The sequence below is a fragment of the Chelonia mydas genome, chromosome 22 (assembly GCF_015237465.2).
Source record: "Chelonia mydas isolate rCheMyd1 chromosome 22, rCheMyd1.pri.v2, whole genome shotgun sequence".
NCBI lineage: Eukaryota > Metazoa > Chordata > Testudines > Cheloniidae > Chelonia > Chelonia mydas.
In genome coordinates this window covers 7377829-7448875 of record NC_051262.2, presented here as the reverse complement: position 1 = coordinate 7448875, position 71047 = coordinate 7377829, and the positions used below count along the sequence as shown (strand labels likewise).

General features: G+C 48.9%; 1 protein-coding gene across 3 annotated transcripts; it reads left to right on the top strand.

Annotated features, from left to right (window-relative positions):
• The first annotated feature begins 11391 nt into the window (after positions 1–11391).
• Positions 11392–64597, top strand: SNX19 (sorting nexin 19). 3 transcript variants are annotated; one of them, XM_007068581.4, is made up of 11 exons: positions 11392–13740; positions 14635–14773; positions 16392–16492; positions 17069–17188; positions 19552–19682; positions 23338–23434; positions 24272–24422; positions 28408–28537; positions 57237–57421; positions 58741–58828; positions 59866–64597. In XM_007068581.4, exons 1-11 carry the CDS (start codon positions 12088–12090, stop codon positions 59999–60001), a joined length of 2931 nt encoding a protein of 976 aa, XP_007068643.2. In that variant the 5' UTR covers positions 11392–12087; the 3' UTR covers positions 60002–64597. The 3 variants fall into 3 exon arrangements, with proteins under 3 accessions (XP_007068643.2, XP_037738243.1, XP_037738244.1); XM_037882316.2 differs by having other exon boundaries at positions 13643–13740; positions 14635–14679; XM_037882315.2 differs by lacking the exons at positions 57237–57421; positions 58741–58828; positions 59866–64597 and adding an exon at positions 41521–45601.
• Positions 64598–71047: the final 6450 nt, after the last annotated feature.

The window sequence follows — 71047 nt, the reverse complement described above, 5'->3', positions numbered from 1 at the left end:
TTGCGACTCTTCATCTACAAATACCTGTAAAGCGCTAGGAATGCCCAAAGGAAACGTACATTCTTATCAACTGCTGGAAGTAGCCCACCTTGATTATCACTACAAAAGGCTTTTTTCCCCTCTCCCGCTGGTAATAGCTCACCGTAACTGATCACTCGCGTTACAGTGTGTATGCTAACACCCATTGTTTCATGTTCTCTGTGTATATAAAATCTTCCTACTGTATTTTCCACTGCATACATCTGATGAAGTGGGCTGTAGCCCACAAAAGCTTATGCTCAAATAAATTTGTTAGTCTCTCAGGTGCCACCAGTACTCCTGTTCTTTTTGCATCAATACAGAGGGTTATGACTGATAAGAATTTGGCTGAATGGGGGCCTAAAGAAAGAAGTTAAGTGTATGCTTAACTGTAGGCATGTATAATTCCATTCCTCTTCAGCCATATATTTAACTATAAGCAAATGCTTGGCTGCATTGGGGCCTCCTTGCAAACCTGGTAAAGAACTATTTCAGCACCAAGGGGAGCTCCTGTGCTAAAGTCGGTTATACCAGGATGATGCACCCAAATGTAGTGGCATGGTAAATCAGAACTATTATATCTGTCTGGCCGCATAGCAATAAGGGAGACAGGGAGCACTGGCCTCACCTTGGTTTTCACCTGGTTCACACCTTGAGGTGGCTCAGTGAGGAGCTGCCACATGGATATTAATGAAGAGAGCTAGTCTCCAGTTTCACTCTTTAAATCCCACGCCAGCCTGGCAGGGAGCCATGCTGTTCTTCCCGCTGCAATGCCCACAGCAACCGCCCAGCTTGCATCACCAGAGACCCCCTAGGACTCCTGAACGGCCTGCCAGGGACACGGCAGAGCTCTTCAGTCAGCTTCAGCCCACACCCTGATGGAATCAACAGGAGGCGCTAGTGTAGCAAAGCAAAGCCTCCCCAGTGGATACAAGCATAACCCGTGACCTTCCTGACCCCTTACACTGCATAGTAAAGACCCAGTCCTGGGAAGGGCTGGGCAACACCGGACCTTGGAACCCTTGGTAGTTGAAGGCCCTAGCCCCCATAGGCTACATGTAAGCCTTAGACTTTAACTCCCTTGGATGGCCATGCATTGTGCTAACATGGGTCCAGACAAGCACAACTGTGATCTACAGAGCCTGGTGCCCCACCCCAGGCAGGAAGAAGCCACAGGTCTGGGTGAGGTGGGTATTAAAGTGTCCAGGTGTCTTTATTAAATAACAAAATGCTGAGCAGAGTGGAACAAGCAAGCCCCAAACCCATGCACGGGGACCCCTGATCGGCAGTGCTACAACACCTATTTACTCACCACAAAGTTCAGGTGGGGCCTCGGCTGATCACCACCACCCTGGAGACTAGTTACTTCTTATTGATAGTATTATTGTGGCCCCTAGAGGTTCCAGATGGATTACGGCCCCATTGCGCTCGGTGCTGTACAGCCAGAGACAGCCCCTGCACTGAGGAGTCTGCCATCTAAAAAAGCCCAAGAAAAGGGCAGGAGAAAATTGGTACTGTAACCCCCTTGCCCCTTTAATAGAGGGGGAAGTGAGGCCCAGAGAGTCTAAGGGCCAGATCTTTAAGTATTTAGGCTCCTTAGTCTGCACAGAGGAGCCTAGCTGGATTTACCTGGGCACCTAACATCTCTTGAGATCAGTGGGAGTTAGGTGCTTGGGTACCCAATGGGATTCTCATATCAGCATCTTTAGGTGCTTAAATGCCTTTACAGATCTGTCCCGCAGTGATTTGCCCAAGGGAACCTGTGGCAATGCGAGGACTTGAACCCAGCTCAGGGCCTTAGCCACACGATCGTCCTGCCTCAGCAGTGCCATCATCCCTGCTCTGGAGCCACCAAACCCAAGGGAAAGCACTGGGGAATCCTGGGAGTACTGGCAGCCGAACATCTCCCATTGTTCCCTCTTGGAAAGGAGCTGACCTAGGATACTAACATGGCCCCATTACCATAGTATCTGAGCACCTCAAAACCATCCATGTATTTATTTCCGCAAGGCCCCCATGAGGTAAGCATTCGTCCCATTTGGGGAAGTGAGGCACAGTGAAACTAAGTGACTTGCCAAAAGTCACATAGGGAGTCGATGGCAGAGCAGTGAATTGAAGCCAGGTCTTCAGCATCCAAGGTTAGTACCCTAACCACTAGACAAGCCTTCCTCTCTGGCAGGAAAGACTGTGGCATATAAGCCATTGCCAAAATGAGGGGTGATGAGGCAAAGTTCTACCGCTCAGGAGTGGGAGCTCCCGCAGATAGCGCGAGAGAGTCAGGTCAGTCACCACAAAGCTTCCAGCCCGCTGTCTCTCCCAAAGTATTTCCCAAAACCTTCGCAGAGATGCCAACCCTTTGCAAAGAAAGCCCTGCAGCCCTCCAAACAAAGCGGTGTTTAACAAAGACAGGTGTAAGCACTTAAGAACCCTGGCAATTCCCCTGACGGAGGCAGATTGTCTGATCCAATTCACTATCGAGCAAGCCGGGGGACTCCTCAGGTCGCTTTTTATCTCATGCTGAGTTGATGCCTCTTAGCTTCAGCTTCCCACTCGCTGCTTTCAGCGGTCCCCACACTGTTACATCAAGGAGCTTCTGTTTTCATCCATACCAAAACTCATTGCCTCATTTCAAAAGGAAAATAAAAAGCACAGTTCCTGCTGAGGAAAAATTCTTTGCAATGGTGATCCAAGGGCTTCAGGAAGGGGCCTGTCATCTCAATTTATAAGCCAGCTTTGGAAATCAAATCAGCCCTAATTTGGAAGTGCCCAGGCTCGAAATAGCAGTAAGTAGCTAGTTCATACACACAGTCTCTCCTGCTCAGATCAACAAGATGCTTTGCTCCTAACATGCTTTGTGCTCTTCCAAACAGCCTACATTTATACAATAGTAATAAACTGTCAGATTCATGTTTTGTACTGGTCATAAATTAATCCTTTTTAATCGGCCTGCTTTCCAGGCCAACAATTGCAACGTAGGAACAATGGCTCCCAGTAGGTGTTTTACACCACTCTGTTGTAGAATACTGAAGAGTTACAGTCTGATAAAACACGCCACCCCCTTCCCCCTGCACACCCTCTGCCCATCTAGCGATAAAAATTCCATTCTCCACATGGGCATGAAGTAATTTGTCACGTCTGGTGTCAACTTCAAAATGTATTTCCAGCTCTCCTGCCATTTACTTCAACAGCTCTTCATTCTTCCACTGAAATAACTTAACATAAGAAATGGCTGCTCACCCAATGTAAAACTTGCAGGGACTCCAGTCTCTGCAAGATTTATTTTTTTAAACAAAATAATAATAATGGATCTGGAGGGGTTTATGGCTCAGACAGTCAATCCATCTCAAGTCTCTGGTGGGATGCTAATCCACTTGAGCAGTTTCTGACGCAGTCAGAATCTCTCTGCGAGATGGATAACTCCAGCACCGTAGCCCCCTTGTTCCCCCTCAGCTCTATCCATTATCATTACTCTAATCACTGTAGTTTCTCTGTAAACAACCTCAGATTCTTCTCTCTCTCAAATCATCCTTCCACCCCGGACAACTCCATTGGATTCTGGGGAGTTACTCCCGATCGACATCGGTAAAAGCGAGATCAGCATTGGGCTCCAAAGCTTCATCATCTTTCCACCTTAAGTCTCAGGCTTTAGAGGCAGCAGTAGCCTTGCATTTAAATCCCTTTACAGGATGAGACATCAGGAGAAATTAAGACTAATGACAGGATTTCTAGCCCAGAAGGAAAAAATTCAGATTAGAGACAGCTGCAGCGTGCAATTCTTGTTCTTAAAGGACAGGTGTCCACATCAAGACTCACTCCCACTAATGGTTCAGTGCTTTGGAGTCATTTGGGGCGGGGGGGGGGAGGGAGGGAGAGATGTTCTTAGGTATGTTTACAAAGTACCTGCCTATTCAGGGACGGTTATGGCCCCAGTCTCATGCCATAAAGAATTTGTCCTGACAACACCCCTGTGTGAGGTACTTAAGGATTATCTTCCCCATTTTATATATGGGTAAACTGAGCCATGGAGAGATTGAGGGACAGATTTGCAAAATTGCTCCAAACCCAACACTCCCAGGCTTTCAGAAGAGCAATGGGAATTGTTGGGGACTGGCCACTTCTTTTAGACACCAGAATGGGAGCTGAACTGGCTCCAACGCTGGCTGCTGAGTGCTTGAAAGAGCACAGCCCCACATAACTTGGCCAAGGTCACAAACCAAGTCTCTGGCAAAGCCAGGAATTGAACGTGCATCTCCCGAGTCCCAGTCACAAAGGCATCATTCCTCTGACCACTGGCCAGCCAATCCGACCACTGCAGGGACCACGCTTATGTCTCTTATAAAAATCAGAGATTTGGCTTATGTATGTTTGCCTGTGCTGGAGGCACTGAACACGTGAGGTTCCGAAATATCACTGTTAGAATGGTTACGAAGAGGACGCTGTCACATGAGACCTCCTTGTCTTCTTGGCTGCATCACAGTAAATCAGCAGAAGAGGTGTCCATAAAAACATTCACTGAATAATTCAACTGATACATTTCATAGTCAGTTTTTAGATAAGTGATTCAACATTTTTTGATGTTATTTGACCAGCACAGTAACCCCCACTAACATTATTTCAGGTTTATAGTGGTGTAACCAAGACCAGAATCTGGCACTAAACACGACTAGAATCAATGAAGTTAACTCTGGTTTGCTCTATTGTAAGTCAATCTGTCTGTCCTTATAGACAGGATTCAGGCATCTACCTCTGAAAAGCAGCCAGTTCTGGGATAGAACTCAATCACCATTTTGTGCCAATAAAAAACACATTTCAGGCCTGACTGTCCTCACCCTTACAATGATATAGCACCCTCTGCTGCAGTACAGTTACACCTCATTTATACAGTGTAAACCAGGAGCAGAACCAGGACTACAGCTGGGCAAAATATTTCATGAAAAAAAATCATTGTTTCATTGGAAAAAAGACAGATTTGCGGTCGCCCAAAACAATTTGAGAATTCACATCAATTTTGGCCAGTTTTTTTAATTGAATAATAAATATTTCAGAAGTGTTGAAGTGGTTCATTCTGGCATTTCCAAGCCAAAGCTTTGACTTTTCATTTCAGAAAGGTGTTTTGTTTCAGAATTTCCACTAGTGTTTTTTTTTTTTTTTTTTTTTTTTTTTAAGTAAAAACCTTGAGAACAAAACCATCCAAACCAAAGTATTTTTGACATCTTCATTTTTCTGGAAAAATGTAAAACAGGTTTTGTTTTGGGTCAATCCAAACCAGTTTTGGGGGGGGTTCTCCCAATTGTTCAGTCTGTTGGCTGAGTGGAAAAATTGGCTATTCACACTGTTTTAATCAGAACTTTTCACCTCATGTCCTAATAGACATACTCCATAAGCACGTCAAGCAGCGTCAACCGCATGATGTACCCTTCGATACAGCTGCAGGAAGGTATTTTTATACTTAAGCTATGGTCCTGACTCTGTTCTCACGTACACTAGTGTAAATCAGCCGTGACCTGCTGAAGTCACTGGGCTTACATGGATGTAGAACTAGCGTGAAATTAGCATCAGGACCAATGGGCTTGTCATGGCACTCCCAGGTTTACCTCTGTGGGGTTACTCTGGATTTACACCAATGTAAATGTGAGAAGTATCAAGTCCATGTTCTAAAAATCCCTTGGGATCTATCCGAATAAAAGGTGCTTTCTGTGTGGAAGTTGTCGTAGCATTATAAATGGCAAATCTTATCAGGATGTTTTGCTAGTTTGTGGGGTTGCATCTCTGTCTGGTGCTATCAGGGCTGGTCAAAAGTTCTCTCCTGAATGTGTTTGATGGAAAGGTGGATTTTTTTATTAGACAAAAATTTAATGAAGGGTCTATTTTCTATGGAAAATTTTTATTTTTTTGTCAAACGTCCCCTTTCCCCCACAAAAACCCCTGAACTGTTTTCAGCCGAATACCAAGACCTTTGAGTAAAAGTGGATTTTTTTTTTTTTAAATATGAAGAATCAAAATTTTGCCAAGAAGAGGGAAGAAAACCCCCAAATATTTTCCAACCAGGGTTAGTGATTACCTGGGAGACTTTGCACCTATGTTCAAAAAGAACTAAATGCAAATTTTAATAAGGCTTCTCCCAGCTGCTAATTCCTCAGCAAAGACACATATCTAGAAACACACACACACACACACACACACACAGGCCTACACAATCACAATCTACACCTACGCAAATAGAAATATATGTGCATCTGTAATCCACTGTCGAGTGGACAGATCCCCCTGTGCCCATTTGCACAGAACATGAATCTTTTACAGTCCCAGCTACAGAAATCTGGCACTTGAGTTCCAGCTGCAGCTTCTCACGCTTTTAGCTCTAGAGGTCCCCAGGTCAAACCCGGGTTTGCCAGCCTGGGTGGCAGCCATCACACCTACAAACAAACTTGCACCCATGTGTGTTTCTTACCTTTTATTTTCCCCTCAGCTACACAGGTCTCCTGCGAGTTGCAGTGACTGGTCAGAGCGAGAACAACAGAGCTTGTTTCTCAGTAAGGGCCAATGCTACCAGGCAAGGAGCTACTTCACTTCACACCCCTAACATGAGTAGCATTAACACTTTCTGGCAAGAGGAAGAGAATCTTCGGCATGCCTGGTCCAGATGGAGTTAACAGAGGCAGGTCTGTGGAACTTTTTTATTCTTAATGCTGTAAGAGAGATTGAAGTTTGGGACACTAGATCCCCTTCTCCCACCCTGCCCTGTTCCACGCCCCTCCCTGGCCTTTTCCAACTCGCTTCACAAGAGAAGCCGTGACCTCAAGTACAGCATATGTTGAGAGTGAAAAACGCATCAATTTCTTATCTCAGTGTGATATCTGGATTGCTGCAGGTGCACTGCAGTTCAGATCCTCAGCGAATGCAAATCAGCCTGGCTCCATTCCTGGAGCCTGGCTGATTTACACCAGCTAGGGATCTGGCTCTCTGACTTCAGGGAGTTTAAATCCACACCTTATATTTTGCATCAATACAGAGTTTTGCATTGATAAAGTTAATGGTAAAGGGCACGGCGGGTCCCCACCCACACCTTGTAACCTGAAATTCTGCTGCTCAAAATCTCACTGGGTTTAGTTTTCCTTCCCATGTCACCCTGTGCTTCACAGTCACGCTTCTGGCTTCACTGTCAGTTTCTATTCAGTTCTCATAGGCTCTTTAGGCCTGACAACCATATTAAGAGACCGTTTTTCAGCCATGCAAAATTATCATGTTACTGAGCAATGAACCAGATCTCACTCTCACAGCCATTTAACTCTGGAGTAACTCAGTTCGTGTCAATGGAGTTATGCCAGGTTTACACCGGTGCAGCTCAGACCAGACTCTGGCCCTAGGACTCTGCCTAGCATAGAAACGGCAGTGGGTCAGATCCCCTGGCCTACTCTATGGCCCAAAGGGAAAGGAAAGCTGAGCATCTTCCCGGCTGCAGCTTCTCAGTGGGTGCAGAGCCTCATGCCTTCCACATGCCACCCGCTGCAGGGCATGGCTTAGGGGTCACATCAGGGTGATCTGGGGAAGAAATATGGACAAAACACACTGTGCTCCAGAAATCCCCAAGAGGTGAATGCTCCCAAGGGGGGAATAACCAACTAGCATAAACTGGAGTCACCCCCAGGTCGAGGCACTGCCTACTCTCACACTAGTTTCTCAGAGGCTGCTTAGCATAAGAAAGATTAGTAACACAAAGATCTCTTTTGTATAGTGCTCCTAGGGGAGACAGCACTTAATGCTTACATGTCACTACTGCAATTCATGTAAAACAAAGGACCACAGAGAATACTGCGATGGCCTTGCCTGTCACTCTGCCATGTGATCAGCAGCCCTTGTGTCGCTCAGCTGTCATTTAGAAGAAGCCTTGACACAGAGCAAATAACGTGGGGTTAGTAAATTTAATCCTTTTTGTTGGGCCTGCAGCCTGACCCCCAAAGCCTCCCTCACTACTCTGGTTTCTAAGCCTTAGTGCAACAGGCTGCATGACTGGAAGTCTCTAGGTGAGGACTTCATTGTGTGGACAAATCCGACCCTCAATCACAGACCAAAGCAGCGTCTGAGCCCAGCACAGACCTCTGCTAACTCCACTAGTCAGGAGCAGCAGCTCTGTGGATCACAGTAGGTTACACTACCTTGCACAGACTAATCCTCCCTTGTGACCTAAGCAGAATCTAAACGGGACTGTATGGGACCCATGACACTGAGCACCACGCAGGAATGCACACCTCTGTCAGCATTACCTTGTCACTGAGGGAAGGACCTCTCCTTGTTTCCTTCTGTTCCTCATGAATCCCGTTGGACACATCTGCCCTTGCTGGAAGTTCTTGCTTTGAGTGAGAGTCTCCGCAGCTCATTTAAGAGCATGCTCTTCTGAGGTGGGGATCTGGGAACCTCAGGAGAGATTTATTCTGAAGAAACCACTTTAAAAAAAAAAATCCCATGGAAAGTCCTTTCATTTCCCTGAGCAGCAAAAATCCCTTTTGGTTTTCCCCACTCTGTGGGAGGTGGCTGTCCCTGGAGATGTCTCATCAGAGACCACAGGGCCTGAAGGGGGATTTGGCCATCCTCTGAGGGATACCGTTGCCTTTTTGATCTGTAACGTTTTCTGACCTTTACTTTCAGTCCGATGCCCCGCTCAGAAAGCACAGCTGGGGACTAAGACAAGCAGGGTTCCACATTATATCACATAGCACATTCTACTCGGGGTTACTCAGGAAACCCACCGGGGCAGGCTGCCGCAAGATTAGCACAGCATAAGCACTTATGCTGCTCTATGCGCCACTCAGGCTGCCTATCTGTGCCTAGCTGCCACCACAGTGGTGGGTTTTAGTCTGCTGGTGAGGTCAAGCTATCCTGAGCCCTGAATAAATGAGGATATGACATGATCAGGATCTCTCTCTCTGCATATTCACCCTCTCAATAACTAAGCTCACTCAAGGCACCTTTGCTAATCACTCACACTCTGCACTACTGTCCCGAGGCTCTGTGTTCTGCTCTCAGCTGCGGAGCTCCACCGTTCTTCTCATGCACAGAAACCCCCAGCAGACCAGGGGTCCAGTCAGGCTTCCTGCAGGCGCCTGTCTGCAGCATGCTAGAACAATGCCTGAGATAACTGGCCTCTGATAAACTCGTCAGGCCTGCTCTGCAGCCTGGCTCATCTGCTGTGCAAGGCAGGGGAGAATTAAGTCTTTTGCCCTGCTATGGCAACCTGCATCTAGGACTCCCTTGTTCCTCTCCAAAGTGGGTAAGGGGTGCAGAGCTGTGGGGCCCTGCATGCTGCAGGGAACATGCTGTACAGCATGGTTCTCAGCCAGGGGTTTGGGGCCCACTCACAGGTTTCAGGACGTCCACCAAGCAGGGTCAGCATTAGACTTGCTGGGCCCTGGGCAGAAAGCCAAAGCCTCGCTGGCCGGGGCCGGGGCCGGAGCCGGGGCTGGGGCTGGGGCCTGAGGGTCTCCTGTGGAGTGGGACCCTGGCAACTGCCCTGCTTGCTACCCCCTAAGCCTGGCCCTGGCTTTTATATGCAGAAAAACAGCTTTTGTGGCACAGGTGGGCTGTGGAATTTTTATAGCATGGGGGCGGGACTCAGAAAGAGAAGGTTGAGAACCCCCACGCTTGCTAGGGAAAGCTGTGACCCTGCTCTAGGACCTGCTTTATTAAAGGCCTGACCCCCTAGGCTTGAGAGCCCAAGCAGGAACAGCCCCACTGCCGCAGCTCTCTGGAGCCCTGCTAGCACAGGTGTATCCATCCCAGATTGGGAGACTTACTCCCAGCCACACACACCCAGACACACCCAGACAGGGAGCCTGTGGGAGAGGGAGGCACTGAACCCAGAGGAAGGATGGGGTAGTGGTTAGAGTGCTAAACTCAGGAGACCTTGGTTTAATTCTCTGCTCTGCTACAGACTTTCTGTGTGACCTTGGGCAAGTCACCTAGGCCCAGATCCTCAAAGATACTTAGGTTCCTAAATACCAGGTCCAAAAGAAATGAGAGTTAAGCACCTGAATACTTTCAAGGATCTGGACCTTAGTCTCTCTGTGCCACAGTAATGGGGGCGATATAAGTACCTAAGGCTATGTAAGAACCTAAATGCACATCAAGTTGTTCCTGATTAACTCCATGTGTGGATCTCTTATGCCAGAAAAAGTGGAAAGGATTAAGCTAAACAGGAACAAGGCATTCTTATTCTGGAGTAAGAGTGTCCACACATGGAGTAAATCAGGAATAACTCCAGGCCCTAAGACAGGTAGATCTCCTGAGTCACAGCCTAGTATCTTTAACCACATGACCAAGTTAGAGGCAAACGCTGTCAGGTAGAGATGGTCTATTTGTGTATTTTCTCAGTCTTTGAGCACTTAACAAGTGATACCTAAAAATGATAACTGCTAATGAAGCTTGGTTGTTTAATACTAGAGTTGGGGTCACACTGTAAAGCTTGGACCTCACCTGGATCCAAATCTGAATTTCCCAAAGCTCAGAGGTGTTTGGATCTGATGCTCTGATTCAAACCGATCACAGAGACCAGATCTGCTTCCAGTTATGAGCTTTCCTAAAGCTGGGGGATGTCCAGATCGGGAAATCCCATTCACTCATCTTCATGTCAGTTAGGTTTCACTGTAATTAACTGGGTCAGCCACGATGGGTATGGGGTTAGGTAATTTTAGCGGGATGCTTTCGTAACACTGCATTTCTAACATCTCATTCCTGCCTTGCTGATCCAGGATGCAAGTTCTCATGAGCACCAGCCTCCTCCGTGATGGTATAAAATCAGAAAGAGAGCAATCTCATGTTTAGAATAAGGGACTGTGAGCTAGGGAACACCTGGGTTCTATTACTGACTCTCTATGGGACATCACTTCACCATCTCTGTGCCGCAGTTTCCCCATCTGTAAAACAAGAGCGATGATACAGACCCTGCCAGCAGGGCGCACTGAGGCAAGGCATAATTCACTAATGCACTTCAGGCTGTAAATTGAAACCATTGGAATGGGTTTCTGGCTTGCATGTGGGCTTGGTTTGACAGAGATGGGGTCGGGGAATGGGAATTGAAACAAGAGGTGCTTGTGGGGTGTGTGGCCAGATACTGCTCTAGCTACTTTAGTGTTTGTGGGATTTTTACACCACGTGGGCTTGTGTCTTTCCTTTGGCTGCCCCAGATGTAGCACTGTTGATTATTATTTGCTAGTAAAAGCCACCCCAAGTCCCCAGGATGTGTTAGTGGCTGCATGAGCAGAGACCGTGTTTTGAATTGGAGCAGTATTTTCTGTGCTGCTGCTTCCCTTTCACTAGATGGCACTGAGAAAAGCCTCTCCCTGCTGCTTTGGGCCTTTCCCTTTCCCCTTTCGCTGGCATCTCCTTGGCAGAGGCAGATCCGGCAGCTCTCAGGCAACAGCCGTGAGCCACCAGCCCCAGGTCCATTTCCTGGCAGGAGAGGGGCCAGCAGCAGGCAGGGGAGCAGCTGCTGAGCCAGCCACAGATGCCAAGCAGAGCTGGGAGAGAGCAAAGGAGCCAAGCACCAGCAATGCCTGGCAATGCAGCACTCAGACAAACCCGTGACGTATTCCAGCGAGCACCCAGTTAAGGCCCTGTGGGTGGCAGCAGGATTTGAAAGCCCACTGGCTTGGCAGGGGGGTTATAGGGAAAGTTGGGGTGCAGATGGGGGGGGGGCGCTAGGGTCGCTCTGCCCCTGTGATCTGAAAAGCAGGAAGCTTTTCACCCAGTCATAGTTTTTAAATCAACACTTTGTTGCCCCAAGAGCTGGTGGTTTTAAAGGGGGCTGGTTGGCCTGGCTGGTTTGTTCTTACCTGGGGCTGTGACAAAGGGAGAGGCAAAGGTGCCTTTGCAAAGAGCCTCCCCGCTTGCAATCAGTGGCTCTGCGGGGCTGTCTGAGTGCTAGGGTTTGGCAGTCAGCGGAGAGTGGTTTGAATTTGCCTTTCCTGTGTCCCAGCTGGTTGGATGTGATGTTTACAAGGGGCTGATCAACCTGGGCTGGGGAAATCTGCTTTCAGACTTGCAAGCCCAGCACCAAGCTGCCCGGTTCTTTCGATGGAAAACCAGAGGATGCTAAAGACACAGGAGCCCTGCGCTAGCCTCGGCAGCGGACTGAGCGAGCTGGTAGGGAACAGGAAGCTGATGGTTTTGGGAGCCCTGTTAGCCTGGTTATTAGTCGTCCACTTGCTGGTTAACATCTGGCTGCTTTGCCTCCTCTCCGGCTTGCTGGCGGTGTTGGGGGGATGGCTGGGTTCCCAGGCCATCATCAGCACCCGCACCCGGCTCCACTTGGAAAGGTTCGTCCTGCTGGAGAGCTGCCCACAGAGCCCCGAGGCGGAGAGGCAGCTGGACGAGGAGATTGACCGTATGATCCAGAAGATCATCCGGGACTTTGTGTCCTCGTGGTACCGGACAGTTAGCAGCGAGCAGGGCTTCGAGGACGAGGTGAGGAAGGCCATGACAGGCCTGGCCCTAGAGCTCAAAAGGAGGATGGCACTGGTGGACAAGCAAGCCTTGACCCATAAGATTCTCTTGCTTTGTGGTTGCCACTTGCAAAGCTACATGAAAGCAAGGGAGAGCACGGAGGCTGCAAGGAGCCCGGCGGGACCGGCTCAGCTGGCACACCAGCTCTGGCGAGCGTACGGTGAGCTTTCTGCCCCGCACCCAGCCGTCCAGAGCCCAGCCATGGAACTGAACTACGCCCGGAGCATTGTGGACGTGTTGCTCCGGGTGCTGGTGCCCAAGCCTCACCTGGAAACTAGGACTGGGCGCTTCGTGGTGGTGGAGCTGGTCACCTGCAATGTTCTTCTGCCTATGATCAAGAAGATGTCTGATCCTGACTGGATCAACCTGTTACTAATTGGGATTTTCTCCAAGATGGGCAGCAAAGGGGTGAGAAGGGGAAAGGGGGAGGAGCCTCTTTTGGCCGCCTCCCCCTGCCAGCCCGCAGTGCCGAATTCTTTGCCACTGAAAGTTGTGGCACCATCTCCAAGGCCTTCGGAGCTCCCCAGTTACGATGTGGTGGACAGTCTGGAGTGCAACCCTCAAGAGGGGGAAGAGGGGAAGGACCTGTCGAGCGGGGAGCCTGGTGCTGATGTTGATGGTAGGAAAGCAGGGAGCACACCCGTGCGCTACCCCCAGCCAGACACTCTGGGCTCCCTCTTCCTGTGTGAGGACTCAGAGCTGGAATCCCCTATGTCTGACCTCGGCAAGGACTCGGATTCTGTGGTGCTCTTGTCCACAGAGGAATTCCTCACTGACACGTTCCAGGATTCCTTTGCGGGGCTGGAGGGGCCGGACGGCCTGGACCAAGAGGACGGTGTGGGTGCCAAGGATGGGTACCTGGAGGAGAGCACTGCCTCTAGCTCTGAAACGAGCGTCCTCCCCTCTGCGCTGGGCCAGTGCCCCGACATACAGATCGACCCCGCAGTGGAGAAGGAGGAAAGCTTGGCATCTGTCACCGTCCTGCTGGCCGATCCAGAGAAGCCTTTCTCGAGGCGACCGTCCTTTCTGGAGAACCCAGCAAAGAGTCCCCTGGACCCCAGTCAGCCGCCTCTCCCACTCTACTCCTCCCATACCTTCAGCTTTGAGCCGCTCAGTAGCCCTGACAGCCCAGTCGTCATCCAGAACCTGCGGATAACTGGAACCATCACTGCCCGGGAGCACAGCGGGACCGGGTTCCATCCCTACACACTCTACACGGTCAAGGTGATACAGTCACTCCTCTGTTCTTGTTGTGGGGTGGGCATGCAGGAAAGCTAATGCTCCGGAAGAGAGGATCCACAAGCTGTTTTAGGCAAAGCTCATTGCCCCCTCCTCTGGGAGCTTTGCCCACAGCAGGGCAGGTTGATTTAAATCTGTGATTTCAATGACCAAGTGGAAAGCCTTGATTTGAAATCCTCAATTTCAGTCAACTTTTCCATTTGTGCTTCAGTTCTTTTCTAAAGAAAGATGTATTCTCCTTGGCTGATATAATCATAAAAACATGTTGATTTACAACTAAATAGAGCCTTTACATGAGATTTGGTACCTAGGAAGGTACACTGTAACTAGCTATATTTATTTAAGCAACTATATAGCTTAATATTTTCAGTCTTTTATTAATTGTACATTTTTTTTTAGTATGGAAGAAAATGGTGAATAATATATTGCTTATTTACCACTATTGTGCCATATTTGTCAAGCTTGACCTCACAAAGTAGATGTTTTCCCCCAATTCTTTCTTCTTATAGAAAAGAAGCCTTTAATTCAAAGGTTTTGATAGAGGTTCATGGATTCAGCATATTCATTATTTGTTCAAATGTTTTAAGAGATTATAATAAGTCTAGGCCTTAACATATTTTGTATTAAATTCAGATTTCATTTGAATAGGTTTATTTTTAAAAAGAAAAAGGTATTCTAATTTTAAATAACAAAATCAAATCCCATTTAAATTATTAAAAAGACAAAAAAAATCCTCCATTTTTATCCACTCTGGTGAGAGATTGAGAGTGGGGATTCCTGGGTCCCATCCCCTGGCCCACGGAAGGATCTTTGTCCCTGAGGTGTGTCTGGTCTCCACAAGTTAATGACTGACTAATGGTCTGCCCTCTTCCTCCCCAGTATGAGACAGCGCTGGAGAGTGAGAACGCCAACAGCCTCCAGCAGGTGGCGTACCACACGGTCAACCGGCGCTACCGCGAGTTCCTGAACCTGCAGACCAGGCTGGAGGAGAAACCTGAGCTGCGGAAATTCGTTAAAAGTCAGCACTCAAGCTGGCTCCCTGTAAAAGCCCTAGCAGCCTTCCCCACCTCCCTGCCCCTCCTTGCCACCCCTGCATGGCGCTGCTTGGCTAAATATAATGGGTGCCCCTGGTGAGCGTCCATAGGCCAGCACACAGTGGGTTAGCAGGAGGCTAGGATGACCTCAGTATTCCCCCTGCCTCTCTCTGAACTTCATCTGAGTTCCCAAGTGCCCCCTTCTGGCCACAATGGGATATATCCTGCCCCCCCTTCCCCCAATGCAATCAGCCATTCTCCCTGCTGTAGCCTCTGCAGCGCTGCCCCGTCCATCCCCTTCCTGCTGTGCACCGTGACACACAGTGGTGGAGAGGGGTGTGGTCCAGCCAGCAACCCTGGGCTAGCTCCCCCAGGACATGAGGGGGCTCTCAGAGTGCTGGGTGGGAGCTGGTCACCCCATCCTGATTGCTGATGGGTGGGTGCTTCAAGGAGCATCACTATAGGTTCCAGGGGCAAGCCCTACTCATGTAGGCCAGGCCAGATGGTGACTGGTTTCAAGTCTGAGGTACTCTTTAAATGTCTGTCAATACAAGATGTGAAGATAGGTGCTGAGCACGTACAGCTCCCGGGAAGTTCAGGGAGAGCTGGGGTCGCTCCACACTCTGATGGTCAGGCCACTGGTCTATGGCAGAGGTGACCAACATGCAGGGCAAACACCAAATATGGCTCAACTGAGCGTAGCTCGTGGCTTCCCAAATCCAAATCACTGCCGGGGGACTCAAACCACAAGCAATTCAAGGAGTGTCCATGTCTGGTAACTGGTGCACATCAAGGTGCAGAGCAGGGTTGGCTGCTAGATTCCTCCTAAGGTCTTAACATAGCTGTTGCTACAGCCCAGGTTGGGATGTCCCTTTCCTAACGTAATGGGGGGCCCTTGACTAAGCAGTGGAGAGCTGGTCAGACAACAGAATTTCCATACCATAGGACCCTCTGGTTTTCAGAATTATTTTCATTCTGATTTTGGAATGAAAAGTCGGGGTTTTGAAATCTCCTGCACCCTAGAAAGTCCATTGTTTGGATATTGTTGAAACATTGTAATATAACTTATTACAGATAATAACATTTATATATATATATATTATATATAAAACATAATGCATGTATAATATAATAAAATAAAATTAATATTCAAAACCATCTAAACAATGAAATGAAATGAGACAGTCAAAATGATTACTTTCAATGCTTTTTTTCTTTGAAAATTTACCCAAAATTGACATGTTTCCATGGAACGTTTTGATTTTGATGAAACTTCATTTGCCAGTGGAAAACTGTTCCACTCACTGTTTCAACCAGTGCTAACGCCATGCATTCGAGTTCTCTCAGGTTGTCTATTATCTCTTAACCAACGCCTCCAGTCCTTTGGCATTACAGAGTCCTGTGTCTTAAAAGACTTGGGATGAAAACTCTGTATATATTTGAGGCCAGATCCTTTCACCCTAGTTCATGCAGAGCATTAACTTACTCTGCCATTGGCCTATGGGTGTAGTAAGTTACTCCTCAGCACGAGTCAGGATTCAACCCTTTATTAACAGTACTGATGTGTCTTATTTTTACTTATGCGTGTGTTTTATTTTGAAGATGTCAAAGGTCCAAAGAAACTTTTCCCTGATCTTCCATTCGGAAACATGGATAGTGACAAGGTGGAAGCCAGAAAAAGTCTCCTGGAATCGTTCTTGAAGGTGAGATGTTCTCTCAGGTCCCTATCATTAAACAGACTCAGCAGCCTCTTCCTTATGCGTGTGATCTGGTTGTGCAGGTTCCTTCTGCGTGAATTAACAGAGCAGAGTAGCGATGGACTGGTTAGAGCAAGGGACTCGGAGCCAGGCTTCCTGGGCTTTTATCCTGGCTTTGCCACTTGTATATGTGACCTTGGGCAAGTCAAACTTTCAGAAATGGCCTCTAATTTTTTGGGGGTGGGGGATGGGGGCAACAAGAGAAGCCTTGGGCCTGCTTTTTCCCCCTACTGACTCTAAATAATCCATGCAGTGCATGACTTTGCCCTCTTGCATTTTATGGAGGAGGGAAGAAATTCAGGGTGGATATCTCAGCAAATACCCTGTTGGGGTGTGGAAGCATTTTCCCTGGGAGTGGTGGAAGTCCAGTCTCTTGGAACATCTGGGGACTATAGCATAAAAGACAATCTGGTCCTGATCACGAGGAGAGGTGGACAACGGGGTTTACCAGGACTCCTCTGTCTCTGTTTTTTATGAGTAGGGTAGGGAGATGAGAACCCAACTCTGTGTTTTCCTTTGCAGCAATTGTGCAGCATTCCCGAGATTGCCAATAGTGAGCAGGTGCAGGAGTTCCTCGCCCTGAACACGGACGCCAGGATCGCGTTTGTCAAGAAACCCTTTGTGGTCTCCAGAATAGACAAGGTACCTTCATGCCCCTGTGTAGCCGCCATCTGCTGAGCTCCATTTGTGTGAACACTCTCATCCTAACGCATTAAAATACTTTCTCCTCCTAGGCTTTTGTCTGCCTGTTATTATTTACTAGCATCTAGAGGCCCCAGCTGAGCTCTGGGGCCCCATTGTACTAGGTGTACTGTACATACACCTACTTAGACATTCCCTGCCCCAAAGAGCTTACAATCTACATGGCCACAGAAGTGGAGGAATGAAGTATTATAATCCCCCTGTCACAGCTGGGGGAAACCAAAGCATAGAAATATCGAATGACTTGCCTTGGGAGTCTGAGTCACTGAGTCACAACCCCCTGCTTTAACCATAAGACCACCCTTGCTTGTTTTGTGCGAATGGCATCTGTGACCCAAATTGCTACCCTTCCCATCAAAAGCATAAGATGCTGTAGGTAACAGAAGGGGAAAGAAGAGGAGACAAAGGGATAGTTCATTCATTTCAATGATTACCTTTCCCACCCCATCTTGCAAGTACCCAGCTCAGTTGATGAGCTCAAGTGTTGGAAACTCGGAAAGGTACTAACTCTTATGGGATCCTTCCGGAGCCTAATGTGCCTGGTGCAATCTTCACCAGAGCTCCTCCTGGGTTGTGAGCTCTCTGAACAAATCTCCTGTGTGGTAACCTTGCTGCACAGATATTTTAATAATTAGATAAAGATGCATAGTCTAGTAGTTAGAACTGGGGATTGGTACTCATGGGTTTTCTTCCCCTCTCTGCCGCTAACAGGCTGTGTGACCTTGAGCACTTAACATCTCTGTGCCTCAGTTTCTCCACCTGTAAAATGGGGATGCGAAGGCTTGCCACTCAGTCTGACCTCATGCCCCTTATATCCTAATTCTCCGTATTACATCAGTTGGCCAATCCCCGATTGTTAATGGGCAGTTTGGTTTTTCTATTTAATGAGAGCAATAGAAAGTTTTCAAACCTGTCCTTTACAGATCGCTCTCTGCTTGGGCCCCTGGGTGCACGACTGCTTGTTAAAACCACTTGGGTTGAGGCTTGGCTGGATGTGCATTGTATTTGGCTCTGAATGAATGAGAGTGATGCTTTTTATAGTTCCCCCAAAACAGGGTCCTGCCCTTTCTCCCTCTCCTACAGTCACACTGAACGTTCCCTTGATTTATCCAAAGTCTCAATTTTCCAAATTTACTCTGTCCCCAGTGATGTTCACACAATTCAGGCTGTCCTGCCCTTGGGAAAATGGTTCAGACAAGGTCCCTGCATTGAGGATATTACAGTCTAATTTAAACACACTCGATATGCTGGCCAACACTTCCTCTCGTGGTGCACCTGGCGCCCGTAAACAAAATCTAAGTGAAATCAGTGTCTCTTCCTCTTGCTGTTGCATTAAAATCCTAGCACGTGCCTCTCCCAGGTGGACTCTTGCCAGAGCAGTGGCTGTGCCCGTGCCCCAAACACCGCAAGCGAGGGCTCTAGCCGCAGATGGAACAATTTCAGTGCCTGCCGCTCCACTGAACCCTCGGCAGCCCCAGTAGGGTTACTTTAAGAAGTGTCCTTCACGAGCATACGTGCAGTTCAGAAGGTTTAACAGGCCTCTGTCTAAAATGTTACCCTGAGAGTCACAGGACCTCTCCAGGTATCTCTAGCCTGCAGGCAGAGGGGTGAATGCAGCGCATGTAGACATCCTTAAGTTCGCTTTGATTTAGCAAGCTCGAATAGTGATTGCGAGCAGCAGCACGGACTGTACAAGCCCACCCAGCACCCTGGGTATGTACTTGCTACGGCTTCACTGCTATTGTTATTCCAGCTAGCTAGATCAACCCTAGCTTTGAGTCTGTCTCCACAAGCTGTGATCGCCCACTCATGATTGCAGTGTAGCCCTGGCCTAAAGGGGAGCGCCTGTCAGCCAGGGGAGCAGAGACGTGAAGGACAGACTCAAGCTAAGTGGAGGTTTGAGCTGCCCATCAGTTCTTGTCCATTTCTCTGGGCATCTTGGCTATCCCTTTGCTCCCAATAGCAACCTGGTAAGGGGAAGACATGCAGTGACTGCATTATGGGCTCATGCCTTGTCCCACGGGCTTCCCCGGTAAACTCCCGTTGACTCTGCTGGCAGCAGGAGCTGGCCCTAAAGGAGCACGGATGACGTTTCTGTGTGTAGCACTGAGCTCTTTTAATCCCAAAGTGATTAAAGCTGTTATGGCCCTAACACGTTCTTCCTCCTCCTCAATAGCGGTCGATAGGCAGTTACAGGCTGGGCCTGTCCTGGCTGAGTTGGAAGCCAGAGGACACCTCTTTCTGGAACATGGCATTTTCCTTCCTCAAGGAGCTAACCACCTTGCTTTTCCCACCCCCGGCAGATTGTGCTCAATGCCATTGTGGACACTCTGAAGACGGCATTCCCCAGGTCGGAACCTCAGAGCCCAACGGAAGAGCTCAGCGAGGCAGAGGTGGATGGGAAATCCCAGACGGATGGGAAGAAGGCTAATAAGTAAGGACTCTTTTCAGGTTATGCCCAGCATGTTGACAGTATCAGTGGGTTGAACGTAGGATAATTAGTGCTTCAAGGCAGCACCAAATACCAGGCTTGATATTGGGTGCTTTGAAATGGTGAGTAATATGCATCAGTCCTACCTTGTGCTGTGACTCCATTATGTTTTACAAATTAAGCAGAGTCGACTTGGGTCAGTATGTGAGGGGGAGACCCCAAAGGGAACACTCAGATATTCCAGGAATTGGTGCTGGCTGATGATGGGTGGCACTCTTCGCATGGGGTCCGCACTGAAACATTGTATTTTGTGCTGTTGGAGGTGTAGTGCATTGGAGGACATGCTTATGTTATTGAAGGATTGCGTTATAACCTTTAAACTAACACACGAGCTGTACCAGTGAACTGCAGCCTCCTCTGGGGTGGAGCGCAGCTGATGTTTAAACAGCAATTGTGGCAACGATCCACAATACTTTAGGACGCAATCCCAAATCCAACTGAAACTGCAAGGGAGTTTGGGGGAGGAAGAATGTAATTTTAATACCTGAGTTTTGATTTGGTCCAGACTTGGGGGTTAACCCCCACTGCCCTTACCAAAAGTTCCACAAGCTCTTTGTGGTGGCCTGTGGTATGGCCAGTGAATGCTGGAGAGTTTATCCTGTGGCATAGGCCGAGGATACTGCATGTACTTTGCTACATAAGTGTTTACTATCTGCTGTTGCGAAAGTCAACAGAAGCCTCCGGTCAACTTGGCTGGAATCCGTGTGTGTGTATACATATGTATTTTCCTGAAAAGGGATGTTTTGCTTCAAAAGGCTGCTCTGAGCAGTTTGTGGTTTTTTTTAATCAGATTTGGGGCAATCTTGGCTGGAAAGAACATTCCTTAGCAATAAACAGACTTTTTAATTGATCCAAAAAGCGAACGGCCCTTCCAGATCCTTCAGACCTCTCCATGTCTGCACATTTAATAGCTGGGTTACACAATCCTGCTTAGGGCGTTTGATAGCAAAAGGTTTTATGAACATGTGTTATGTTACCATATATGCTCGTGTATAAGTGACCACCGCTCACTGAATAGAAATTGCTATTTAAAAAAGAAAGAAATTGACCGGTATAGGAGGGCCTGTTTGTGTGTGTTAGACAATATATAAGAGAAGAGCAATGCACATGGATATATACGGCAGGAATTTCATTCTATTTATTGTATCGTTAATCATAGAAATCTAGGGCTGGAAGGGACCTCGAGAAGTCATCAAGTCCAGCACCCTGCTGTGGCAGGACCAAGTTAACCCTAGACCAACAACCTCCCTTGGAAGCCTATTCCAGAGTTTGACTACCCTTATAGTTAGACAGTTTTTCCTAATATCTAACCTAAATCTCCCTTGCTGCAGATTAAGTCCATATTTCTTGTCTTGCCTTCAGAGGACATGGAGAACAATTGATCACCTTCCGCTTTATAACAGCCCTTAACACACTGGAAGCCTGTTATCAGGTCCCCCCTCAAGCTTCTTTTCTCAAGACTAAAACATGCCCAGTTCTTTTAACTTTCCTCATAGGTCAGGTTTTCTAAACCTTTTATCATTTGTGTTGCTCTTCTCTGGACTCTTTCCAATTTGTCCACTTCTTTCCTAAATTGTGGTGCCCACAATTTTACACAGTACTCCTGCTGGAGCCTCACGAGTGCCCCGTAGAAAGGGACAATTACCTCCAGTGTCTTACATACAACACACCCCAAAATTATATTCGTCTTTTTTTCCAGCTGCATCACTTTGTTGGCTTATATTCAGTTCATGATCCACCAGAACCCCTAAATCCTTTTCAGCACTACTACTGCCTAGCCTGATATGCCTCATTTTGTAGTTTTACATTTGATTTTTCGTCCTTCCTAAGTGTAAAACTTTGCACTTGTCTTTATTGAATTTCATCTTGAATTCAGAGCAATTCTCCAATTTGCTAAGGTCATTTTGAATTCTAATCCTGACCTCCAAAATGCTTGTAACCCCTGCCAGCTTGGTGTCATACACACATTTTATAAGCATCATCTCCACTCCATTATCCAAATCATGATGGTTTGTTGGGCACCCAGAGCCTTGAATAGGCATGTTGGGTTTTTTTTATTATTATTTTAAATCTGACTTTGGAAAAATGGTAACCAGTGTCTAAGAAGTGGGTGTATATACATGCATGTGTATAGAATCATAGTAATATAAGCCTGGAAGGGACCTTAACAGGTCATCTAGTCCATGCCCCCCGTGCTAAGGCAGGATTAAGTAAACCCTAGGCCATATGGTAGCCAGTGCATAAGATGTGGGTCTATATGTGTGTGTGTATATGATAGCCAGAGCTGCAGTGTTACTGTTGCAACATCCTGTAAGTGCTGCCCCGGGCCCAAAGCACCAGCCAGGGCTGTAGTCTCCTCGGGAGGTGGACAAGGCAGCGTAGTGCTTGCAGGGTCCATGGCTATCACTGACTCCTGCATACTGTGCTCACCCTGAAATCTCCCTGTTCTGGGTCAGAAATTTCAGCCTCAGAAACTGAGCTCCTACATCAATATCTATGGCACCCCCTCTCCCAAACACTTGACATGGGGAAACTGAGGCACAGAGAAGGGACGCAAGTTGCCTAATGTTGAACGTAGGTCAATGGAATTGCTGGGAATAGAACCCAGAAGCCCTGGCTGCTGCTGTCAACTACTAGACCATGACTGCATTGCAGGCACCTGGAGTGTGTATTCTGGATACCCACGTGGTCTGTAAGCCCTTATAGAGACTTGCTTTGCAGGATTCCCCTGTTATAGCACGATACCAGCGCTTCTTTGGCAGGGCTTGTAGCAGCGTGTACAGGGCCATTCACGCTATGTATCCCTTGCTGCTATACATTACAAAATTGCATAGGACCTTTGGCAATTATACCTACCGGGTGGTCTGCCTAGGGCCACTGGGGGTTACAGGCAGGGCCGGCCCGAGACCAAATTACACCCCAGGAGAGGAGTGACTTTGGCACCCCCCTCTCCCCCATTTGTTAAGCTTTTGAATAAATTATTTTTTTATTGTGTTTGTAATTCATTCATTTTTCACTAACCTCCTACAATGTTCTGGACCTTGGTAGAGTCTCGTGGAACCTTCCAGACTTTCTGAGAACGACATTTCCCAGAACGTTGTCAGCCATGTGAACAAGGTTCACAGTACCGCACCTGGGCTCTCACTTCACTTCACTTCGGTCTTGCACCTCACTGACTGACTTGCAACGTCCTACCCAGCGAGGGCCTGGCTGGCAACATTCTAGAAGGGTCAAGGAAAATATAGTTCTCAGAAAGTCTGGAAGGTTTCACGAGATTCTACCAAGGTCCAGAATGTTCTAGGAGGCTAGTGAAAAATGAATCTGCCTGCGGAATGTCTGAAACGTGTCACATCAGACGTTCTACTTTCCCTTTTGTCACGAACAACAAAAACAGCACCCCAAGCCCGGTACACCCCCCCCAAGCCTTGGCACCCCAGGTGGTCACCTGCCCCTTAATCTGGCCTTGGTTACAGGATAGATCAGAGCTGGTTTCCTTTCACAGCAGGGTGGCTTTCTGTGTTCTTAGCTGAAGTTTTAGCAACTCCTCCCCTCAGATGAAGGACAAGGTGTTAAACTCCGCTCTGTCTCTCTTCCCCAGGCCCAGGCTGAGGTTCCCGTCCAGTAAAATTGCTCCGGTGCTGAGCGTGGCCGAAGCACATGAGAGGATCCTGTACGGCCTGAGGGAGGCCAGCACTGTAAGTGCGGGTCCTGCACGAGGTTGCTGGTCAGATGGCCAGGACCATGGGTCTTTGGGAGACTGTTTGAGGGCTGAACTGGAAAAATCCAGGGGTACAAAGGATGTGGTGCAGTGGGGACCCCATGCAGCGTATTCACTGCTTGCTGCTGTTGGAGATGGTCACCAGTGCAACGAGTTTAGTAGTCTGAGCCACCATGAAGCTGTTTGCACGGTTAGTTAAAGAGGGGCCCAGTGCCTAGCAGGATTCTTGCCAACCAAGCCGGAAGAGCATTCACAGAGCTATTGGGGATACCAGGGCTGCAGGTGAGGAAAAGCCTTGGTGGCAGGAACCTTCTCTTTGTTGTATCTTTGTGCAGTGCTTAGCACAACAGGGCCCTGGCCTCTGGGCACTATCGCAGTCCAAATAATAAACGGGCAGAGCTGGTCGGGGTAAGAGGGTTGTTGGAAATGAGGGCAAGCGAGTTGGGCATCTAGGGCTGGAATAACAAAGGGTGTTGCAGGACAAGAATGCCGTGCCAGTGCATCTCTGGGGAATGGTCCTGGAGCCCAGCAGCAGGAACTAAGTGTTGAGGGTTGAAATAGAAAATAAATAGGAGCAACAGTGACTTCCTGTGACCTAATTTTTATGCTTGCGGTGCTAACGGACAGCAATAGTGTGCCCTGACGGGAGCCACTGGATTCAACGGGGCTGCACAGGGTGGGAGCCGGGAGAGGCTATGGCTTCAGGACAGTGGCTAGCTGTTTGTATGATGCAGAGCAGTTGGATGGGGTGGGTTGCCAGCTATGGCCACCTGCTTCCCAGTGCTGTGGCCCTGACACATGGCTGCTTCCTCAGGTCTCTGACCCCTTGTCCCTGGCTGGAATGGAGTCCTTCATTCAGAAGCAGGAGAAGTTGCTGGAGGCGACGTCCAGCGAGGCCCCAGAAACTGAGGGGACAGGCCCCACGCATGTCCTGCAGCAGCCGGTGCGCCAGAAGGATGACCCTGGTAAGCTCCTGCCTGCCAGTGCCCCTCCAGACCCACACCATCAGTTGGCTTGTATGGTACATGCCTCTCCCATCTTCGTCAGTCTGCTTATCTCATAGGGCCTTTGGGGTCTCCTTGCCTGTCACGCTTTGGGCACTCTGATTAATGACTGAAACAACTAGACCTCTCTGGCGCCGTGCTGGGAAGCAGCTGTGTGCTGGATTGTCACTGGAAGCAAAGGGAAGAATCAGAGCCATGTGGCTACGGAGTGCGTGGATCAGTCATCTCTTTGATGCTGTCCTCTGGCATGAGAGCAAGGGCTCTCTCAAAACTCCTCACTCGCTCCAAGCTACTTAAATGTAACCTCTTTGGGTTTCTGAGCATGTGCAGCACCCATCACAATGGGACCCCACTCCCGGGCTGAGGTCTCTAGGCACCACTGCAATACCAGTAATAATTAATAGCTAGTGGCCAACAGGCTGCAAACCAACGAAAACAAACACTGCTCCACCCAGCACAGAACGGGCTTGGGGAATTCGCTACCCAGGAGCTGGAGAGAGACAGCCGTTGCAGGGCACGAAAAGGGGCTGAACAGTCTTGCACACAATCATATTTCTAGTTGTACATGCAGAAAGGGAGTGATCCAGTCTCACGCTTTGTGGTGCACGATGATGACTCGAGCAGCTGGAAGGAAATAATCCGTCCCCCCATCATGCCCAGCATTGCCCCATTTGCCTTTCTCTAAAATAACCTGTTGGAGGTACGGTGCAGGAGCCAATGGCTCACTTGTTTGTATATCTATATCTCTTTTACACCCCATCTGTAATAAAAAATCTGAATGACTCTCAACATTAGCACCACAATAATCTCTACGAGGCCTCACCCTTGAAAATTCCCACCTGGGCAGATATGTGCTGCTTCTCTGCATGATGGAATGTCTCCAAGAGAAAGTAACAAAGGCAGTTTGTCTATTACTTTGGGAGTGTGAGTCTAGACTCCCGTTTGCTTGGTTTTTCCCTGATGGACCCTGGGCAAGTTATTCCACCTGTGTGGCCCTTATTCCCTGTTTTCCAGGCAACCAGGGAGGGAATAACACTTCTGTACCCCACAGGACTGTTGCGACGTGAGAAATGTTTATGGAGAGCTTGGAGTTCCTCTGGTGAACGCTACTATAGAGATGCATTTCCTAGAGCCGGGAGAGGGAGACATTTAATACATTTTAGTTTCAATATTGCATTTAAAAAAAACCTCCATTAAAAGAACATTAAAGTTGCAAAGTCAAGAACTCAGAAGTTAGGAAATGCCAGAATTAAGGTTGCCCGTGCAGCTGCCATTCAGCCCCCTTGCTTTTATGTGTTATAATGCACAGTCTTTCAGAGGTTTGTAATTTGACCAAATTTGGATGGCTTTAATGGGAACAGCAAAAGGCACATCTGTGACCCTAGAGCGACCCCTGACAAATTTCAAATCCCTGCTCCAAGCATGGGGGCACTAGAACTTTTCAACAAAACAGTTGTAAGAATATTTTTAACATGGGCAAAACAATGTATTTTCCCTTAGTCTGTTCTTGGATGCGGCTGAACTGTTTAAGCTGAAACTTTCCAAAATAACTCAACTTGAGGCAGACACCCCGCCTGGAAGATTACCGACCCAATGGTTAAAGTCTGGTTAAGTTATAATCAACTGCATACACGGTCTCAGAATAGGAAGTGTGGAGCATCCTTATGCATAAGTAGCGGTACCTGCCCTGCCTCTAATGAATGTGAATACATAACGCTGCAGGGCTGTCAGGTCTGAGGTCACTGGTCTGTACAGAACAAGTGAGACGCGAAGGGGTCGTGTTTAGCTGAACTCTCATGGAAGTCTTGCGTAAATGATGCTGACTTATCTGAACCATCACCAGACCTGGAAGCAGCGAAGGGACGGAATGGTCTGGGAGGAGAAGGGGAATGTCTGCGAAATGGCTTGCCAAGGACAACCAGAGTCCATATCTGTTGAGTAAGTGACCTGTCAGAAGAGGGGGGCACAGTAAGTTTGGCCAGCCAGTGACCTGGGGTTGGGAGAATGGATGTGAAGGGAGTAAACAAGGTTAATTCATGCTCATCTGTCCTGTAGCGCTGCCTGGGTTTTTGCGCATGGTGACAGCCTGCTTTGGCCCTTCTAAAGAAAATCCAAGCCCCAGAGGAATGTAATGCATGAGAAGAAATGATTCTCAGAAGGACCAGAGATACTGAGGGCCAAATGTGAGCTACCCGTCTTACTAGACGGTCATGTGCAGACAATTAGCATCCAGTCTGATGGGGGCAAGGGGCCAGCTCACCGACAGCAGGGAATGGAAGCAAAAACCCTGTCCACTCTCCTTTCGGGCAGTAACTTGAGCACAAGCAGAAGCAGGAGGACTCTGAAAGGTGCTCCAGCTTCAGGAGAGGATGGAGGGTCCGTGACTGGGACAGTGAGGTCAGCACGTGGAACCTGTGCTTCAGTTTGGCCACCTGTAATATGGGGAAAGTAAAGCCTCCCACCTGTGTCGCGTGCCCGGAGACCTAGAGGTGCGAAAGTTCTCTAGACCGGCTAACTGCAATTAAGATCTGAAGCTTGCACGGTTTGGTTGGAGAGTCCAAGGACCCTGAGGAACAGAGCCGGTTACCCTGTCGAGGTCTGACAGCAGCATATCACTGCTGATGTGCTGGTTTTTTGCACCTTTCCATTCTGTGCTGGGACACGGTTCGCACATCTCGGTGCTGGGACCAGGGCCTGCCACAAGATGGCAGCCCAGCAGTGCTAACCAGAAAGCCAAACCCCTGGGAAACTGCAAGCTGGGAGCAGTGAAGGGCGTGCCTGGGAAAAGCCCAGCTGCCCCCTTCCCCCACCTTTTCTCCACACCCAGTGAGTCCAAACTCTATCTGCTGAAATTGGCTTTCTCCCCACCTGTTTCAACCATGCTTCCCTCCCTGAACTCCCCCTATTGCTTCCTACCTCTTACCTGTAATCCCCACTGGTACCCACCCAGTGGTATCCCCCGCCTACGTCTTTGTTCTCATTTCCTCTCCCTCCACCTCCACCTCCTTTTCCCATTCTCGTCTTCATGCTTCTGTTGTCCTTTTGGCTGTCTCCGAGTCTGAGATCCTTCCAGTCCCTCCTTCAGCACCCACCCCTCCAAGCAATCTTTTCTCCTCGTCCCAAGTTCTCATGTCTTGTCTCACCTTTGATCTTGTCTTATTCTGCTTGCAAGCTCTTTGCAGGGTCCGTGTCTCCTCTGCATTTGTAAAGCACCGGGTCCGCTTAGAGGCTGTACGGAGATGGGCGATGAGGGCACCGAATGGGAGCCTTAATCCTGGCATACGTTCTTGTTCTGCCACTCTCCTCACTGGGGAGGAACTGGGAATGCCCAGCCACTTTGCCCACGCCTCCTCACACTCAGAATGGGAATGCATGACTAAGGAATGGGCCATGTGCACAATACAATGTGGCTTTATTTGTCACCAGGCCTTTCCTACAACCCACACCCCGAAAGGCTTTGGAGTTAATCAGTTAGCTGTGCTGCGGAGGCACCTAAAGTCCTGGCCCCATTGTGCCAGACGCTATACCCATGTATTGTAAACGACACCCCCGGCCTCACACTCACAGCTGGGGGTGAAGTCGGCGGGGCTCGCAGCGAGTGACAGCAGCTGGGGATCTGGTCTAATGTGCGTCTCCTTTGGCTGCTCCGTATTATGAGGAATATGGGAGGGAGAAGGGAGCTGTTTGGGGTTGGATTGGAGGTGAGAGAGGCCGAAGGGCGTTTCGGAAGGCAGTGGGGGTGTTGTAGCACGTCCCTAGGCCAGGAGCAGCATTCTGCATGTGCCGGAGTCTAGAGAGGTGGTAATTGGGGGCCTGTAAGGAAGGGAGTCTGTGCCCCAGGAGTGCAGTGTTCCTGCTGTGAATGCAGAGCCATGGTCTCACTCTGACGCAGCAAGCGACCTGGGTGTGAGCCGGCTTTCTCACATGCCCCCCTACCTCCCGGCAGGTTCTGAGACGCCCCTGGCAGACACGGCTCTGGACCTGCTGCATCTGCTGATGGTGGATCGCTGGAGCTGGCTCTGCACTGAGAACATGCAGAAGGTGCTGCACCTGCTCTTCGGGTCCCTGATCCAAAGGTAAGATCTCTGCAGCGCTCCATGTCCCCAGGGAGAAGAGAGCTGAGCGGGTCTCCCTTGGCACATGCAGCCCTGGGTCGTTTCCCTTTAGAGACAGGAAGGACTGATCCATAGCATCAGGTCCCAGGCTCTTGGAGTGGGAGGTTGTGTCCCTGGTGAGAAGGGCAGTGTGTCCAGTGAAGGCTGCTTCCTGGCTCTCCAGTGGGTGCTCTCAAAGGGTCATGGATCCATTTGGGTTGGTAAGAGCAGCGGCCACCTCAGTAGGAATACGAGGAAAGTTACGTTAGTAGAGGATAGTCGCTAATAATCTCCCCAAGCATTAATGAATTTATTCTCCCAGCACCCCAGGGAAGTAGGACTCCCAGCCTCCACTGACACCCAGCTCTCTCTCAGTAAGGGGCAGGTCACAGCTGTGCCTTGTCTGATGTTCCAGAAAGGAATGTGTGCACTGTCCCTGAGCAGGGTGTGTTTGTAACCCTCCCTCCTGCGATGCCGCATGTGCGTGGCAGGTTCAGGATGTGCCAAACCTTCCCCAGTCTGGCTGGCTCAGGGCCCTGTCCTCGGCTGGCACATGCATTGAGCGAGTGCTCACTTTTCTTGCGCAGCAGTAACCGCTTGGCTGGACCTGCCGCATGTCCTGCAGCCCTGTGTCCTTCAAAACATGGCTCCTGTTGTGTGAGCTGGGAAAAGGAGGGGTCATTTGCTTGGCTATTAGCTTGGTTATGTGGAGTCTCTCTTCTCGTACCATCCCCCTTTCCCAGGAGGGGATGCCTAGGGCCAAATCCTCAGGTGATGTCAATCAGGTAACGCAGCTGCACTAATTTTCACCAACTGAGGATCTGGTCTTCGAAGGTAAACGGCAAAGCTTTTCGAAAGTGCCGAAGCTCAGAGCCTGGAAGCATTTCCTCTCATGCAACAGATGTTCTCCAAGGACCGTGTCAGGGGAGCTGCCCCCGATGAAGTTTGCCAAAGCCCTTTCAGGCTGAGGATTTTAGCAACCATTAGAAAGTCGGCTTCTTTTGGGGGAAGGCTGGGGGGAAATGCTACAGCTTCTCCACAGCAGACTTTTCTAGCTGCGCAAATGAGCTGGAACCTGATCCCTGTGTGTGTGAGCACAGGAGGCACCAGGTCCTGGCACTGCACGTTATCCCGTCCTACTATGCTGCGTCCCCGTTACCCAGGGAGCCTGCACCGCCAGCCCGTTTTCTACCCGAGGAGCGTTCACAGGCTAAGCACCTGACTGGCTCCGTGACTCGTGCCTAAACTGGAGATCTCTGGAAATGTCCCGAGCAGAGCTGTGTTAGAAAGGCGGGGTGTGCAGCCCCTCCGTGCAGTCTGTGTTAGAGATTCGGAGTCAGACGAACCTAATGTCTCCATGGGCGTTTGCCTCGTGCCAGGGGGCCTGTTTTCGTGCCCAGATCAGAGTATTCTGCAGTGTTTCCCCTGGAAATAGAACTAAAGCAGAGCTTCCAGTCCAGTGCTCAGCACCCTTGAATTGTAGGGTGAGGAAGTGGGGGGGGTTGAGTTAGAATCCACAGATCTGAATCCCCACCCTCTGCACTTTGTGTCTGGATCAGATTCAAAACTAGAAGGGGCCTATACTTCCAATCCATGTTTGATGCAACCCAGAAGGCAGGGGGGATGGGAGTTTGCAAAGTCAGCTGATCTGTTACCACGATACTGGTGCTATCCATTAATTGCTCGGACTTCTGTCTCCTTCGCTGTTCTGGGCACCACAAGCGATGGCCTCTCGGCGCCGTTCAGCTCTGATGTGGGATGAGAGCTGGGGTAGAGTCAGAGAAGGAGTGTGGATGTTCTGCTCTGGGAGGTCAGCGCTGGTGTTTCTGCGGGAGGAGCGCAAGTTGCTTGGTGGCTCTGACCATGACAGAGAGCTACGGTGGAGATCTCCATTTCTCTGTGTTCTTGGCATTGCTACCTGCCGCAGAGCTGAGACCAGCCTGTGTTTGCCTCGGGGTACATCTCTCCTGTGGGCGGTGGTGTGATATGCCCAGGTATACCTGCATTAGCTCTCATCTAGCTAGCACAGCTCTAAATAGTGGTGAAGACGTGATGGTGCAGACCCTGGCATGGGCTGTTCAAGCCTGCCCAGAAGCCTGGGTTTGTACTGGTGTTCCTGACCCGCACTGATGTCCGTGCAGTTGCATCATCACTGCTACGTTTATCCACGTTCGCTATAGTGAAGTCAGTGTGGACATGTAGACACAAGCTGCATCTCTCAATTTCAGTGTAGACATACCCTCATTAGAGGAGTGCTAAGAACCGGTGCTCTCCATGCCCATTCAGTGTGGTACCATGTCCCCCTCTAGTGGTGGCTGGCCCACATATAGAACTTCAGCTAGCCAACGTGGGTCTTGTCTCTCGGGTCATAGAAGCTCAGAGTTTAAGATCCAGAGGCCCCAGGTTGGATCTCTAATAACGATGATTCAGGAGTTTTGCGTTACACAGACTCGGGTTGGAGGCATTTCGCCATCCTTGTACCCCTAGCTTGATTGAACGGGGCAAACCTAAGTACAGCCTCAGTCCTGGCACTCTGACTCTAGTGCAGACTGCTGCTGGGTAGCCCTAAGAGGGAGGAGATGATGCCAGATGCTGATTCTGTGACATGAACTATTCAATCCTTGGCAGCCCCTTTCTTTTCTAGTGTAGACCAAGTGCAGGAATAGTCTTAACAGATCAATGCTCCATCTAGTCTGGCATCCTGTTTCCAACAGTGGCCAGTACCAGCTACTCGAGAGGAAGGTGCAAGTACCTTTTCCTAGGCAGTTATGGAATAACCTGTCGATGTGGGAGGAGATCTTCCTTCCTGACCCCTATTAGTTGGTTTATGCCCTGAAGCATGAAGGTTTATACAGAGTCGGATGTACAGCCTGTTGTGCTGCTTCTGGTGCCCCCAGAGGGTTCCTTCCTGCTCCACCAGATTCCCCATTGGGGTCTTAGCGCTCGAGAGGGTGTTGGCAGGTGTTGCTGCTTCAGAACTGCCTCCCGCTGCTGTACACTCCTCTTGCAGCTCTTGTAGCACGAGATGTTCCTGGTGTCTTGATGCAAATACCCGCATGGGCGTTCCAGCTTCTCTCCAGCAAGTACCGGAATTCCTCCTGTGCAGAAGCCATGCAGCTAAATGATCTGGACGCAACGGGCCGATCCCCCTGCCTGGCGCAATAGTGTTGAAATCAGTGGAATTTCACTAGGGATGAATTTGCCCCCCTCTTTACACACACATTTCTTCCATCCTTTGCAGTGGTTTCTCATTCCTCCCTGGTTCCCTCTCTCTCTCAGTCTGTTCCCTAGCACCAATTGCCATAGCATCCTCCAGCTTACACCTGAAATTACAACAAGTGTCTTCCGCCAGATGCTGTTGCTAACTAGTAATGATTCTTCTCCTTCCCCGCACCGAAATATCCCACCCCACCCTTCCTTCCCTCCTCTCCGTGGCTGGAATAGTTGTAGCTGGAGCCAGGGGCTGTAAATCTCCCCTGATTGTCAGTTTCATGGCAACAGGAGGCTGGAGGAGAAAAGCTGGATGACCGAAAAAGGTATTGTTAAGTAAAAGGGAGGACATGCTTGCATGTCTGCAGCGGTGCCAGGCGCATCCAATTATGTAACATGGAGTGGTCCTTTTTTGGAGCCGCAAGGAGAAGCGAGGTGGGGGTGGGGGGCAGCTGGGAGTTGAGACGACCCCGAGCCAAGAAAAGATTCCAGTTTGTACAGTCCTCTCTGCTCGCTCAGCTTGCGTCTGTAAACAAACCCTTGGCTCTGCTCCAAATCCGTGCCCCTCATTTATTAAACTGTCTCTTTCCTCCCTTGGGTGAGCAAAAAATGTTCCTAGTCCTAAGGAAGGAAACGGGGCTGTGGTCCTTTCTAGCAGAGTGAATTCAGAGTCTGCCCAGGGGCCTGTCTGCCAAGGGGAACAGAGATGGGGCTATTCTTGGCTTCTGGGGTATCAGTGAAGGAGCTAGAAGCATTTAGACAATCAAAGTCCCTTTTTGAGTGGGTGAGTCAGTGCAGCAATATAAATACAGGCCGGGCAGTTGGCACACACAGTGGCTGCATCCCCGCATCCTGCCCTCAAGCTGTCCCCTTTGGCAGCAGTTGCCACTGGGTCAAAGGGACAGGCACCCTGATGCCACGGTGACGGGCACAGTGAGACAGACTAGATCCGGGCCATTCTCAGGGTTCCATCTTAGGTTTTTAGCCAGTGGGAGAAGAGATGGGGGAGCCTTGCTTCGGGTTTCTCAGCACCAAGTGCCCATCCATGGGCTCTGGGCTCGAGAGCCAGCTCCGTGGGGCATCCAGGAACGGAGCCACCTTTGGGTGACAGAAGATTAAAACGAATGAATCAAACAGGCAAAGGATGAGGGGGGGCGGGTTTTTGTGGAACCTTTTGAAGACCAGGGCGAGGTGGGAGCTTGGCTTGGCCTGGCCTGATCTGGCCACCATCAAGGCCTAACCCGGCGCGAGCCCTTTGTGGAGGCAGTGGTGGTTCCTGCAGATGAGCCACTTAAATAGACTTCCTGGTTCATTTACGTTTAGGCCTCAATGAGGGGCACTCGGCTAGTAGTGGTCAGTTCTGGACTGGGGGCATCTGCCCCAGGACACTGGCTGATGGCCACAAATATTAGAGACCCACCATCTCACGTCCTACAGAACAGCCACTGAGAGTAAGCTCCAATGGCTGCCAGCCTGACTCTCCTCACCTCCCTCTGATTCCTCTTCATGCAAATGTCTCTGCTTCGCCTCTGAAAACACCCCTGTTCTCTGCCTGTGGAGTTTGCTGGCATCGCCTCTTGTGTTTCCCAGGCTCCGCGGTGCTGTGATGATCAGGGGAGGCTGAAAGTTTCTCTGTGGCTTCCATGCCAATGGGTGAAGGTGGCCCAAGTATAAAACGCGTGGAGATTAGCCGCAACAAGAGCCTGGCGCTCGCGTGAAAGAGGTGTGGCATGGGGCTGCGCAAGAGATCACACAGAATGGGTGCAGCAGGGGCTGCCAGCGTGGGTGCAACAAGCATGTGTGGTCAGAGCAGCAGGTTTGGGATGCAGGAGTAATGGGCTCCTAGCATGGGTACTGCAGGACCAGTAAAGGGTGCTATAGGCCTGTGGTCCAGGACAAACAGGGCGGCAGCGTGGATATAAGGGGTGGACGTGATTAGTGCAGCAGGCCTGTGCCCTCTGCTTCCAGCATGTAGAGTTCATGTGCTGATTGTACCGCTGTACCTGTCGTGTGCAGACTGTCTCTGTGTGTTACTGCGATGGCAAAAGGGCTGCAGGTGGAGGGAGCAGAAACCCTAGAGCAATACCCTGAAACCTTGCTGATGAAGCTAGAGAATCCAGGAAGCTGGTAGCCACCTACGGTAGGTTCTAATGGAGCCAAGACTGCCTGAATTCTGATGGCCCATGAGCTATGGCCCATTGCCAGTAGCAAAGGAATCAGGAAGCCCCAATGACTGGATCAATAAGTCAGTACTCACTGGTTGTTCTGTGTCTTGTGTCCCGTGGCTGGTTCCTTGGTCAACCTGCTCAGTTCCTCGCCAGCCACCACTGCAACTCTTTGTATCGGGTCGGTGGGCTTCCTGGGGTCTCTCTCGATGATACCACAGGGTGTCTGTTGTCCGCAAGTGCTCCTGATGCTGTGATCATTTTAACCATCTGTGGTTTTTTTGGTCTGATTTTCCCTCTCTGGGGGGTTGCTCATTTCAGCCCGAGCGAGAGAAATGCTCATTCTCTCTTGCAGAGCATGTCTACTTCCAAGTAGATAACTCTGGGTGAGGTGGGGAATCTAGAGATGAGGCCAAATCTGGACAGATGCAACTCCATTCTCAAGGCAAGCCTAGACCTCTGACTGCCAGAAGCTGGGAGGGGAAGAGGGGTCAATCTCTCCATAATTGCCCTGTTCTGCACACTCCCCCTGAAGCTCTGGTACTGGCTACTGTTGGAGACAGGATGCTGGGCTAGATAGACCATTGGTCTGACCCAGTCTGGCCATTCTTATGTTCCAAGACTCTGAATCTAAACACCCGCAGTTTTGGGAGAACTCTGGATCCAGATCTGAACATTCCCCACTGCCTTCTATCCTTAGCACTGTTTTTTAAGCAATAAGCTTTTCTAGTAAGTCATTCCCCACCCTCTCCTGAACATCACAAGAGAGGGGCACATTTTATACAACCTGCTAATCCAAAGATAAAGAGATTGCGTTTCATCACATCCTGGCTGTCTGTGCTTGGTAACCCGAGCGGGGCTGCCGTGCTGAGGCTCGGAAGCGCGTGTGTGTATATAAGGGAAGCGCGGACATATGCAGTCAGCTTTGATGGTGTCAGATTCCACGTGGCTTTATAGGGGGCCCGGAGCAGGAGTTAAAATAAATGAAAAGCATCCCTGGCTTGGATGATTGATCAGCATCTCCTGTCCTGCTGTGTCCTCAGTCATATGCTCGCGTGGCTCTTCCAGATCTCTCCCCTGGCCTTTATTTCCCTCCTTCAGCACCTTTATAGTTTGCGCTGGATGCAAAGGGACCACCTTGCCATCCCTGGGGATCAACATCCCGTTTGTCCATAGCAGAGGAGCAGGGCAAGTGAAAAATGAGCTGTGCTAAGAGCTAGGCTAGCTAAGTAGTTGATGAGTGGGACCAGCCAGGTGGTCTTCCGGTCTGCATGAGGTTTAGACTAGGAATCGAGATTCAAGCTAGAGGCTGACTCATGGCAAGGGTCTGGGTTCACCAGCACTGAAATCTCGTGAGCTGCCCCAGTGATGTTCAGGCTCCACGTGGCAGGAATCTCATGAGATCGCTGCCCTTGCCAACTTTCCATCATTTTGGATGTCGGCGGCCTTGTGGGCTCAGTTATTCTGGTGTGGATTCTATCCATTGCTGGTTCTCCCAAAATTCCATCTGGCCTCTGAGCCAGGATTGGGAAACAGGTCCTTGTGGGATTGGATCCATCCTAGAACCAGACCTTAAGGGAGACTGAGATCCCAGGGCTGCTTCTCTGAGCCTCTGAGAAATCTCGTTCTAAGTTGGGGGACCCTGGCATTGTGGGGAAAGGGGGAATGAGGGGTCACACAGAGCCCCTGGCATGAGGGAGGAGCTGGAGGTGTCTCAGGGAGGCCCTGAAATAGAGGGGGAAGGGAGAGTGATACACAGATTTCGGGGTGGGGTGGAGGGTGGAATAGAGGAATACAAGGAGCCCCTGGTGTAAGCCTACAGAAGCAATGAAGTGTGCATCCCACTAGTTGTTTCACCTGCCACAAAATTGCAACCTCACATGCTTTGACTGAAAAGTTCCCTGCAGATTCTGGAATTTTCAGTCCTAGGTGGGAGGTGGGCAGCTTTTATAATTATACTCCAGCAGCATATAGAGGCCCCAACTGAAGTTGAGGTCCCACTGTGCTAGGTGTTGTACAGAAACATAGAAAGAGGTTGCCCCTGCCCCAAGTTGCTTAGTCTATGTGAAGAAGACAGACAAAGGGCAGGAGGGAAAATGGGCACAGAGAGAGGAAGTGAGATGCCCATGGTCAGTGGCCAAGCAGGGAATAGAGCTTTGGTCCTCTGAGTCACAGTCCAGTGCACTGTCCGCTGGGACCGCATCTTGCCCACCACATTTGAATTGAGAAACATTATGATTTTAACCCGTTGTGGAGTGGCTCAGGAAACTATAAAGCCTTTCACTTGTGTCAGCCATTTGAGTCCAGGCCAGGCTGATGGTGACAAAAAGCTGTTGCCATCTGATGGCTTTTTGGATAAACTTTTGTGAAATGAGTTTGTTGGTCTCAATCTAGATCTCAGCCACCTCTGTAGAGGGGTGAGAGAGTTGAATGGCCCCTCTTATCCCGGGAGGTGGTCGGAGCCAAGGAGCGTTGGTACTGGATAGAGGAGGACTGTTCTGTTGTTGCCTGTGTGGTACCTGTTGTATGGATAGATGGAGGGCACGGGCACAAAACTTTTTTTTTCTTTTTGCCAGTGAAAAGCGCAAGAGAGAGACCCCCAGGACATGCACATGTGTGTGTGCTGTAATCCTGTCGCACTATTTCTCCCTATTATTTTTCCGGGATGGGGGTGACATAATTTCTAGCCAGTAGTGAGTTTGCCCAGCTCTAAGTTTGTTTATTGGCTTCATGTTTGTTCTCTAGATGCCACCTCTCTTGCCTTGGCAGGGTGAAGAGGGGTCACTGGCTTTGCATTTCTCACTGTGGGCACAAGGGGGAGCTGCTGGCCAACCTGAGATTCTCTCTGGCAGGTTAAAATTCAGAAGGACCCGGCAGCTGTACAGCTGAGGGTCTCTTGTCACTAGAAGGGGTTGTAGCTGGGATAGCACTGGGGGAGTATGCCCCGTGGTGATCAAGGCTGGGTGGGTACATAGAGGTGACAGCTGAGAATGGATGGAATGAGAAGAGAACCGGGCTGCATGGCCGCACTGAGCAAAGGGATGGTTAGATTCATGCTAACAGGGTCCCAGATCCCACCACCCCAGACCTTCTGCAGGAGTTCGGGTCCAAACTTTGTAATTTGGACCTGTTCTCTGTTGGTATAATGCATTCCTGGAACTACACGGCTTCAGGTTCAAAAGAGCCACATGACACTCGCCCAGGAAAACATTCTCTTGATCCAGCCATACAACGCCTACTGGCACCAGTGGGTATTAAACAAGACCTGTCTAGAGAGTTAGTAGCCCAGGGGTGGAGGGGAAGCATTGCCCACTTCATATGATCAGGTCAGTACACACAAGACTGGCAACCTTCAACTTAGGCCTATGCCCTACCCACTTCTCTGCAGCTCAGTTGTACCATAGCCTTGCTCTTGTCCCACTGGCCTGCTGCTTTCTGTCTCTGCTGTGGCCTGGGATATCACGAGTGACCAGTAATTTAAAGTCACCATCCCCACCTTTAATTGTCCATGTGGGTGGGTGGAGGGGAGGGAGCTGAATCAGTATGTGGGGTCAGACATTTGCGTGTGGAAGGTAGGAGCAGAATTAAATAAAGAGCTGGAGCGAGAGACACACACACACACACACCCGGATCCCTGATCTTTGGAGTGACAGATCTGCAAGAGATACCTGAGCTGTTGGATATAGCACCAAGATGAGGCTTGTGGTGGTTAGGGGGTGGATGAACAATCTGAGGGCGTGTGGTTGTAACTGATGAAGCGCTGCTTTGATGGTGCTGTTGTGTCTCTATCTCTACCCTCCTGTGAGCTGGAAGAAGTTGAACCTAACAACGTTCTACCTTTAAGTCTCCTTATTTCACTCATGGCAGTTAGGGAGGGAATCCAGCCTATTGCAGTTGAACATCTTAGCCATTCTCTTTGGCCAGGTCCATATTATTCCTTATACTCTATTCTCTAGCATTTTGTCCAGTGCTAAATCTCCTAAATGATGGGATGGGTCCTGCTTCCTCTGGGGAAACTAATCAGAGTCTTCCTACATCCCCATGTCCAGAAACGTCACCTGCTGTTCACTGGCTGAGTCTCCCCTTATTGCTCCTAATTTTACCGAGTTGGGCCACCCTAGACCATTCCCCTCTCTCCTTAGTGCTAGTGTCACCCACTAGCGTGCATGGTGCGTCCGCACCAATCCAGAGACGCAATATGGGAACCCAGACACAGAGCCTGGCTCTTTAACTCAAGCTGTAGAGCCTCACTCTTTCAGTCCAAGATCTTTCTTGTGTTAGGCACCCTGGGCCAAATTCTGCCCTTCCTCCTGCTGATCTCAGAGGGGGGTAAGTGCAGGGAACCAGGCCCCACCTGTGTGACACCACTGCCCTCTGCTGGCTAGAAGGCCTGGACGTGCACATGACCACATCCCCTCCCAACGGCGTGAGGCCCGGAGAGGTTAAAAACCCAGCCTTTAGTGCAGCTCATGAAAACGCTCCCTGAGGTCAGACAGTGAAGGCAGGCGGCTCTGGAGCAGGTGGTCCTGAGCTCTGTCCCTGCAGATGGCCCCGAAGCTGTCACAGCTGCTGCAACCAAGGATGAGGCTTTTGTCCTTCCGTTGTTCTTCTTCCTAGCAGTGCCCTTAAAATAATTTGCTTTGGGGAAATCTCCCTCCCTGTCACAAAGCGTCCTATGCTCTAGCACGCCATAGAAAGAGGTTGCCCCTGCCCCAAGTTGCTTAGTCTATGTGAAGAAGACAGACAAAGGGCAGGAGGGAAAATGGGCACAGAGAGAGGAAGTTGCCATTGCTGCCCCCCCACCCCCGAATCTATTGGATATCTTTTTTTTTTTAGGCAAGGGTCTCTTAGGGCAACTTTAACTTCCCCCCCCCCCCCCCCCACACACACCCAAGTTATCTGCCTCACATGGCTCTTCCTCCTCACTGAGGTGTGTTCCTCTGGGCCCCCAGTGGTAGCTTCAGCATCTTGGGACCCTGCCTGGTTCCAGGTTATTCCAGCTTTTATTATTCTCCTTTCAAACTGTGGCCTGAGGGCTCGTTATACCTGCAGCCTGGATGAATATGTGGCTGGGAGGAGTAGGAATCCCCCCCCCAAACCTTCACAGAGCCCTTGCCCTGGGGCTGTTCATTCCCACCCAGGCTCTGTTCCATCCCCTTCCTGGCCCTCCGATCGGCCTTGGAGCTGACCACGATGGAGGTCACTCCCCACTGAGGTAAAGTCACCGTGAACAATGAGGCCCCTGGTTGCCAAGACAACCACTAAATTACCATCGCCTCCCTGGCCCGTCTACCCCATCAGGCTTCACCGCCGTGCCTCGTCTCGGATTGGGTTTTTAGCTCAGCTGGGTGGCCAGTTTAATTAGCCCTTCCCCCCGGGGGCTCTGCATTGGGAAAGCCGGCACCCCGGTACTGGTCGAATGAGAACGGGGCCAGGCAGCCGTTCACACGAGAGCGGGTAAACCCGGCGGGAGGGGAGGAGAGGACGCACCACTCAAATGGGCCAGGCAAAGCACCAGGGAGTTGTACCAATATAGCAGCTTTGTTCCCCTCATAACCATGTGCCTGCCAAGCTTGCACGTCCACACCTCCCTCCATGCTGGTGCATTCTGGGAAAATCTTGGCGGCTATGCCACAGTGCCTCAGCAGGGGATAGAGCCTGGAGGGTGCGTGCACAGAGCCATAGCGACCGCCCCGGGACGGGGGGCAGTGCGTCCTGGGATGTCCCACTACCCATGTCGCTGGGAGGAAGACACAACTGGTTACACAGATAGGGGAGCCCATCGACACTGCGAACCAGCCCGTGTGTGTCACTGGACGACAGCCCTGTGCCGGGGGGACCACTGACGAGGGTGAGCGGCCACGCTGCGAAATAGAACTGCGCAGAACAACGGCCGAAGCAGCTGCTGAGTTGTGCTCATGCGAGCTGTGCCCTGTCTCCTTCCTCGGGCCAGCCAACATGAGAGAAAAGCACCAGCGCGCTGGAGGGAAGGGGATTTATTCGCACAGGGGGCTCAAGTACCTCTGCAGGGAAGACAAGCCTGCAGAAGAGGTAGTGTAGACAGGACTTAATGCAGCTATCATCCCTGTGTGGACCAGGTGTAGGGGAAAAACTTGCCCAGAGCTGTCGGGGGGACAGATATCTGCCAATCGCACCCTGAAATAAAGGGAGGGTTTCACAGAGTGTCCAAAGGAGGTGGAATAGGAGAATGCTGTATCCTCCATCTCATCTCCCTTGAGCCTCTTCCTTATCCCTTTCCTCACGGTGCTCTTCTCATCTTGGTGACCAACAGGGGGCAGTAGTTAGTGCACTGACCTGGGACTTCAATTCCCTGCTCCCCCACACAAGACTTCCTGCATGACCTCGGGCAAGTTACTTAGCCTCTCTGTGCCACAGTTCTCCAGCTGTACAATGGGGATAACAGCACTGGGCTGTCTCCCGGGTGGGCTGTGAGGATAGGCACGTTAAAGATGGAGAGGCGCTCAGTTACTGTGGCGATGCGGGGGGAATCATGTAAGTAATCTATCTAGATAGAGGAGAGCGGTGCTGGATGGTCTCTGCTGTGTCCAGCACCCGCAGCCTAGGAGAGGAAGTGCTGCAGCATCTGGGCTCAGTGGGAGGCTTTCTCCTCTCCTGTGTGGGCTGGTGATCGAGCCTTCTGACACCGGGGGCCATGCAAGGGCTTTTTGTGAGCGACTCAGACTGTTCTGGGTTGGCTCAGTGACTGTCCACACCCTTCCCCCTGCATCAGGGATAGGACCCAGCCTCAGTCTGTCTAAGTCAAAGCGCCATCCAGCTTCACTGTGTCATGTCTGAGCTTCTCCGTCAGACCCCAGCCTGGTTTTGAGCCAATTTGGGATCAGCCTGTGGTCTTGTGCCAAAACCTTCAGACTTTCCCAGTTTCCCGCTCCAACCACTGGAAATGCTACTTCTTGTTACATAGCCCACTGAGAGCTCAGACATCACTATGGCTACGAAAGGTCCTGAGCACTGTATCATAATAACCCTTCTGACTTAGGGACATAGGTGGATATAAGGTGTGAGATCTCCCAAAACATTAGGGCTGGAAAGGAGCTGCATGTGGCTGGAAATTAAAATCCCAGCCCCAACTTGTCCCAGGGGAGAATGCTGCAGGTCAGGAGTGAGGTGCATCAGCAGAGCTGTGAGTGGGTTCAGGACTGGGCAAGCAAAGGGTGCCACCGGTAAATATTGAGGCCAGTGGCCAGAGCTGTGCGGTGGCCCACAGAACTAGAGCCATTAAACTTCAAGCCACTGCAATTGAAAGGACCCACCGCTTATTCTGATATCAAAGCCTCTTTGATGATCGTCCTCCCCTTGTTCAGCGGGGAACACAGCAGGCAGCTGTGATGATCTCCCGAGGTGATTAGGGACCGGCTGTCCCTTGGATAGCCTCTTGGGTGCTCTCGACTTAGTGTGCTGACAGGGGCTGCTGTATGTCCTCCCTGCCCCCTTGGCTTTGGGAACTGGAGCTGGAATGGGTTGATGTCAGTTTAGCCATCCCGGGCACCTCTGAAAATACAAGTGTGATTCAAGGAGCTCATAACTTTGGGGATTTGTTTTGTTTTTCAGTCTCTCTCGCTAGCTCTTTCTGCCAGCACAGCTGGTGAAAACAAATCGCTTGGCAGCCTCCTTGCTCCCCTTGACTTTACACAGGACCACAGATGCACAGCGTTGCCTGACCCTCTCAAGCCCCCGGGCACAAACCTGCTTGCTCACACTGCCAGGCTTTTTGGATGGGCCTGAATTCTACGGAGCACCTGCACTTTGTAGCTCCTTGAAGCTGGGAACAGATGGCCCGAGGCAGGTGATTCAGCAGCTTGTCTGCCAGAGCCATCTGGAACACAGGGAAAGAGGGCGGGAGCGAATATCCAGCTGCCAACACTGCAGTGTAGGCCTCCCCAAGGATCCCTGACTGCCCTCCTCAGATGAGACACAAAACCAAGATGCTTCCCTGTTATGACAATTTAAGACCCTGTGGCACTTTTAGAGGGTTTTGTCCTGGCTTGTGTCCTGCCCAGATTGCTAGATGGATAAGTAACATTCCTCCCCCTGTTGAAGCCATTGGAGAAGTTTGTCACTGCCTGACCTAAGAACTGATGATGTTTGCTTTGCTGGCACAGAATGGCTTCCATGTCTCACCGCAGAGAGGCCTGTGTGATGGTGGGTGAGTGATTTTCCCCCCTTCCCTTGCACAAGAGCTGCTGGGGAAGGAATTGTTTCCCTTCTGGTGGTGAGAGCAGGAGAATGGGAACACGGGCTCTTGGGTTCTCTTCCTGCTTCTGTCGCCGTCTCATTCTGCAGCCTGGGACAAGACACTGTCATGAGTCGGAAAACAAGATGCAACTCCCACCCCCCAAGTTGAGTGCTGCTGATTGCTAGCAGCTGAACCCGTGAAAACTGATCAGGTGAAAGCCTTGATTCAGACTGATGCCATTCCTGCAAAGCAAAGCCACTGGGAAAATTGGATCAAGGTTGGAACTGGTGGGACCGAGGCACTGAGCAGTGCCCGTAGCAGGCTGTTGGCTATGGTGTCTCTTCCCACCACCAGAGACTCGGATGAACCTGAGTCTTGCCGCCATTAGGATGTAACGCAATGACCCAACCGACTGCACAAGTCTTTTCACAATGAGGACACCTGCAGCAGGACTGGTCACTCTTTCCCCCTGAAACAAGCAAGAACTTCCCTGCTTCTAAAGCTGCACAACTCCTTGTGCCCATGTTGCACTTCCTAACTTGTGTGCGTGGCCGCAGGATGCCACAGCGCTGGGTGCCCTGAATAGATTCAATTGGCTTCTCCCTGCTCTGAGAGCAACCATCTCCCTAAGACAGCGCTGGCTCTGTAATTGCTTTGGGAGGATCCAACAGGACACTAGCTCCCAGTCAGCTGCAGCTCCTTGGAGCATGGCTGGTTGTCACAGCCAGGCTCTCGCCTCTAGTTCAGCAGTGATAACTCTCTGGACGGGAGAGATTCTTGCTCCTTAGCATGAAAACAGCTCCCTCGCCATCCTTCCCCAGCCTGGAGGGATGCAACGAGAGCCCAGTTGACGGGTGTTGCAATCTGACTTGTTTACTCCCCCTGACAGTTCAGCAGCAGGTAGGAGCTAGAGGTATTTATTCATGCCCACATAAACAATCAATGCTACTGCAGCCTGTTTATGGAGGGACAGTGCCGCGTGGAGAGGAGAGTGCTGAGGAGGGCTCCAGACGACAGCTCTGCAGAGGGCTGTCTCCTGGTTTTGTCTCTCACTCCATAAAGTGTGTTGAGATCCTGTCCAATTGAATTTGAGGAGGCAGGGAGGGGTTTTGTGCTGGTCTTGAATAGCTCTGAATGGGAAATGTGGTGGTTTTGCTTCCTTCCTGTCCCACAAAACATGGAGAGAAAGCAACTGAGCCGTGCAGGGGTCCCAATATGTGAACCTTACACCCTAGCTGGTGCCAAGCTTCATTTCCAATTACTTTAACCTCTGGGAAAGGCTCTGCAATAACAGCACAGAGGCCATCTGATCATCAGGATGCTGGGGTTTTCATTGTGACGTGGCCACCTCTCCACAAAGAGCTAAACTGAGAACCTGCCAACCTTTCCCTCCTGCCCAAACTCTAAGGAGTTTGGATGCAGAACTCCATCACTGAACCGTCTCTCTTGTAAAATCACTTGCTGTCCATGAATGGTGCAGAAGTGCCTGCATTTGACTGGATTGAGGCTGCGTTCTGCGTCTCAAGTCTCTTGTTCTTGCAGGTTAGCCCAATGAGTCCCGGATTCTGAACGCAGAGAGGAGTCTGAGAAAGTCTGGAAGGAGTCCAGATTGCAGTCCACTCCACGTATCGCTTATACCAGTGCAGATGTGCTGTGCCAACGTAATATGGGGGTTGCACTTATTTGAAACGGGTCAGCCACACTGGTACAGTGCATCTGCACCAGGGGGGGACACACAAGCACAGCTACATTGGTATGGCTTGTAAATTACACAATCTTAGATTCTTGTGCAGACTTGGGGCCTGTGGTGGAATCTGTGTGTAAGGGAGACTACCTTGCACCATCTCTCTGAATTTGGTCCAGGTACATATTTCTGTTTCCCAGGATGAGCTCTGTATGACAACACAAGGGTGTGTGTGTGTGTGTGTGTGAGAGAGAGAGAGAGAGAGAGAGAGAGAGAGAGAGAGAGAGAAATCACATTGGATATTGACATAATCCAGTCCTCCCAAAAACCTGGGAATTTTGGATCCACTCTTCGTTTCTCCATCTCAAACAACTTTTCTTTCAGAAACTGTTCTTCCAAATACAGCCAATAAAAACAAGCAAACTCTGTGCTTTGATAGTAGATACTGCATTGTTTTAACCATATCCTTTGTCCTTGGTTTCACTCTTCAAGAGTCAGCACCTTAGTAAGGGCTAATTTATCTCTTCTGCATGGGGTGGGAGATCAGCTATCATTTGGGAAGATAGAGAAGAAAAGAGTTTGGGGGGAACAATGCTTCTCTCTTGTGGAAAAGAGTATTTAATTTTTTTTCTTTACTGGCTTGCAGAGGGTTAACAGTGCTTTTCTGTATTTTATTTCTGAACTGGGCGAATGAAGCAATCCATGGCTCACAGAGACCGGCCTCTCCCTGGGGTGCTGTTAAGAGCTTCATTGGCTCAATAAACACTTGATGAAGACCTTATCGAAAGCAGGGGAACTTTCTGACTTCATTAAAAATCAAGGGCCTGGGACACTTTTTTTTATCCTCTGTTTCTTTCCCCCTCTCCCGCTTCCTGTGGCTTGGGGAGCAATTCAGTTGCAGCTTTGGTATTTTTATTCCTGCGGAAAGCTTGAGAGCCCTAGAGGAATTAATCCTTCTGGCTGCATATCAGGTGCACCCCAGAGAGCAGCGGGGCAGTATTGCCCCCTCACACCCACACACTGGCCCCAATGTCTCAAACCTGTGAGAGAGGGCTGCTCCCGGTGGGGTCAGAGGGGAGAAAGGAAAGGCCTGATGCCCTGTTGCCCTGCAACGTGTCAAATCATTTACACCAGTGTGTGTAAAGCCTTACCATTCTGACTCACTTGGTGCACAGGAGACTGCTGTATCTGGATAAACTCACAAGGCTCGATTCACACCGGGCGTAGCTCTGCTCTGCCGCCTTCTGCGGAGCTGCTCCGAGTTTGCACCATGGCGCGAGGGAGAGCGGCGTGTGCGCTGTGGGTTTAGCAGGTGTGAAATTGGCAAGACAGTCTGTTCAACTGGAAGGCGCTGAGCCCTGAAGGATGGAGGCTGCTGCACTGCTGAACAAACACTTCATCATATTGTCCTCGGGCTGGGGGTACGGAACACATTGTTCGCAGTTTAAACCACTGTAAACTTTTTACAGGGCAGTGAGAGACGAACGTTTCCAGTAATTCAAGGAGATGGTTTACTTCTTTTCTTCTCTTCTTGGCCAGCTCTTTAAAAGGGCTCAGGGTTCTTCATAGTCTTTAATTTATGGAGGGCTCTTTTTTTCTGTCTGCCCTCTGCAAACAATTCAGCAAACTGGACGAAGGCTGGTTTGCTCTGCAGGCGTCGGATCCAAGTTTTTCAGCTCTGAGCTCCGTGCGTTTCTCTTGACAGCATGAGGGAGAAGCAAACACATAAATTCTGGTGATTGTAGCATCAGCAGGTGCTGAAAGTGGAGGCTGGCAAGGGCGGGGGGGGGGGGATATCGTCCTCCTTTATTTTCCATTCCTCTAACTGCTCCTGAAGCAGTTGTTTCCTTGGCTATGCATCCTCATTTCTTTCCCCCTCTCCCGCCCCCCCGTGGCTGTGGGAGTGATTCAGTTGCAGCTTTGGTGACTTTTGTCATTTTTTTAAAAAATCAGTTTTTTTGTGCGTGAACTTATTCCTGGGGAAGGATCGAGAGCCCTGGAGGAATAAATCCTCCTGGCTGCATATCAGGTGCACCCCAGAGAGCAGCAAGGCAGGATTAACCCCCCCCCCGCCCCGCCCCACCCACCCACCCACACCCATAAACCAAAAATTCTCATTAAAAGAATTCTACAAAGTCATGAATGCTACAGTGTTCTGCAGCTTTGTGCTTATGTTTTGGGCCATTGTTCCGTTTGGATACCGTGAGTTAAGAATGGGCTTGTGTTTTAAGGCACTGAACTGGGATTTAGGAGATAGGCATTGAGAGAGGAAGGATTGTCCAGTGTTTAGGGCACTAGCCTAGTACTTGGGAGACCTGGCATCCATTTGCTGAACTCCACAGGCTTCCTGCATGACCTTGGGCAAGTCACTTAGTCTCTCTCTATGTCTCAGTCCCCACCTGTGAAATGGGTATCCTGCCCAGCCTCACAGAGCTGATGTTAGGATAAACATGTTAAAGATTGTGAGACGCTCAGATCCTAGGGGCTATGGTAATACAAATAACAATAATAGTATCATAAGATGCTTATCTAGATGGACAAGTTCAATACAGCCGCCTTCTGTGGCCTTGGGTGAAGTGTCAGGGTAAATGTCTTCATGATTGGGAGAGGCTCACATACACTGTGGTGAAGTATGTAGACACAGGTGTCCCCTCGTGACGAGGAAATTGGGTCAACTAAGGAAGCTTGTTCTCCAAAGAGTCCTTCTGAGGCTTTTCTTTGAGCTAGGGCAAGCTCAGGCAGGATTTTGGAGGGTTAGTGAGAGCTGTTAGGGTACCCATGCGGCACAGGAGTGATCAATCAAGCTCATGTGTCCCTCGCTGTCATGGCATGGCACATGGATTTAAATAACCGGGAGCATATAAATGAAGAATACTGTTGTAGGTACTGAGACCCAGCGGTAGTGTACTTGGTGTAAGAAATAGAATAGAATTGTCCAGGTGCCTCTCTTTTACGGAGGAGGACTGTGTATGTTTTTAAAAAGGGAATCTACTTACTTAGTGTTACAAAGCAAGAGAGGATGTTAGATAAGACATGAGACAAAGAGGTCTAAGAACATAAGAATGGCTATACTGGGTCAGACCAAAGGCCCATCTAGCCCAGTATCCTGTCTTCCGACAGTGGCCAATACCAGGTACCCCAGAGGGAATGAACAGAACAGGTAATCATCCAGTGATCCATCCCCTGTCGCCCATTCCCAGCTTCTGGCAAACAGAGGCTAGGGACACCATCCCTGCCCATCCCAGCTGATAGCTATTGATGGACCTATCCTCCATGAACTTATCTAGTTCTTTTTTGAACCCTGTTATAGTCTTGGCCTTCACAACCTCCTCTGGCAATGAGTTCCACAGGTTGACTGTGCATTCTATGAAGAAATACTTCCTTTTGTTTGTTTTAAACCTGCTGCCTATTGATTTCATTTGGTGATCCCTAGTTTGTGTATTATGAGAAGAAGTAAATAACACTTCCTTATTTACTTTCTCCACACCAGTCATGATTTTATAGATCTCTATCATATCCCCCCTTAGTCGTCTCTTTTCCAAGCTGAAAAGTTCCAGTCTTATTAATCTCTCCTCATATGGCAGCCATTCCATACCCCAAATCCTTTTTGTTGCCCTTTTCTGAACCTTTTCCAATTCCAATATATCTTTTTTGAGATGGAGTGACCACATCTGCATGCAGTATCCAAGATGTGGGCATACCATGGATTTATATAGAGACAACATGATATTTTCTGTCTTATTATTTATCCCTTTCTTAATCATTCCCAACATTCTGTTTCCTTTTTTGACTGCCGCTGCACATTGAGTGGATGTTTTCAGAGAACTCTCCACAATGACTCCAAGATCTTTTTCTTGAGTGGTAACAGCTAATTTAGACCCCATCATTTTATATGTATAGTTGGGATTATGTTTTCCAATCTGTATTACTTTGCATTTATAAACATTGAATTTCATCTGCCATTTTGTTGCCCCGTCACCCAGTTTTGAGAGATCCTTTTGTAGCTCTTCGCAGTCTTCCTGGGACTTAACTATCTTGAGTAGTTTTGTATCATCTGCAAATTTTGCCACCTCACTGTTTACCCCTTTTTCCAGATCATTTATGAATATGTTAAATAGGACTGGGCCCAATACAGACCCCTGGGGGACACCACTATTTACCCCTCTCCATTCTGAAAACTGGCCATTTATTCCTATCCTTTGTTTCCTATCTTTTAACCAGTTACCCATCCATGAGAGAACCTTCCCTCTTATCCCATGACTGCTTACTTTGCTTAAGAGCCTTGGTGAAGGACCTTGTCAAAAGCTTTCTGAAATCTAAATATACTATATCCACTGGATCCCCCTTTTGTCCACATGCTTGTTGACCCCCTCAAAGAATTTTAGTAGATTGGTGAGGCATGATTTCCCTTTACAAAAGCCATGTTGACTATTCCCCAACAAATTATGTTCATCTATGTGTCTGACAATTTCGTTCTTTACTATAGTTTCAAACCAGTTTGCCAGGTACTGAAGTCAGGCTTACTGGTCTGTAATTACTGGGGTCACCTCTGGAGCCCTTTTTAAAAATTGATGTCACATTAGCTATCCTCCAGGCATTTGGTACAGAAGCTGATTTAAATGATAGGTTACAGACTACAGCTAGTAGTCTTGCAATTTCACATCTGAGTTCCTTCAGACCTCTTGGGTGAATACCATCTGTTCTTGGTGACTTATTACTGTTTAGTTTATCTATTTGTTCCAAAACCTCCTCTAATGACACCTCAATCTGGGACAGTTCCTAAGATTTGTCACCTAAAAAAATGGCTCAGGTTTGGGAATCTCCCTCACATCCTCAGCTGTGAAGACAGATGCAAAGAATTCATTTAGTTTCTCTGCAATTGTGTTACCATCCTTGAGTGCTCCTTTAGCATCTCGATTGTCCAGTGGCCCCACTAGTTGTTTAGCAGGCTTCCTGCTTCTGATGCACTCAAAAAAAAATGTCTATTCTTTTTGAGTCTTTGGCTACTTCAGACTCTTTTTTGGCCTTCCTAATTATATTTTTACCCTTCATCTGCCAGAGTTTATGCTCCTTTCCCTTTTCCTCACTGGAATTTAACTTCCACTTTTTAAAGGATGCCTTTTTGCCTCTCTCTGCTTCTTTTACTTTGTTGTTTAGCCGCGGTGGCTCTTTTTTCGTTCTCTTACTATATTTTTTAATTTGGGGTATACATTTAAATTGAGCCTCTATTATGGTGTCTTTTAAAAGTTTCCATGCAACTTGCAGGGAGTTTACTTTTGGTGCTGTACTTTTTAATTTCTGTTTAACGTAATTTCTTGAGGTGTTGCTCACTCGTGGTCGACTGAAGACCTCAAGGAATTTTTTTTTAAAGAATTGGGATGCCTACTCAAAATAACCCTGCCAATACATTTGTGTTGCTGAGTTTGGAGTAACAATGCACTCTCGGTTCCCTCTGGAGTTTCAGATGGAGGCAGTATTCCCTCACTTCCTATCTCAAGCTGTTGTAGAGTGTTAATGTTGAACACCTAAGGGATTTTGTGGCGATGCTGTACATGGGACAGAGGGATTCCATCCTGGCCCTGCAGATGAGCTGTTTCTGTTCCTACAAAATTCTCAGAACCTTTTGATAGGAGGCATGGATATATTTGCATCTCTCCTTGTGCATCTCCATGTGTCACCATTCTCTTTGGTATATTGTACTACCTTGGTCTTGTGTGCCTTGTTTTTTACCTTCCTGTTGCCTGGGAGGTGCATTAATTGGCCTCAAGGAATTCAAGTCTCTGTTCCTGAGCAGCTGTTCAGTCATTGATCTCAGGAGGAGGAGGCAAGGTGCTGCTCTGGGATTAGTACACTCTCGTTTCACCTCTTGCAAACGTGGGTTTGAATCCTGCTGGAGATTGTGGCCTCAGGGCTTGTTTAGGTGCGGGACTTCACTGGTTTAACTTAAGGGGATATTGAACTGATTTAGCTAACTTGGTGCAAAAACCTGCATGGGCACTCGTAGTTCAGTTTAAACCAGGCTTACTTCAGTTTAGTTTACATTCATTAGGAACAGGTTTAAGCCAAACTGTAATAAGCCACTTGTAAATTAAAATAAGTGTGTCCACACAAGGGTTTGCAGTGCTTTAGCTAAATTGGTCTAAAAACAGGTTTAAGTTAAACTGGTACAACTCCTGTGTGTAGACAAAGTCTGCCTGACTCCCCTTCGAACCTGCAGGGAAGCTTGACTGATTCACTGTACTCAGCCTTTTCCATCGGCAAGGAATCCAGCAGGTGGTCAGCCACTCTCCCTCCGAGGCACAGCAGCCCATCTTGCATTCAGGAGTCAAACAAGATTTCAGTCGACACACAGCTACTTACCCCCTTCTGCTGACTCCCAGGGTGGTGCCTTTACCACAAGACCTTCCCATCTCAGCAGCACCCATTGCCTTTTTCTGGGGAATAGGGCCACTGTATATGCTCATCCCCAAACCCATGTTCCCCAACTATGGGGCTTTCATGTTTATCCTGTCTTGATGGGGCCCCTTCACTTGACCTTGGAGTTCCATCCTAAGCCCTGGTATTAAACCAGCTCTTTTTTAGCAGCCAGTTCATTCCTCCATCGGCAGCTATTTCAAACAGAGGATCCTTACAGCATGGGCAAGTTATGTGCCTCCAGACAAGAGGCCAGGACCCATTGCCTCTGCGTTCTGTCTCTTGACACTGGGCATTTTCAGAGCTTTTTGGTGTCTGAGGCTCAGGGGTGACTTGCTGTCTATTTCAGGTCTCCTCTGCAACACAAGGAGATGGTTCAGTGATGGGTTTGTTTTAATTTCTTTTGGGGCCCTATTTCTGTGTAAAATACCAGAGTGGAAATAGCAACTTATCAGCCATCCAAAATAAAGCCAGTTCTATTTGTGTTTGTCAGCGGGTTTATTTCTACCTGATTTCCTCTGTGCGTGTCTCGTCTGGGTGTCTACCTCAAAATATTAGTGCTTTAATAGCACAAAAAATTATTTGTGAATTTAGCGCTGGTGAAAGGTGCCAGATTGGCAGCTTTACACATTTAAGTTCATGCATGAGAAATATTAACCCTTAATAATCGTGTTGCATTGGTGTATCTCTGAGGACTGGATTTTAGCGCAATAGGTCTGCTTGATGGCGATGTCAGAGCACTTGGGTTTGAGTCATCTGGGGTTTTCCATTAATTGATCCAGCCTGCTTCACACAGCAAATAAAATTGCTAAAGCAGAGGTATTTTTACTCATGAACCTTTAATGATCTAACATATTGCTCCTATCTGTCCATAAGAACGGCCATACTGGGTCAGACCAAAGGTACATCTAGCCCAGTATCCTGTCTTCCAACAGTGGCCAATGTCAGGTGCCCCAGAGGGAATGAACAGAACAGGTCATCATCAAGTGATCCATCTCCTGTCGCCTATTCCCAGCTTCTGGCAAACAGAGGCTAGGGACACCATCCCTGCCCATCTTGGCTAATAGCCATTGATAGACCTATCCTCCATAAACTTATCTAGTTCTTTTTTAAACCCAGTTATACTCTTGGCCTTCACAACCTCCTCTGGCAATGAGTTCCACAGGTTGACTGTGCATTGTGTGAAGAAATACTTCCTTTTGTTTATTATCATTTAGTGACCCTTATTTCTTGTATTATGAGAAGGAGTAAACAACACTTCCTTATTTACTTTCTCCACAGCAATCATGATTTTATAGACCTCTACCATATCCCCCCTTAGTCGTCTCTTTTCCAAGCTGAAAAGTCTGTATTTTTAATCTCTCTTATGCAAGCTGTTCCATACCCCTAATAATTTTTGTTGCCCTTTTTTGTACCTTTTCCAATTCCAATATATCTTTTTTGAGATGAGCCACCCAGATCTGCATGCAGTATTCAAGGTGTGGGCATACCATGGATTTATATAGAGGCAATATGATATTTTCTGTCTTTTTATTTATCCCGTTCTTAATGATTCCCAACATTCTGTTTTCTTTTTTGATTGCCGCTGCACATTGAGTGGATGTTTTCAGAGAAATCTCCGCAATGACTCCAAGATCTCTTTCTTGAGTGGTAACAGCTCATTTAGACCCCATCATTTTCTATGTATAGTTGGGATTATGTTTTCCAATGTGCATTACTTTGCACTTATCAATGTTGAATTTTATCTGCCATTTTGTCACTCAGTCACCTAGTTTTGTGAGATCCTTTTGTAGCTCCTCACTGTCTGCTTGGGACTTAACTATCTTGAGTAGAATCATAGGATCCTCAAATATTACGGTTGGAAGAGACCTCAGGAGGTCATCTAGTCCAACCCCCTGCTCAAAGCAGGACCAACACCAACTAAATCATCCCAGTCAGGGCTTTGTCAAGCTGGGCCTTAAAAACCTCTAAGGATGGAGATTCCACCATCTCTCTAGGTAACCCATACCAGTGCTTCACCACCCTCCTAGTGAAATAGTGTTTCCTAATATCCGACCTAGACCTCCCCCACTGCAACTTGAGACCATTGCTTCTTGTTCTGTCATCTGCCACCACTGAGAACAGCTGCACTCCATCTTCTTTGGAACCCCCCTTCAGGTAGTTGAAGGCTGCTATCAAATCCCCCTCACTCTTCTCTTCTGCAGACTAAATAACCCCAGTTCCCTCAGCCTCTTCTCATAAGTCGTGCCCCAGCCCCCTAATCATTTTCGTTGCCCTCCGCTGGACTCTCTCCAATTTGTCCACATCCTTTCTGTAGTGGGGGGACCAAAACTGGACACAATACCCCAGGTGTGGCCTCACCAGTGCCGAATAGAGGGGAATAATCACTTCCCTCAATCTGCTGGGAATGCTCCTACTAATACAGCCCAATATACCGTTGGCCTTCTTGGCAACAAGGGCACACTGCTGACTTATATCCAGCTTCTCATCCACTGTAATCCCCAGGCCCTTTTCTGCAGAACTGCTGCTTAGCCAGTTGGTCCCAGCCTGTAGTGGTGCATGGGATTCTTCCTTCCTAAGTGCAGGACTCTGCACTTGTCCTTGTTGAACCTCATCAGATTTCTTTTGGCCCAATCCTCCAGTTTGTCTAGGTCACTCTGGACCCTATCCCTACCCTCCAGCTTATCTACTTCTCCCCCCAGCTTAGTGTCATCTGTAAACTTGCTGAGGGTGCAATTCATCCCATCATCCAGATCATTAATAAAGACGTTGAACAAAACTAGTCCAGGACCGACCCCTGGGGCACTCCACGTGATAATGGCTGCCAACCAGACATCGAGCCATTGATCACTACCCATTGAGCCTGACGATCTAGCCAGATTTCTGTCCACCTTATAGTCCATTCATCCAGCCCATACTTCTTTAACTTGCTGGCAAGAACACCATGGGAGACCGTGTCCAAAGCTTTGCTAAAGTAGTTTTGTATCATCTGCAAATTTGGCCACCTCACTGTTTACCCCTTTTTCCCAGATCATGTATGACTACGTTGACTAGGACCGGGCCCAGTACAGACCCCCTGGGGGACACCACTATTTACCGCTCTCCATTCTGAAAACAGACCGTTTATTCCTACCCTTTGTTTCCTGTCTTTTAACCAGTCACCGATCCATGAGGGGACTGTGCCCGCTGCTCCCAGGGCAGCGGCTCTCAGGGACGGAATGTGCTGGGTTAGATGGAACCCGGGTCCGATTTTGTCGAGCAATCCCGACCTTCCTAGCTTTTTCTTGGTGGCTCCGCCCTTTAATGGGGTGGTGGAAGGGAGCCCCCGTTGGCTGTGCCATAACTGTCCCTGCACTTCCTTTCCCTCCTCAACTTTTGTGTCTCCTTTCTTTTCTTTCCCTCACCTCGCTGCCTAATGTTGATTCTTTTCAGTTCTCTCTCTGTGGGGATTCCCCATCTCTCTGGTCCCCCAGCCCACCAGAACTGACAGACTGTTTGGAAAAAGTGGAGCCCACTGGTGATCGAAAGGAGCCAGGACATCTGTGCTCTTGCAGCTAAGCACAGCTGGGACAGCAGCCTGCATCCCTGCCCACAGGAGCTGCTCCTGAAACTGGCTGCATTAGGGGCAGGAGCAGGGAGAAAACTTGGGCACCTTTTGAAGAGCTATCTGCTGCTTTGCCCACCTCAGCAGGAGCACATGGGGAGCGAGCCTGGATCAACCCTCTCCTCTGTTCCTGCACTCAGTCCCCAATTTGGGAAGCACAGAGCTAGACTGAAAATACAAGATCACAGAGTGTAATAAATAACCCGCTCCCCGTCCTGGGCTTTATAATCACAAGAGCTCTATGGCCTGTAACCATTTGCACGTCCTGTCCCCTAACTGGATGAGAGTAAGTCTTCAGAGTGAGGCTTACGCTGCTGATACTGATGATTCCACAATCAAAATTAACTTTCTGCAACATTTGCTTTAAAATTGCTCTTTCGGTGACGTTCCTGCCAGGAAACATGTTTGCTCTTTGTAGGAAGGAAGCACATAAAGGTTGTTGAACACAGTGGAGATTAATCCAGTGAAGCATTTGATCTAACATCCCTGGAAAGATCCTTGGCCTGGTTGCTGAGCTTTAACCCTACATCCCCGAAGTTCTGTGACCCTCTCAGACACCATCTGTCATACTTGGAAATCTGTTAATTAACTTGATTTTAAGCATGACATTGCCCCTAAAGTAGGCGCAGTTCCACATCTTGAAAACCATGTGTGTTAGTTGTGGTTGACCCTAGAGTGTACCATGACCAACTAAGCATGACTAGCAAGATTTTAAAGTGTGCTGATGCTGGGGGCAAAGTTGGGTTTAAGCCAACGCACTTTCAAACATGACTGTTGCCCTAGATAGGACTCTTGTTACCTTGCTGTGTAAGGCTGGTGCAAACTAGCCTATTGATCCCAAGGGCATGCTCGGATAGCATAAGAAGGCTCTGATCCTGGTTGGAACCATGGGGCACTGTGGCGATACCCACAGAAGCACTGCCGATGGTACCTTTTCCCTAGCTGTCCCAAGTCTCTGGGATAACCATCCAGCTCCCCCAGAGGAGTGCCAGGAACAGGGCTGTTTTGAGAGGGATTACAAAGACCTTACAGCTCTGTGGAACCGAGACTGGTTTTATTTTCTTGTCTTCTTTATTTTTATTCATAGTTTTTAACAGGTGCGCACGCGCACAACTTCCATGTGGATCCTGGAAGCCTGTTGGTAGGGAGATGTATTCCTTAGGATGTAAGGCAGGGGCACATGAGGAATGATATCACTGTAGCTCTGCCCCTTGACAACCATTGGTACTACCCAGAGTTTTCTCCCTCACTTACCTTCGGGTGTTTCTATTCTTGGTGCCGCTCTTGTTCTGTCCACTTGCGTTTGGAAGCCGGGAAAGAAGCCCTTGGCCAGCATGCCCAGGCTGAGAAGAATGCAGACAGTCTGGCAGAGCGCAGGTTAAATAAAGTTTGTCTTGGCAGGGCCCAGCTCTTGGATGTACTACAAGCCACTGGAGTACAGTGATGATGGAATTACAAACACAAGCACCAGCACAGGCTGCCAAATGGAACAGGTCTCCCGACACTGCTTGTGGGCTGCTATCTGCTGGAACTCTGTGGGTATGTCTACACAGCAACTAGACACCCACGGCTTCCCATGCCAGCCAACTCGGTTTGCAAGGCTTGGGCTGCTGGGCTGTTTCCTTGCTGTGTAGACTTCCAGGCTCGGGCTGAATCCCAGACTCTAGGAGGTGGGAAATGGAAGGCCTGGAGAAATTGCAAGCTTTCACCATTGTCAACACTCCATTGTTTCCTGTCGAGCCCCCTGCTGGCACAGACTGAGGAGAGAGCACGTTTCCCACAGCCGGCGGTATTGCACCAGTCTTTTCAGTGCTATGGAGCTGAATCCTGGTTCTGCTGAAGTCAGTGGGAGTCTTGGCATTGATGTGAGTGGCATCAGGATTAGGATCATGCTTCCCCAGGAGGCCTAAGGGGTTCCACTCTGCATGGCTGATTTTTGGGGGCAGGGGGAGCTCCAAAGCTGACGGCTGGCTGACTGCAGAGGCATTTTCTGGTACTTGGGAGAGTGCTGTAATGTCTTGGAGTCTGGGGATCCACACTAGATTTAGTAACATTTTCTGGCCAGCATGGGTGGTGTCAACGAACCTTTCCTGCACTGGCTGCACATGCCTCCTGGCTCCTATCCGGAATGACATTCCTGTGGCTGTAGCCTCGGGATTTGCAGGTTGTTACCATATAAAGGGCATAGTCCTGTCGCAGCAGGAGAGCCAGTGTGAAGTTTTTTTGGAGGGTACATAACTTTCCTTTTAATAGATGGATGGCATAGATTTTTGGATGCAAGCTGCAATGATTTCACTGCCCTCCAGTGATGGAGATGAGCAGAACTGAGAAGGATGGGAGGGAAAGCCGGCAAAGGAGATGAGTACAAAACACAAGGATAGTCTCACCTCCCTGCCCTAGGAGGTTATAGCTTTGGTCTTAGGAACTAGCATTACTAAAGACCTTCAGTTGTCTCCTTAGAGTCCTTCAGCCCCTTCTATTCCCGAGCATCTCCCCTTAGCCTTTACTCACTCTCCCCCACCCAAACGAGGACTGGCTTTTGGCACAAGCAATGGCAAAGCACCACATGGTGTCCTGCATTGACTTTCTCTGCTAGCAGTGGGACAGGACAAGGAAGGCACTCAACGCCAGACCAGATTCCCTCGCCAGGCTGTGCTGGCAATGGGATTAGGAAGGGGAGGAAAATTGGTAATACAACATACTCCCCTCTGCTACCACAGCTTAGGGGCATGCTGCTGCTTGGGGGCTTCCGGATCCCCTGGGAGCTGTCTTCCCTTTACAGTGAAGCATCAAGAATGCCTGTTTTTGGCTTTGGAGGGTGGGGATCAGGCTGGTCTCTGAGCTGGGTTGATTCTGAAATCAAAAGCATTAAAGATGCTCTTGGCAATAAGGCACCTGATTTGGAGCAAGGAGCCCTGGGCTCTACTCCCATCGGCGCCGTAGTCTGCCCTCGAGCCATTCATTAAGAGCTAGAGCAATCCACAGGCCTGAAGGACTAGTCTGACCTGTACAGCACAGGGCACGGTCCCATTGGTGGCCAGTTCCATGAGTAGCTCTCTTGACATTGTGTGAGTAACCCCTCCACAGTGCAAGCAAGAGGGTCACTAATCTGGCCCTTGTGCTCTGTGCCTACATTTTCCCATCTGTAGAATGGGAGTAGTCATCTCTAGCTGCCTCACAGGTGGGTGAGGAGCAGCAGCTAATGACTGGCTGTGAAGTGGCTGTGATACCCTGTGGGCCGTTGCTGTGAAGGGAGGAACATTTTATAAAGCCCATCAACCCTTCTCCAGGAGTCCCGGATAAGTGGGAGGCTCAAGAGCTAATTCCCACTGTAGCCATCTTTCACCTCTCTCTCTCCCCCCACCCCCCCCCGCCATGCCTGCCTGCAGATGGCTGGAAGTGCAGGTGACTAACCTGACCTGCACTCAGCGCTGGGTCCAGTACCTCCGATTGCTGCAGGAATCCATATGGCCCGGGGGAGTCTTACCAGCGGTGCCTAAACCTGTCAGGACGCAGGAGCAGAAGGAGGTGACGGCACAGCAGGCCTTGCAGAGCCTGATGGGACTCCTTCCTGGTGAGTTTGCCGTGCGATAAACACCCAAGGGCTCTCTAGCTGTGGGATCTGGCTAACGGGCCTTGGCTCTTTAGGGGTCAGGTTCTGAAATCCATTCCACCACTTTGCCATGTGAGAGAGCAGGTGCAATAGTGACCCCTGGAACCAGCGCTTAATGTGCCGCAGACGCTGAGCACCATGGGCTGTGAGCACTGCAAATGAACGGGAGTTTGTCCTAGGCTCATTGGCCATCCCTGAAAACAGTGCAAGGCAGAGGCCTGGGGAGCCCCACGAGTGAACCCATTGCACTGTCACCTCTAGAGATCTGGTTTCCAAGCATGAGAGAGCCTGCTTGTGTTTACCCACACGTGATATCAGAGGCATGGACTTGAAGCCGTCCCTTCTTTGCCCCCCTTTGGTGTGTTTAGTGTGAAACACTTTGGAAAATAGCAATTCTCGCTCTCTAAACTCTGTGCAGTTTTGACACCATTGTCAGCCACGGCAAGATCCAAGACCTGGCAAATTCACGTCACCTCAGGAGTTAAATGACCCATCAATAGGGCTCCCACTAGTTCCAAGTGAACAGCCACCGCGCTGCCCCAGAGTTACTCGAGATAATTCACACAACCATCTCAGCAAAGTCCAGTACTCTGAAGGAGAGAGGGCCTGCCATTTGGTGACTTCTAAATACAGGCCTCCTCATCTCCCACCTTTAGTACTGGCCACTCAGTAGGTGGTGCTCTTCCTTCAGAGCCACTCGCTAGGGAGCCAGGGCCCCAGCACAGCAAGAAGCTGCTGTTCCGCTGAAGGTACTATCTTTCAGAGGAGGTATAAAACAGAATTCTTTCTGCTATCATTAAAAAAAATTCAGGACCCTTTTCCACATGACTAAAATCATTACCCCTGATATGCTGGCCAGATGGTGTTCTTTTACATTTCCCTCTGTCTTAAAACAGCTGCTGTCTGGTCCACCCCAGAGGTGGCTGCATTTCAGAAGTGGGTGAAGTAATCCATCTGTGGATAATTTGTAAAGCATGTTAAGATTCTTCTCCATCTGCTGTTTATTATAACTAGCCAGAGGTTGTCTCTTTGGTCCGGAAGCTCTCTTCTACATTTGGTTCTAGAGCTGGATGTTATGTCTGGTATTAAGATTGGGCTTTAAGATGTGTGTTTTCCTGGTATTTCTCCAAGTCGGGGGAGGAGGGGCATCGTTTTTTGGGACATCTAATCAGATATAAAAGCCTCTTTAAGATCCACTGAGTTCCTGAACAAGTGCAATGCGCCCTGCATTGTAATTTAGACGTGGGTTTTTAAAGACAGTGTCTCTCTGATGTTAACAGACTTAATTCTGGAAATCCTTGGGACAAGCAGATGTCGACTGAGCTGGAACCTGGTCCTTGAGTCACTACGTCAACCCATCATAAACAGGTAGCCTTGACAACGGGGCCTTCTTAGCCTCCATAAGCCACAGTCATTGCTATGCAATAACCAAGTAGTGCATCACGCGATGGACTCCCTTGAAAAACCCCACTTAGAAAGTTTCTGATGATGAGGAATCTCACTGGAATGAACAGACTCTTTCAGGCCAAGGGCTCTCACTGCAAAAGTTCATCTCCTGAGGCTTTGACGTGAGGTGACAATCAGAAAATATCAACCTCAACATGCTATGAATTATCTCAGCCGATCTGCTGATTTCATTGATACAAATAGCTTGGCAGGAGACGAATCCGGGGTTGTCCCATTGTTTGGAAAGGCTTTAAGTTAGGCTACGTCTACACCACAGGTGTGATTTTCCCCAGCCTGCGTACACACACTCACACTAGCTCTCACAGAGCTAGCGTGAGCATAAACAGTCGTGTGGCCACGGTAGCATGGGTCATAGCAGCGGGGGTACGGCTGAGCTGTGCCGAGTACATACCCGCCGGTTTCAGGCGGGTTTACACTCTGGATGGCCCAGCCCTACCTCTGTTGCCGCTGCCTATGATGCCACAGCTACGCTGCTCTTTATCATTTATAGCTCGATCAGAATCAAAATGGTCCCCATGGGCAGAGCCGGTCAGGAAGTCCTATTCAGGGCTTTCGTGAGCACGCAGTGGATGTGTTGCATGCACAGATGGCCCGCCACTGAGCATTATGTAAACACATATTTATTATGCATCTCTGAGCCCCTCTGCTGCACTCTCCATACTAATGATTCTAACCTTCCCAACTTCTCAGCAGCATCAGGCAACCACTGTTTGGGGTGGGGGGGAGGGAATCACCCACCCATTGAAGCATTTCCTCCCCTTCTTCCCATGTGTGGGATTTCCCCCCCTCCCTTACCCCAGCCTGGGGCTCTGCAGTGAATTTGGCCTCTAATGGATGCCTTGTACACAGGTGCACACCCTGCTTGAGTGAGTGCAAACATGTCAGACTCCAGTCTCTTTGCATTGATGAGCCTGTGTTTTCTGCTCTGTCTCTTTCAGGCACTTGGTTTACCGCCTCTCGGACGTCCTGCTGGAGTTTTTGATACTTAACAACTCCAGTGATGATCCCAAAACAACAACTGTAACTTCATCTGTCTCTAACAGCCTCGAGACAGCAGGCATTTCCCCACATTAACCAGGGCTGCTGTTGCCAGCAGCAAAGAAGAATGGGCAGCAGAGAAAAGAATTCACAGGCATCAGGTCACTGGCATTCAGTGTTTGCTGGACAGAGCTGGAAGTTTCTTAATTAACTACCCCAGCCAGTCTGACATGAGGCTTCTTTCAGGCTTCTCCTTGTTAGCAGGGTGACTGACTATGCCCAGTGTGAGCAGGTGGAGATGTTTGTCTGTAACATAAGTGTCCATTCCATAGCTCACGTGATGGCGAGCAAGGTGCTTCCAGTGGGAAAGCGCCTGATCTCTCTAGGGGCAAGCAGGCTGTGAAGTGAGGCCAGGCCAGCCACAAATCCTACTTGGATGTAATTTCATGCCCGGCATATCTCTTGAATCTGAGTAGTACTGACCCAGAATGGTCGGTGGCACATCAGGGTTGGTTCGAGGGCGTCGGGCCCTGGCACTGATGTGCAGAGACATGACCCCAGGACGTTCCGTCAGCTGAACACCCATCGACTCGCATGCCATATAAGGCAAAGAGAAGAAGGAATGCAGCCCTTATTCCTAGTAAATAAATTCACCACTTAGCTCCTCATTGAGCGAAGGTTGCATGGTGCTGAGATTCCTGCCTGACCTCCCGTTCAGGGTGGATATCTGTGAGTGGGGAAATCCTCATCCCACCCTTGTTCCTCCCCAGAGAGATGAGATGGAGACAAGGAGACATCCCCAGGGAGAGTTCCCGCCTTTGGTGCTGTCCTTCCTGTCTCCATGCACATCCTCCCTGGCACCTTTCCCTGCCCATCACCCACTCTGATTTGCCTGCCCAGCATGAAGAATGGGGGGAAGAAATCCACCTCCCCCTGGATGATGGAGTGGAACCTCCTAGATGGAGACATTGGAGACGTTGAACATAGCCCCCAAGTCAACCTCATAAGCAACCGTCCAAATCTGTGGGAACTGCAGAGTGATGGGTAACTAGCGGAAAGCTCCTGCCTTGCCTTAGGGGCAGGGGAAGGTGCCTCACACCATCTCAACACCAAGAGAATCTTGTTCTGAGATCCCTCGCTGCCAAGGCTGAGGAGAGGGATCTGGGGTGAAACAGAACTGGAGAGCACCGCACCCATCCCCAAGTCATCTGCCTGTGCAGGGAAAATTGAAGATTATGGGGCAAAGGCTCCCCCACCCCATGTTGTCTTGTAAGTGGGGATTGTTAAGGGTCCTGGGGTTACAATGCAGGCACCGCACCACAGGCGAGCAGCAGCTTCTTTAGAATGAAGGCTGGGTGCTTCTTGGAATGTGAGACCATCCCTGATCTCCGCTTCACCAGAGGATCTCTCCCATTGATTCGTGGCCGGGCCACTCTGTGGAGGAAAGAACTGACCCATATGAGACACAAGGGGCAATAAATTAGTTTCTGTAACCATAGACTGCCTCTTGCAGCAAGTTCTTGGAGATCCATCACGTCACTGGTGCTCAAAGGAGTTGATCATACAGCTCTCATTGGTAGCTAAGTGGGAGGGTGGTTAAAGCAGGCAGGGGGTGTCTGGACCCAAGGGTTCCATCCCCAGCTCTGCCCTGGCTTGCTGTGTGACCATGAGCAAGTCACTTTAACCTTGTTGTGCCTCAGTTTCCCTAGCTGCAAAATTGGGAGGGATGTTGTTAGGGTTGATCTATTATTTGCACAGTGCTGTAGAGACAGGGTATGTTATAGAAGCAGCACAAGGTGGTATATATCTATTGCCTATCACTGTACGATGCCCCGGGGTGACAATCTCTACAGCATAGCAAAGGCTTCAAGTGGCATCATGGGCTTATGGTGCCCCGCTGTTGAATTAATGTTAAAGCAGGTGAACAGGGAGTAAGAGCATCAACAAAACTATTTGCATTTCCTCCAGCACATGGGCCACATTTCACCAGGTCACAAGCCACAGTCTGGCTGGCATTGGACTTTTTCATCCAAGAGGACCCTGCCTCCTGTGATTCTCTACAGTTTAAAATAGATAATGGGGGAGAGCTGGCATGAGAGAGGCCTGCAAGGTCATGGCCATCATGTCCATTCTACACTACATCCCAATGTGCTTGTCCTCTCTTACAAGGGTTACACGCAGTTACCCAGGAACTGAAAGGGAAGTGCATTAGCCTGTCACACCCGCCCACTAGTCCCCAACCATTGTGCTGGATTTGGGTGCGCATCATTTTCACTGTAGAGGACATTTAGCCGGAGGGGTGAGTAACACTAGTGCAGGTAGCCTTGAAGACACAGACCCTGCTCTTTCCATAGGGAGACAGTCTCCCGTGTGGGTATCTACTCTTCAGGGTGTGTACTGCCTACAAGTATGTGAAAGGTATAAGCACCAGGGGAAGGGGGTCATTTAGGATGGTCTGAGGGTGCCCGAAAGCTAAGAGGAATCGGATGAAATTGAGCAAAACGAAATTTTAGGCTGCCTATGAGCGAAAACTTCCTAACAATGCTATGGTCTCTTAGGGGAAGGAATAGCCTCCCAGATGGAAAGGGAGAAAGTCCATTGTTTGAGTCATTTAAGACTGAATTTGGGCAAAGAATTGGAGAACATACCATAGGGGACAATCCATCCCACAGTGGCAGAAAGCATGGAGTAGAAGGTGGGACCCAATAGGTTTCCCATTTCCAATTTCTCTTTGTCATTCTTAAGCCACAGGTTGCCCTTCAGCATCCCATTTCACTTCTTCCTCCTCACTCCCTGGCTTTCTATTTTGCTCCTCTGTCCCATAATTTTGGTTTACAGCATACCATGACCTGCCTTGCCTGAAAGGAGTCTAGGAGAGGCCCTAAGAGAAGAGACCATCAGCCAGAATCTTATGTAACATTACTGAGCCCTGTTGCAGGTCTGGCTGGTGGCTTCCCTGGTTTTTTTGGTCTGCTCCATGGCCGTAACCTCATGTTTTGGGTGTCTCAGGTCAAACCCAGTGTAAACCAGAGAGGACAAAATAAAAAGTCTGGTTGGTGGGAAGGTGGGTTAGTCCCTCACCTATAAATCAGATCCTGCAGTGTCGAAGGGGAGAAAGGGGGTGATATTTGGAATCCTTAAAGCCATGGAATATAGGATTGGGCGGTAGAGAGGGTGAGCCTAGGGTTCTCACCTCTCGAGAGGGTTCGAATATCCTGCCTGGAACTCTGACTTCTGACGTTCCTTGAGGGCAGCTTTTCATGAATATATCCGTTGCCATTCATCATATGGGGCATAGGGAGTGAGTTCCTCTTGCAGACTATGAAGGATGTAGCCAGAGACCTGTCACTTCGGTGGGAGGCTGGTGTCAGTGAGTTGCGGTTGTAATGCACTATTGCTTTGTCCTTGCATTGTTCTATCCCTTTGTCCGTGGCTCCCAGAGCACTTTGCAGACTTCACTGAATCGTGCTCCAGAATGCCCTTGCTGGGTAAAGCAGTATTATTGTCCCTGTTTTACATGTGGAGGAAATGAAGCAGAGATGTGAAGTGACTTGCCTGTGTTCACTTTGTGAGTCAGGTGCAGAGGTAGGAATAGAAAAACTGGTAATGGCTCACCCTGGTGGCCCCAATCTGTATTTTGTCATTAAGGAACACACATCCTATTAAGATCAGTATTCTCTTAGCGTTTCTGTCCTGTGCACAGGCCATCTCGCCTGAATTTGCAAATTAAATGGAAAATGATGATGAGAAAAAGTAGTTTCCCATGTTCAGTTTGAGCTGAAAATTTATCTCCTCTTATCTATCACAGAAAATACCTCTTTAGCAAAAAAAAAAAAAAAAAAAGGCAGCTTTGGCTCATGCTGTCCCCCTCTTGCTACAACATGTTCAGCAAACTCTGTTTATTGGCAGGAATTTAGGGGCTTATCGCAGCCTGCTAATAAAGGGGCATTTGCAGGAACTGGAGAGCAGCAAGGATATTTCAGGACTTTAGGACTCAGAAGCAAAAGTCCTACAGTTACATGCCCCTACCCGAGATCTAGAACAGAGCACAGCTCAGATTGAGCAAATCCCATGCTACTTTTCCGGAGGAGCCTTAGTCACTGAGTTAGTTGTCATGTGAAAGAAACAAAAATAAATATTGACCGCAGGTGTGGCTAGTACTAGAGAGGTAGTGTGGTCAAAGAGCTAGGCTGGAGACCCGGGTTCTATTCCTAGATCTGCCACTAGCATGTTTTGTGACCTTGGGCAAATCATTTCACTCCTCTATGCCTCTTTCCACACCTACCATTTGCCTTTGGGGGCAGGGACTGTCTCTCACTATGTGTATGTACAGTACCTAGCGCAACGGGGCCCTAGTCTTTGTTGCGGCTTCTAGTTGGGGCTTCATAATATAAATAATAACTATTATACCTAGAAAAGTAACAACCTCTCATTTATATACAGCAAAAATAGCAGCTGCATACTTAACCAAGAATTGTAATTCTGCACCAAATCCCCATGTCTTCACCTGGGTACAAAAACTGACCGCCAACTATATGCAGACTTACTAGTGTATGATAATATTGCAACGCATACTTGTGTATAACAGTACTGTCCCAAGAACCTGTATATATGAATGTAGACAAATATTTTACCATGTGACCTGTGTTCTTATTCTAATCTGTATATAATAATACCCTACCTAAAAATGTATACCTGTTTGTGGATTTAAAATGTTTATTTACTGGGAAATATCCCTACAAACCACACACTATGAAGAAAGAAGAGAATAAAGCAGGGAGGATGCCAAGAAAAGGCTGAGGAGAGACGGAGGAGTGGGTTGATAGCGTGTCCCAGAATGAAGGAGGCAAATCCTTGCATAGAGGAGAGTGCAGTAGTTTGGAACTGGAAAGAACCACCAGCTTTTGCTGTGCAAATATTGGCCAGTTTGACTAGAGAGAAGAATGCTGCCGTTTTCACCAGCTCACATGCCTTTATGTGATGGTGATTGATAATTAAAAGCAAAAAGGAGGAGAGAGCTAGAAAAGAAAAATTCCAACTAAGAATTAAAATATTAGGTTGAAAAAAAGGGGAGAAATTGTATACAACTAAGCGCTTGGGTCATATATTATTGCAGATTAGCTTTGCCACAGAAAGATCCCATATGCTCTATGAAATCCCATTACCTATGAGTAAGGGAACATTTGCACAGCACATGTGGCAGGGAGAGCTGCTGGAGCCAAGTTCCCTTCCATAATATCCACCCCAGGATAGATTGGTCCATTTCCAGTGTCAACAGCTCGAGGATTAAGTACTTATCTCTCTGCAGAACACTGGATAATTAATACCAGATCCAACTCAGGGCTACACTCCACAGAACCTGCTTGGAGCTATATCCCTGGTTGAATGTTAATCTAACGCACCCGAAGGACTATGCACAGTGGGGCAAGGTTTCTCACTGCACCAGATGTGCAGGCATGGCCTTGCTGGCATAGACAAGTGAGGTACCTGTCTGCTAGGGTGAATAACCAGCAACTGTACCACTTTGTGCTGGGCTAGTGTCAGAGCACTGCAGTCATCCCCTAGGGCTGCAGGACATGGGGATGATGACGACTTATTAAGAGGCCTTTTCCTCCACCTGAGTACTGGAATGATGGTGCTCATGGGTGATGGGATTGATTTGCCATCTGTGGGGTGAGATGTGAAACCCAGGCATTTCTGACCAGGAAAGATTTCATAGTTTGTTTATTTATCTTATTTAATAATACTGTTATCCTGGACAAAATTCAACTCAGGTAGTTATATTCTTCTTACCTTAATGCCACCCCATCTTCCAATCTCAGCTGGATATGTTCATCCCTAGTTCATCTCTGAACTTTGCCCATACTGTTACATTTTAGTACAACTTCTCTAGCCTCTCTACCACCTCCAGCACCTACTTATACCATTCTGCAGCATTGGATCAGACAGAAACCTCTGCCTACTGAACTGCCTACATCACTTTCTGCAGCCCCCTGGAGTTTCTGTAGGAGTCTCCCGCAATTATCAACCTTGCTGAACTAAGGAAAGTTGATGAGATCACAGCTCTAGGGATGGGGATGGCAGCAGGCTATAGATAAGGAAGTTGTCTCATTCAAAGCCGGGCAGAAAACAAATGTCGTCCATAACTGTGCGCTGTGACTAGCTCTTCAAACAGAATCTGATCTATACTATTTTGTATAACCCTCTTCTGCTTCCACAATCAGTGGAAGGGCATAGGAAAGCTGCTTGCTGAGAGGTAGTGTTGTCTAGTGGATGGCGCAATACACGGGGAGTCTCTTTCCAGCTGTGACTTGCTGTGTGATGTCACTTCACCTTGCTGTACCTCCATTTCCCCTTTGAAGACTTAAGTGCATGCTTCACTTGATGCAGTGTGAATAGTCCCCTTGCCTTTAATGGGACGACTGCCAGTGCCTACAATAAGCCTTTGCAAGATCAGGAGTAGACTGTGCGCCTTTGGCGGCAGGGACTGTCCCTTACTATGTGTATCCAGCACCTAGCACAAAGAGGTCCCCCTCGTAGGAATACAAGTCAGTAAACTGGAGGGCAAATAATAAGGTGAGTATTGTGGCCATCTCTGAGCATCCATGCTCCATTTTAGACGCAACTTGCTTTCTGTCTTTGTGGCCCATGCTGCCCTGTGTCTCAGGCCTTTACATCTTCATCAAGGAACTTTTTCTTTTCAAATGTATTTAAAGTCTTCTTCCTTCCTTTAACCTTTTCATTCCATTCGCTTCACCTCACTGAGCCGCTCAAAAGGCTGCTCAAGCATCCCTTGACCGAATCCTCCCAGCACTCAGCACATTCCCTTCCTGTTCCCAGACCCCTTTCTTCCCCTAACATCCTCAAGTGTGGGGCGCACTTGACTGCCATGCCCGAGGAGGGACAAAAGTGGTGAGGATCAAAGACCATAAATCAGTCTTTAAAAATAATACCCACCAAGTCTCTCGAGTGCTGAGTCTGGCAGAAACTCATTAACGATCAGTTTCCCCCTCCCACTCCTTTGCCGTTGGAAATCAACAGAGCCAAACAAAACAGGCTGTCTTTATTGAAGACAGCTGAAGTGTGTGTGCTTAGTGTGAAAACCAAAAGCAAAGCCATTTGCTAAGGCCCCTTTTCCGTGCAGGCCACTTCACATTTATTATGCCAGGGGACAGAGCTCCTTAAATCCTGATGCTCTTTATTTCTGGGTTTTTAACCTGCCCCTTACCTCCCCCTCCTCTTCCGCTTCTGCTCCTTTCTTTTCTTTCTGGTCCTGTGAGAATGGGCTTTTTAATCCCCTGGTACTGCAGATTAAGGCTATTATAGCCTCCCCAACCTGACATTGTCTCAGAGAGGCTCACAGCCAGAACCTTGTGAGCACTCTCTGTCTTTCTGCTCCTGCCTTTCTTCTTGGAACACTAAAACACCATGGCTGACCTTTCCCTGAAGAGGAAAGGACTATACTGTGTGATCACATGTAGGCAGAGGCCAGTCTGTGCAGGTCTCAGGGTGAGGGAAATTAAGACCTAGATGGAAATTAACAAGTGAAAAAGGGGAAGGAGAAAAGATTATGGGAATTAGATTGATTCAAAGCAAAACCCTGGGAGCCGGCCTCTGGTGTGTTAGAAAACTGAACCCAGAGCTGGAGCAAACTTGGTAAATGGTTGTCTCTTTACAGAGAACCAACCCAAAAGCCTGGGCCTGAATGTATAGGTGGTAGATGGGGAAACAATAGACACTCCAACCAGGATCCTGATCCAACCTTTACGGGTATATGGTGGGTCACAGAACACTGAATACAAAGACCCTGGAAATATGCAGGGTTCTGTTTAGATTCTGAGCACTTAAGGGGTGGGACTGGATCTAGCACAATGAGCTCTGATCCTGTTTGGGGTCTGTAGTTACTATTAGCATACACATTCCTTACACTTTTATTCTGGATCTCAACGCACTCTACAATCTGGGGCTAAGGGACAGGTTCAACTCCCTGCTCTGTCAATGAATCAGAAATGTAGAGCGGGAAGAGACCTTGAGATATCATCAATCCAGCCCCCGGAGAGAGGCAGGACCAAGTAAACCTAAGACTACTGCTGACAGGTGTTTGTTTAACCTGCTCTTAAAAACCTCCAGTGATGGGTATTCCACAACTGCCCTGGGAAACCTATTCTAGTGCCTAACTATCTTTAGAGTCACAAAGATTTTTGTAATATCTGAACTAAATCTCCCTTGCTGCAGATTAAGTCCATTACATCTTGTCCTACCTTCTGGAGAACAATTGATCACCATCCTCTTTATAACAGCCCTTAACATATTTAAAGACAGATACCAGCCACTACCACCCCCTGACCAGTCTTCTTTTCTCTCTATAAGTGTATGCTCTATGCCCTTGTCTTCGCAGGGGCAGGGAGGGGATAGCCAAACAACAAAGTATTTTGTCCTTTTTAATGTTCCACAATAGTCTGTCTGGTGTCGATGTGTTTTCCGTATTGACCGGGATGTAACACCTTCTGTTGGAGATCAGCATTTTACACTAGTTAATCTCTCTCACCTGTCAGGTGATTTAAAATGTCACAGGCTTACAATATAAATGCTTAAATATTACCTTACAATGCATGATACAGAGGCTATAAGTGAGATTAATGCAGGCAGCAACTCACAGGCATTCAGTACGGTCTAAACACTAAACACATTTCAGAGTAGCAGCTGTGTTAGTCTGTATCCGCAAAAAGAAAAGGAGGACTTGTGGCACCTTAGAGACTAACAAATTTATTTGAGCATAAGCTTTCGTGAGCTACAGCATCCGATGAAGTGAGCTGTAGCTCATGAAAGCTTATGCTCAAATTTGTTAGTCTGTAAGGTGCCACAAGTCCTCCTTTTCTTTTTACTAAACACATAATTCAAATACCTATTTTATCAATACTGATGCACAGGTGATTCCAGCTGTGTATTTGTCAGTGTTCAGTTGAGGCATGAGGACCTTGCCATCAACTGGCACCTGGTCTGCCAACATCACAGGCACTGTGTTTGCCCTTCTGCAGTCCTCTAGGACCTCACCCGTCCTCCATGAGTTCTCAAAGATAATTGTCCCTATTTTGCTGCTCTCCCACACTTCCTGTGTGCTGTTGGACAAATCAGTCAGCCTCAGTGCCTCGGTGTCCCCATCTCTAAAATGGGAGTTATGGTGTAAAGTATATTAAAGATTGTGAGGTGTTCGGGTATAATGGTGATGGGGCAATGTAAATACTAAAATTGATGGATTGAAGAAACTCATGCAATGCATACACAACTGGGTGTAGCTAAGAGGTGACATTCTGTTTCCACTCAGAGTTTGGCCCAAGGCATTAAATGCAGATACAGCTATGTATTCATTATAATTGTTATTGTAGCAGGGTGGGTGGAAAATTCTTATAATGAAGCAGCGCGTTTGCTTTAGCAGATGATACACTGGGGTGGGCAGATCTTACAAGCTTCGGAGGTTTGATTCAGCACCCATTTGGCAATTATTGGAACCTCTTGGGTTTTTGAGAATGGGCTGGAAATGCCTCCAGCAAGACAACAAGAACTCTGTTGAGTTTTCAGGCGCTTACTGCTTCCATCTTGGCTACAGGAATAATACCCTGTCTTGTTGTATTTTAGCCCTTCCATCATGGAACCAGAGAAAATATATATATATATATATATATATATGGATCAAAGTTAGTCAAGCTTTTGTTAAAATTTAAAAAAATCCTCCAAACCACTTGGGAGCTCAGTGTTTTGGGGGCCAAAGTTCTCTTGCATCCCAGCCGCCGGTAATGAAATAAAAACAAGCGCTCGCCCTTGGAGGAGCTGTGCATGTTAAACACTGCCATGTCCAATTCGTAGGAATCCCTTCAGCTCTTTGCAAGGCAAGTCAGAGCCCCTGTAATTATTGGTTCTATAATGAGTGGCCTTTTCCTTCTCTTTGTGTGGCCCATTCACCCCTCCTCACCTCTCCCCACGCACACACTATAAGAGGATATTTGTAATGAAAATCACTCAGCAAAAGTGGAGAACAAAAGCGGGTGAGGAGCGAGCTCTCCGGTAGGGATATTAGAAGCATTAGGCTCCCATCTCCGTCAGGTCTGGGCTCCGCTGTGAGTCTACTGCCAGCATAGAAGGTAGGGGGAGGCTGTTATTAACTTTAATCTGAAGAAAAGCAGCCATTGAAGCCAACTGAGGCCTGGTTTCATAGATACAGCAGCTCTCCTTCAAACTTGCAACCTGATGAAGGGCCTGTCTCCCCAGCAACCAGTTAGGCCTCAGCTCTAATGCATTTGGAGACGTACTGTCTAATCTGAGGTAAAAATGTCACCACAAGCAGGCCCCAGGCTGGCAGCTCCCAGCTACAGCCTATCTAGTAAGCACATATCCAGCTTGAACCTTCTGGTTGCTGGGGTGAAAGGGCCTCTTTATCTCCACGGGGAGAGGCAGATGAATCCTGGGCTCAAACAAGGGACCTGCTTTTTCCCCCTACCCGACGTTCCCCCTCCTGTTAAAGGGTCCTTTATTGTGTCTCTAATTCTAAACTTGAAGTGGGAGGGAGCAATAAGGCTGGAGAAATTGGAAAAAGCCTCTCCCAGTGGGGAAAAGCCTCAGTCACTGGTGTGTGAAAAGAGAAGGCAATGAGGGGATTAGAAATGTCAGCTTCGTGGGAAGTACTTGATATTTAATAGCTGTAATTGATTACTGGGAGTCACTCACTCACATACACACAAAGCCACAGGAATTTTCCCCCACACCTTTACCTACTATACCAGCAGATCCCACAGAGCTAAAGAGGCGGGGGCCAGGTCAATATTCACTTGGGGCAGCAGCAGTGGTTGCCACCATAGCACCAACATTTTCTAAGGTCTCGTCCACACTTGGAATTAAATTCACGCTTTAAATTCACATCCTGCCTTAATCCAAATTAACTTTCAAGTCTAGGCAAGCCCTCAGTATTACCCCACCACAGAATCAAAGTGTTGCGGTTGCTGCCCGGTCTTGAATCACTGGGGTGTCTCAGATAGCGCACCGTGGGCCATGCCATATTGTTGATGGCAACCACTGTCGGTGCTTCAGGAAGGGGCATGGATCAGTCTCTGGGCTTCTGAGTCAGTCCTGAACCAGCCTTGCTGCTGG

What these genes read in the sequence shown, in the direction of transcription:
- SNX19 (XM_007068581.4), top strand. Translation starts at nt 12,088, where the DNA reads ATGGAAAACCAGAGGATGCTAAAGACACAGGAGCCCTGCGCTAGCCTC. An exon ending in TGGTCTCCAGAATAGACAAG is followed by an intron (nt 17,189 to 19,551) that starts GTACCTTCATGC and finishes CACCCCCGGCAG; the next exon opens with ATTGTGCTCAATGCCATTGT. An exon ending in CGTCAACCCATCATAAACAG is followed by an intron (nt 58,829 to 59,865) that starts GTAGCCTTGACA and finishes TGTCTCTTTCAG; the next exon opens with GCACTTGGTTTACCGCCTCT.